General features: G+C 32.8%; 10 protein-coding genes across 13 annotated transcripts in view; 5 read left to right on the forward strand and 5 right to left on the reverse strand.

Annotated features, from left to right (window-relative positions):
- LOC117931851 (SKP1-like protein 21) overlaps positions 1-250 on the reverse strand; it is an 8,230-nt gene extending 7,980 nt beyond the window's left edge. For all 3 annotated transcript variants that reach the window (XM_034852924.1, XM_034852922.1, XM_034852923.1), the window contains exon 1: positions 124-250. The gene's annotated coding sequence lies outside the window, so the exon portion shown is untranslated. The remainder of the gene's footprint in view (positions 1-123) is intronic.
- Positions 251-8,141: 7,891 nt separating this feature from the next.
- On the reverse strand, positions 8,142-9,749 carry LOC117932584 (plant-specific TFIIB-related protein PTF2-like). The gene has a single exon (XM_034853860.1). The coding sequence runs from the start codon at positions 9,747-9,749 to the stop codon at positions 8,142-8,144; it is 1,608 nt and encodes a 535-aa protein (XP_034709751.1).
- Positions 9,750-12,493: 2,744 nt separating this feature from the next.
- LOC117931769 (probable inactive dual specificity protein phosphatase-like At4g18593) lies at positions 12,494-15,879 on the forward strand. The gene is made up of 3 exons (XM_034852831.1): positions 12,494-12,686; positions 15,123-15,389; positions 15,486-15,879. The coding sequence occupies exons 2-3, from the start codon at positions 15,131-15,133 to the stop codon at positions 15,638-15,640; spliced, it is 414 nt and encodes a 137-aa protein (XP_034708722.1). The 5' UTR covers positions 12,494-12,686; positions 15,123-15,130; the 3' UTR covers positions 15,641-15,879.
- A 2,823-nt stretch (positions 15,880-18,702) lies between these two features.
- LOC117932127 (aquaporin PIP1-1) lies at positions 18,703-23,575 on the forward strand. Its single transcript, XM_034853185.1, has 4 exons — positions 18,703-19,120; positions 19,605-19,900; positions 23,037-23,177; positions 23,272-23,575. The coding sequence occupies exons 1-4, from the start codon at positions 18,793-18,795 to the stop codon at positions 23,365-23,367; spliced, it is 861 nt and encodes a 286-aa protein (XP_034709076.1). The 5' UTR covers positions 18,703-18,792; the 3' UTR covers positions 23,368-23,575.
- Positions 23,576-26,785: 3,210 nt separating this feature from the next.
- Positions 26,786-30,015, forward strand: LOC117932805 (aquaporin PIP1-2-like). Its single transcript, XM_034854137.1, has 4 exons — positions 26,786-27,179; positions 27,718-28,013; positions 29,478-29,618; positions 29,722-30,015. The coding sequence occupies exons 1-4, from the start codon at positions 26,852-26,854 to the stop codon at positions 29,815-29,817; spliced, it is 861 nt and encodes a 286-aa protein (XP_034710028.1). The 5' UTR covers positions 26,786-26,851; the 3' UTR covers positions 29,818-30,015.
- A 5,209-nt stretch (positions 30,016-35,224) lies between these two features.
- LOC117932403 (probable glycerol-3-phosphate acyltransferase 8) lies at positions 35,225-38,051 on the forward strand. The gene is made up of 2 exons (XM_034853648.1): positions 35,225-35,938; positions 36,970-38,051. Exons 1-2 carry the CDS (start codon positions 35,312-35,314, stop codon positions 37,846-37,848), a joined length of 1,506 nt encoding a protein of 501 aa, XP_034709539.1. The 5' UTR covers positions 35,225-35,311; the 3' UTR covers positions 37,849-38,051.
- A 1,676-nt stretch (positions 38,052-39,727) lies between these two features.
- LOC117932637 (ascorbate transporter, chloroplastic-like) lies at positions 39,728-46,287 on the forward strand. Its single transcript, XM_034853916.1, has 11 exons — positions 39,728-39,965; positions 40,869-41,488; positions 41,758-41,865; positions 42,137-42,292; positions 42,877-43,092; positions 43,568-43,777; positions 44,371-44,508; positions 44,967-45,068; positions 45,316-45,381; positions 45,590-45,674; positions 45,759-46,287. Exons 1-11 carry the CDS (start codon positions 39,911-39,913, stop codon positions 45,854-45,856), a joined length of 1,854 nt encoding a protein of 617 aa, XP_034709807.1. The 5' UTR covers positions 39,728-39,910; the 3' UTR covers positions 45,857-46,287.
- A 284-nt stretch (positions 46,288-46,571) lies between these two features.
- On the reverse strand, positions 46,572-49,291 carry LOC117931594 (cytochrome P450 86A8). Its single transcript, XM_034852578.1, has one exon. The coding sequence runs from the start codon at positions 48,478-48,480 to the stop codon at positions 46,804-46,806; it is 1,677 nt and encodes a 558-aa protein (XP_034708469.1). The 5' UTR covers positions 48,481-49,291; the 3' UTR covers positions 46,572-46,803.
- A 1,834-nt stretch (positions 49,292-51,125) lies between these two features.
- On the reverse strand, positions 51,126-56,818 carry LOC117932308 (ATG8-interacting protein 1). Of its 2 annotated transcripts, none has more exons than XM_034853500.1 (3): positions 56,718-56,818; positions 54,599-55,468; positions 51,126-51,653 (listed from the first exon to the last, which is right to left on the reverse strand). In XM_034853500.1, the coding sequence occupies exons 2-3, from the start codon at positions 55,448-55,450 to the stop codon at positions 51,546-51,548; spliced, it is 960 nt and encodes a 319-aa protein (XP_034709391.1). In that variant the 5' UTR covers positions 55,451-55,468; positions 56,718-56,818; the 3' UTR covers positions 51,126-51,545. The 2 variants fall into 2 exon arrangements, with proteins under 2 accessions (XP_034709391.1, XP_034709392.1); XM_034853501.1 differs by having other exon boundaries at positions 56,708-56,796.
- A 2,078-nt stretch (positions 56,819-58,896) lies between these two features.
- Positions 58,897-59,948, reverse strand: LOC117931838. Its single transcript, XM_034852910.1, has 4 exons — positions 59,869-59,948; positions 59,741-59,790; positions 59,471-59,609; positions 58,897-58,974 (listed from the first exon to the last, which is right to left on the reverse strand). The coding sequence occupies exons 1-4, from the start codon at positions 59,938-59,940 to the stop codon at positions 58,924-58,926; spliced, it is 312 nt and encodes a 103-aa protein (XP_034708801.1). The 5' UTR covers positions 59,941-59,948; the 3' UTR covers positions 58,897-58,923.
- Positions 59,949-60,948: the final 1,000 nt, after the last annotated feature.

Raw genomic sequence — 60,948 nt, forward strand, 5'->3', positions numbered from 1 at the left:
GCAAATGTGAAGAATCCTGAATAAGGATAATGATCCACATTTTCCAGAAAGACTGATTCAATTACAAAAAGCAATTAACAGATTGACGAAATATCAAAGCATGATTTCATACACAATAATTACCTGTACAAAGAGGCGAGATTGGAATTGTAGAAATCGGAGAGCTTTGAATTGCAGAAATTTGGCGGGTGTCGGCGAACCACAAGGAAAATGGAAAAAATGAGAGAGAAAGTTCCAGAAATAATGAAAATCTTGAGAGAGAAATATAGAAATATATATTTCTTTGTATATATATACATTTCTTTTTTTATATTTGAGCTTTTAAATAAAATTTATCATTGAAAATAACCTAATTTATTTAATAATTCTTTTAGAAAATTTTTCTAGAAGATTAGAACATTTTAACTTAAAAGGAAAGAGCGTATAGTATTTTATTTATTGTTTAATGTATTTTGGAAAACGATATGAAAAAATAATAATATTTTTTAAAAATTTATAAATGTTTTGTATGTCCTTTTTTCATGTGTTTCGGATTTAGAGATAGTGGTTTTGAGGTGTGGAAGCGCCACGTCATTGTCGTGAAAGATCAAGCCTACTATAGTCTATATCTATGTTTTTACACGTGGCATCTAAAAAAAATATGTGGCTCCTTGAGCTCATAAAAATTTAAAGTGCGTTTGATTGTATAAAGTGTTTATAATATTTTTAATACTTGAATAATAAAAATTTTCAAATATCATAAATATTAAAAGTATTTATTAAAATCACATTCGATTCTTAATAATTGAAAAACTTCGCTCCCTAATTGTTATAACTTTTTTTATATTAAAATTGATAATTTTATATTTTTGGCAATAGCTACTAGTGGACCACATAGATCGATTGGTTCGAGTTCCTTAACCTCCAATGACTAGTTATTGTACTTCTTGCTATTAATCGTTGATATATCAATCTATTATCAAGGAACCGTATTTAATTGAGTAGTTTTCTAATGCATCTTATAAACAAGCACTTCAAATTTCGTTTAATGCTAGAAAAACACATTGAATCTATTGTTGATCAATCTTAAGTGTCATACTTTGTTCTTTGAGTGCATTAAATCAAAACTTCTATATCGTTAATGCATTTTTCAATCTTAACTTATTTTTATGCTTAATTGAATCCAAAATTTTGCTAGGAACTTGTAAATTTATTCCTTACAATTTGAAACAATTGAATAAGTAAAAAATGAAACATCTCTTTAGTGAAAATAATAGAAAGTCCAATAAAGTCACAAATCAAAATGTAAAGAAGATTAAGATTTAATCTAAGCCTTAAAAGTTTAGTAGAATCCCGTGTTTAGAATTTAAGGATAATAAACTTAAGTTGAATTTGTATCAAACAACCATAAATTTGTGTTTGCATATCTTTGCCTATGTTAATTTTCGTGAAACGATTCATGGTGAAAAATTAGAGAAAAATAAAAAGAAAACACACAGATTTAACGTGATTTGATAGATTGCCTATGTCTATGGGAATAGTAAAGAAGACTTTCACTATATCTCAATTATAGTTACATAAAATGGTATTTATACTAACAATTAGGTAATGAAATTTCAAAAATACCCCTGAACCGTACTGCGATCGTTCCACTTCGACATTTGCCCTTTTATCTCCATATGTCTTTCACCCGATATGAACTACATACTACAACAACCTAAATATCTTATTTTATTTTATTTTATTTTACTATAACATTAATAAATACATTTTTTCATGAAAAAAATAAAATTTTATCCTTGATTAATTACTAGAAAAGCTTTGAAATTTATAAGAAAATAAATGACCCCATAATTTTTTCCTTTTCTTCCATATACTCATATCTATTATGCTACTAATAAAAATGTTATACACCAAAGCATTCTAACCAAAAACACTCTCAATTGAAAAGTTAATTTTTATAAGAAAATATTTTCAAGCTTTTAAAAATACTTTAATCCTTTCAAATAGCTCAAATGACTTCTCAAATTAATACACACCGATTCTTTTATGATTGATATCATTGGAGGATAAACATAACATATATTACTCTTTTTCTAACATATTATGACTAAATTTATGGACAAATAATTAATTTTTGCTTGAAGGTATGATTGATATTGCAATTTGGTCATGAACAAGCTTGTACAGACATATTCATCAAATATCAAACTACACTCACTTAAAATCATAGCGCAATGCATGTGCAAAAGGCAATGTGGGTTAGGTATGGTTTCTTTTGGGGAGTGGATATGAGATTATCTAGAGTTAATTGGTCAATGTCAATTACATTCCTTTTGTCGCATTTTAAAAGTATACGAAAAGTCTTTTTAGAATCACGAGCCTAAACCGGGTTGTTTTAGTATGGGACAAACTAAAACTAAAATAATAATAACCCTTTAGCCTAAATTTGTTTGATAGGGTTTATTAATTTATTATATTATATTTGAAATCAATTGATAATTTGACGTATTATTATAAATTACTAAGGTGTAAATTAGGATTAAGGTTTAATCCTAAGTTGACTTGATAGGTAAATGGTGTTTGTTCTTTTATTTATTTTTTAATTTAAATAAATCTGAACTTAATTATATCCCAATTCATCATGTGGTTAAGTTATTTAATTTTTTTATAGGTTAATTTCACCCGGTATTTGGTTAAATACTCTTAATCTAACTTATTCGAAATTTCATCAAATAACTCTCTTAAATAGGATTAGTCAAATATGCTTAACCACATGGATTTAAAATCATCTAATATTTTTCTTAAGTAAGTGAGAAAATAATAAATGAAAAATGTATAAGAGTTAATTAATGAAATTTCAATTTACTAAAAACCAATTGTATTTAGTAAAAAAACTTTAAGAAAGTGAATTAAATTAACATTTTTTGGAACGTTATTAAATAATTTATTTGTGTTATTGTCTTAATGTGGTTATATATCAAATTGATTTAATTTTATAAATTAATGTATTTTCCAATCTAGATATCTCTATATATCATTAAAAAATTGTTGCAGGGACTTGATGGTTTTGGAACAAAAGACAAATGTATTGCACAAATACTTAAGAGGTGGCCTACTAAATATCGATAAATGATTTGAGGCACTTATAAGAGTTTTGGAAGTTGTTGGTGACACTTAAAAAGTTTTGGATGAAAAGAACTTACTAATTATAGGCAAATTATTGGAGAAACACTAAAAATGGTTTTGGAAGAAAGAAACTTGTGTTGTATAAGAACACTTCATAATGTTTGGAATGTGTTGGGTGGACATGGAGTACTATAAACAAGAATGAAACTCATTGGAACTCTCACTACTCTAAAACTCTCTAAAAAACTCTACACCTTTGTATGATTCTTTCGAAAGCGGATTAAGAGATAGTTTAGAGTTCTTAAAACAATGGATGAAGTAATAACATTGTACAATTCTAACTTCAAACATTTTTGCTTCCTCCCTAACAAGCCAAGGCAAATGAAGTAGAGAAAAGACGTTGGGTTTTACCACTTAGTAAGTAAGAAATCCATAGCAGCGGTCCATGATAATAGGGGTTAGGTGAGCTCCTCCAATTGCATTTTGTCTTTATAGTGCTAAGCATATCATATTATCTGAGATAGCTAAAGGGTTGTTATCGTATCTAACCTTCCAATAAACTAGTTTTTTCCCCTTTCTTTGTTATAGTTATTTGGAATTATTTGGAATTCTCCAAATTATTTAGAACTCTCCACATTATTCCCTTATCTTTCACTCAGTCATGAAGATGTTATGGGCATCCCTGAAAGCTTCTTCAATTCTTTAGAATTCTCCACACTATTTCCTTATATTTTGGTCTTCATATTCTTCTAAAAACTTCCTTATCCTATATAAAAGGACAAGTGAGGGATTATTTTGAGCAGGTTAAGCTGGCTCTGAATGCAAAATGGTGTTGACAATGGGGACAAGCTATAATTCTAGATGGTGGTGATAATGGACCCAACCAGCATTCTCGTAGGAGCAGTAACACCTCAACCCAGAATTTTGTACACAAATTTTAACACCTCCCCTAACAGGGGTGGGCGGGGTGGGCTGGTTCTGAGTACAAAATGGTTTCCACAGTTTACACAATTTATGACTTTAGATGGTGTGACAATGGACACATTTCTATTCCACCACTCCTTAAATGCAGAAGGATCATACCGTCTCCTCTTTTTCTTCTTATGTAATCCCCTCTATTAATCCGCGAAATATCCAATTTTTTAACCCTTACTTCCACTAGCCGAACCAGAAAGGCATCCAGGTGCGGATTGGCCTCGAGGTCCCACACTTCTCCCACTATTTGAGTGCCACTGCAAAAGGGTGAGGACAGTTTAAACAGTAGTCTTGTACGTGTGAATTATTACAAATGGTACGAATAATGTGATGCGATATTCCATTACAATGTAAACGAGTTAACTAACACGAAACTAGCACAATGTGTACACTAACACAAGTTTAACACATTAATTAGGTTGTATGATTCAAAATCAATTCATTACTTAACATCTTTTTTTCTATATATTTACACCAAAATTTAAATAGTAAATGAGATAAAATTTTAAGATTGTAATAAAAAAATAAAAACAAATTTATATACATCTTTTTTAAAAATAAAAAAGTATATGATATAATTATAAATTTGATATTTTTTTCTTAAATTTGTTTTTAAAAAATAAATATTATAATATATGCTAATATATACTTTAAAATATTAAATCAAGTGACTTGGATTGTTTGAATTTTGCTTTGAACTCAACCTAGATTGAGTTCTAATTAAAAAAAATCTAATTCAAACCTAATCTGAATATTAAAATCAAATCCATCTAAATATTTGGTCAACCTAAGTTGTAACTGATTTTAATTATATTTAATTTTTTTTCATATTTTTTTTACAATGAAATCAAATATAAAAAACACCACTTTCTTTAATAATTATTTTTCTTTTCTTATTACCTTCCCACACACAATCTAAAAGATGAGAAATGTAAAATTGGAATGAATGTTTGAGGGATAACGTACATTGGACCTCTCAATTTATTATTTTGCTTCATTCCATCCCACATGAAAGGAACAATAAAAAAAAAACACAAAACAAATTTTATTGAAGGAATTCATGGAAGGAATAATCAAAGAACAAAATAAATTTCATTGAAGGAATAAGGCCATTTCTGATAGATAGCAAAGGGAAGGAAAAAGAACTGAAGAACACAAAACCCAAAGCTTAAAATAAATAATGGGGAATTCAGTTTTATATCTTGGAATTTCATTTTGAAAATATTTTTATTCAAAATAAGGATAATTATGAAATTAAAAAAAAAAAATTGATTTCTTTCTTATCCAAAATATTATTTTGAATTAATTTTCACAAAAAATGAACCATTCAAGATGAAATTTTAATTTAAATCCCCTTATTTTCTCTATTTTGAAATGTTCCATAGTTTTAGGAATTTCATTATGATTAATAGGAGTGCAATCAGACTCATCTCATAGCCAAAAAATAAATTGAAAAGTAAAAGATAAACAAAAAAAAGAGGAAATCAAAAATATTTTTAATAACTTTTTATTTTTTATTGATAAAATATTAAAATATATTTTATTTAACGTAAGACGAATGATGATAAAAAATATATGTAAAATTAGGATAAAACAAAATACCGCTTAAACAATTGGAATGGAGAAAAAAAGAGAGGGTGTAAGTGAAATTGATGTACGCAACACCATTCATGCTGATTATTTTTTTAAAATGTATATGCCTAATAGTTTTTAAAATTTATAAAAAGGCATAAGTAAAAGTATTTTAGTCTTTATTTAAAAAAAAATGCTAATTAGTATGCAACACTGATCATGTCTATTGTTATTTTAAATTTATAAAAATATTTTAGTTTTATTTTTAAATTTTTAAGTAAAATTTGCATAATCTAGGTTTGATATATATTTCATGCTTCTTTAACACCCACACCCTCCCTCCCTCGTATGCAATCTCATATCTGCACGTAAATATATATATATATATATATATCTAATTTGAATTTATATATAACAAACAAATAGGAGAAATGTAAATTATAGGAGTTGAAGACCTCCTATTAAAGTTTTTGAGAAAATTAATAGTTCAAAATGGCATTTGAGCTAGATTTGGTGGGGGTCGTAGTTCAGGCCATCTATTTGCAATTTATATATTTGTTTCTCTATTTAGTATTTTTCTTTCTAATTTGGTATCTTTCCCCTAATTTAGAGTTTTATGTATCTCTTCACTCGTGGCTATGGCCTTGCCAGTTTAAACTTTTGAAAATTAGTAGTTCAACACTTAAATAAAATGAATTTTAAGAAGGATCTCAAGTGAAAAAATTCTTCCTAATTTTATTATTAAAAAAAAAAAAGTTTCATTACTGAGAAAAGGAGGCGAAAGAAAAGAAATTAAGACCTAAAAGTTAGAATAGAAGCCTTCATTCAATTGACCTTCATACAATTACATATCTATAGATTTTTTGGAAGCCACAATAATAGGAAATATAAAATCCAAAATTTTGTTTTTCTCTTTTTTATTGTTTTCTTCATTCCCTCTTGTTGTCTCAACAACCAAATTAATGGTGCAACTATTAAAAGGAAGCAGAACAGATCAATTTACCAAGGGAAAACTCTAAGGTTATGTTTGGTTTTTGAAAAATACTAAGGAAAGAAAAAAATGTAAAGGAAAATGATTTTTTCATATTTGATTGTCTATTTTTAAATTATTTAATCTTTATATTGATGAGTTAAAATAAATAAAATGAGTTTGAAGTAACAAAAAAAAATAATTTATCAACTTTTAATCTATTTTTTTATTTTCCTTTATTTTTTCTTTTTTTCTACTTTTCTTTTATATTTTCTTTCCTTTGCATTTTCCTTTAAATTTTCTGGAAACCGAACGTAGCCTAAGGGGGTGTTTGGTACGTCGGAATAGGGAATGGAAATAATATTTTGTTTCCTTTCCTATTTCTTAGTGGAATGGAATAAATTTGATGATTCCATTTCTAACATTTGGATGAACTTAGGAATGCAAGATTGGAATGATTATTTGTTTCCATTCCAATGTATGATAATAATAGGAATGGAAATGAAAAAGAAATAAATTTACAATAATATCCTTACATATAATTTAAAATATTTTTTATTTTTACTTTTATTTTAAAAAAATAAAATTTGAGAGGTTTTTTGTTATTAAATAATAAGACTAAAAAATATATATATACTCAATAAATAAAAAATTAACCATAAAAAATCGTATAACCCTAATGCACAAATATTCAATTATTATTTTTATTAAAAATTTGAATAATTTGTCATGCTTAAGTAGTTATAAAATTATATTTTTCAAAAAAAAATTATTTATTATAATATTTAAATTCTCAAAGCTAGCAAATGTTTTTCCTATTTTCAAAAGAGGAAATAAAAGAATTCAAATTTATTCTAATTTTCAACAAGTATCATATCCGATAAAATCCGTAACCTTAAAAAATTTTAAATATTCGTTTTTTTTTTTATCAAAATTTTAAATAATTTGTCATGCAAAAAAAGCTATAGAATTATATTTTACTAAGAAAAAAAAGATAAGAAGTGGATGATGAATGGATAGACCTTTACAAAGAAGATAAACATCGAGTTTGAAAAACAAGATAAGAGGGTAAAATAATAATTTAGGTTATTTTATATTATCAAATAGGTTTAATGAATCAGAATACCACCTACTTTTAATGAATGCAAATCTGACTCATAAGTTGGATTTGATTTCTGCCGGAATAATTTTTTATTTCATTTCCGCCTTCTTAACATTTATCCAAACATAGGAATAAGGGAGAAAAGGAATGAGATGTCTATTCTCACTCCCTATTCCGTGTACCAAACACCCCCTAAAAGAAAAGTAGTAGATTCATGCAGAGAAGACATCTGTTCAAACCAAATGGTGGAATCACTACATAATCACAATTTTTTGTAACAAAATTTGTAGGAGTTCGATAATTTTTTTCTCAACAAAAATCAAAACCATGTCTCTCTTGTTGCTGAACAATTAGAAAAATGCGGAAATTGTCCCTCCAGACATATCATTGCTGACTCAAGAATATCTTAACCACTCACAAATTCCCTGAGTTGAAAACATGAAGATCCAATAAGGTATTGTAGTGCCCCTTCTCAATTTCATCTTCTTTAACATGATGAAGGAGGAGGGTTTCAATGGCAAAATCTTCCCAATCAATATCAACTTTTGCTCTCCTTCGTTTCTTCTCCGCATGTAAATGTTCCTGTTCCTTGGCCGAAAAATCATCTGTGTCATCTGAACTAGTATTTGATGGATACATAACCTTCTTGATGCGCAGCTTAGCAGCATTTATTTTTTCCCTTCTCCGTTCATAGGCTAAGCATCCGGAAACAAAAGATGGAGGCAAAGCATTCAATCCTACATCTTTCTCCAGTATCTGCTTAAGCAAAAGCTTTTTACCCTTTTCCGATTTTCCATTCCACCAATTCTTAATTACAGGAGGATCATACTCTCTCCGCCTTTTTCTTCTTCTGTTATCCCCTCCATCATCTCCCATAGGGTTAACCCGAGAACCCTCATTCACAAACTTAGAGTACATCAAAGACAAGGATTCTTGCGAAAGCTTGAGCTTATCGGAGTCATCAATGTCTAACAATAACCCATTTCTATCATCTGCTGCAGCACCCTTGTCAATGCTATAACCTTCGGATACATAGTCAAATTCTTTCTTCAAACATTCACTAACAACACTGTCCAAATCAAAACCAATCCTCTCCAAATTCTTCTTCCCTTTTCTGGGTTTTCCGGATAATTGTGACCTCAACTTCATCTCCATATATTGAATCACAAAAGGTGCATTCTTGACTATATTTTTAGAGGAAACATCACTCCCCCATGGCAATGATTGGGCTACTTTCACAAGAGCCTCTGAAAGCTCTTTATACCTTAACCTACTCGTGGCCACTCCGGCATGAATTTCATTTGCAATATTCTCGATCCGAATATCCACTTGATTCAATTCTGCAACAAACATTAACACAGCTGCAATCATCGGCAGTGGCCTCCGCCCCGTCGTCAAAAACCATTTCACTGCCCATTGCACCAAAAATTTGCCTTGTTTAAGCATTTGATCCACCTTATCCTTGGAAACCCTATTCAAACTCCCACATTTTCGAAACGCTAATTCGAAGGAATTCACAATGTCAAGCTCCGGCAATTTCAGATTCAAAAATTCAACAACGCGGCCGATCATTCGCCCTAGCTCATAAACATCGCAACCAATCACCGCCCCCACTTCGGCAATCGGCAGTGCTCGATTGCTCCGCCGCCTTACAACATACGAACAAGCGCCAACGAGGACAGGGAACCAATCGCCTTGACCGAACTCTCCTTCTGTAATGGTGGAAACCATTATCCTGACCTCATTCGACTTCTCACTCGAAAACCCTAACTTGAACATCAAGTCATCGATGAGTTTCTGGGCTTCGAAGATTTTCTTGTCCTTGTAGTTCAAGGAGCTTCCGGTTCCGGCGGTGCCGACGCGGACGAATGTGCCCTGTGGACCATTGAGGCCACCCAATTGGGGATCGTAGTTGTCGAAAGGTTGGATGAGGCCGCAGGATGAACACACCAATGAGCCCGTTACATCGTCCCGAATCAAAGAATTCTTTTTACAACCTTTGCAGGAGCCTGAGGCCTCCATCTGGAGGCCGTTTGTTTGCCTAGAAAATTAGTTTTTGCAGGCGGATGTAGTTGCAGGGAGGAACCCACGCGCCGGGAGTATGGCGTGTCGCTTGAGGGACCGTCGCCTCCTGCGGCCCTGCCTTTCAGTAGTGGGAGCAGGCCTGACGCCGTGGGGAGTAAAGGCTGTCTCTGTTTTTGAAGGCCCAAATGACTTTTTCATCCTTGGGCCTGCAAGGGAAGGGTTTCTGTAGGCCCATTAGGCCCGTTCTCTCGGTCCTAAGGGAGGGTTTTGGTTGGGAGGTCAAGGTGATGACGGTTTTGGTTTTGGTTGACGAGGGTTTAGGCAGAATGAGGCAGAAGGGAGGTTTTTATGCAACATTTTTTAAAACAATTCTCATATACTTTTTTAAAAATATACAAAATAAGTTAATTTCAAGTCACCACATGACTTTTGTTCTAAAAAAATCATAAAACAATTTTTAAAAATAGTTCTTGAAATTATTTTTCAAAACTGTTTTTTAAAACATTTTTTAAATAAAATCATAAAATTCAAACTTTAATTTGAAATTTCCACTAATTCCTGGGTATTAACATCACACACACACAAATCATGCACTACAACATGTGGACACACACCCACTTCCCAATTCCTAACCTCCACTTCCCCTCATCCATTTTCCTTTTCTCCTCGTCTTCTCTTCTTTATTTCTCTACAACTTATCCCACAGGTATATCTGATAGTGAATTTCTACAGCCATAAATAAAGGCGTAAAGAAGGTACGATAATACATCTCTACAACCATAAATAAGGGTGCAATTGGTTTTCTTTATCCTTATTTATTCAAATATTTACCAAGTTGTGATTCATTTTTTAAAAATAGAAAAGGGTTTTTGATAATAAAAATATGCATGAGAACTTTAAATGGTACTGCCTCTTCACGTGTGAATGTTCCTTTGAGGTAACTATCACAATATATATATATATATAGTTAAAAAATTTGAGGAAAAATATATGGAGAAAATAATGGGAAAGAGAAGTAAGATGAAAATAAAAAATATTAAATAATTAGTAGCACAATAAAATTAAAGAGAAAGATAGAAATGTGTAAACTCAATTTTTGTAGTGGTTCAGTAAATTTCACATACGTCCACTCTTCTCAAACTTCTTCTGAAAAAGGCTTTCACTAAACTAAAACTTTTAACCCAAATTTTCAAGAGATAGAATTGGATTCAAGGCTCCAATAGGTTCTTACAACCTTTTTTTAAGTTCAATCTCCACTTGAAACTTCAATACTCAATATTTCTTGGTATATTGAATGTTGAACCTCACTCAATCCTAACTCAATAAATGAATAAATACAAATAAGGTAAGGATTAATACAAATGATGTCTAAGAATGATTTGCAAGTGAATGATTAATGCACAAAAGAATGACGGCTTTGAATAAAAGAAAATAGTATATGAGAAATTCAATGCAAGTGTTCTCTTATTAATAAATGTACAAAAGAATAAATACTAAGGATTAATACAAAATGATGCCCTAAGAATGATTTATAAGTGACTGATCAATGCACAAAAGAATGAGAGTTTTGAATAAAAGAAAATAGTAGATGAGAAATTCAATGTAAGTATTCTCTTGTCAATAAATGCATAGGAGATTTCTATTTATATTTATATTTATAGGTTTATAACCTTAGACATCAGAAAAGGCATAAACTAATATTGATTGGTCAAGCTCTAGTTCAACCAATTCAATAGTCGTTGGACAACAAGTGAACATTTGTCCTTTTTTTAGGTTTGATCAGGAAAAAGGTAGACTAAATCAGGAATGCAAACTTTTTGGAAGAAAGAGAAAATTTTTTGTACCTTGGATCGATTATCGATTGGGAAAGAGTAATCTATTTGACTGATTCCCAACTAGTTAAGCCACTTTAGGTCTCTCATTGACCAATTAGACCATTTTAGGCTTAAAAACCATTTTTTTTCCTTTAAAAAAACTTTTTTAACACTTAGACATAATCTTTAGGAACCTATATAACTCAATCTTAAAGAGTTTTGCCTACGCTTTTTGGATGTATATATTCAGATTCAAATAAAAATATGATCGTTTATGTAAATTAATAGAAAAATCATGTATGATGAAATGTATGAACAAGTTTACATTTTAAGTGCACCAAAATGATTTATCTTACATTGAATTCAATCTTCATGTAATCTTGACTTTGTTTTCCATCTTTTAAGATAACTTGTCATTTTTCTTTTAATTTTCTCATTTATCACTTAAAACTTATCATGATTTACAACCATTAACACACTTAACCATGATTTGTTATCATCAAAATATACTTAGAAGAACTCTTAGACTAACAATATGAATAGAATTTTCATAATGTTATAATATATTTTAATCACGTATATTTATAAAGTTTTAAAATTTAGTTTAATTTTTTATTGAATTTTTTTATAATTTTATTAAATTATTTTTTAAATAATTAAAAAATATATATAATATTAACTAACTCCTTGCTCGTATAACAAGTCTAATTATATTAAAAAACTACAAGGTTATCCTTGTGTTTACAAATATTTCTATTCTTATACATCTTATTCAAATTTTTCCTTAGAAAAAAGTGTCATATGTTAATTCCTTTTTGTAATTTATCTCAAACCTGTTCAGTTTTTCCGTTGCATACGGCTACTTTCTTTAAACCCTAACCCTCTATTTCTTATACTCTATTTCTTTTGTTATAATTTTTTTTTTTATGTAAATATATAGTCTCTGCAATCTATATTTGCCTTTTGTAAACCCTAACCGTCTGTTCGGTCTCCGAGAAAAGACAGGAAAAGAAAAAATTCAAAGCAAAATCGCACATTCAACTGACGGTCACTGAATCAATTGTACAATTGCCTCGCTTCAGTATCGTGTTCCTTGGTTTTCGCAGCAACCAAACAGAGGGTAAGCTTTTCTCAGGAGATGCCATAGACCCACCCTTTTGTTGCTTAATAATATTATCGAATTTGTAATTTTATTCCTTGATCATAAACACAAAGATTTAGGGTTCGTTGGGAGTGATTCTACTTAAAGTTTTATCCGTAGCGCTATTGTGTGGTAGGGCTTCCATTACAAATGCTAGCATTTGTAAAGAGAATGGTTTGGTGTTTGGATATAAACTTAAAAAAATTGCTTTGATAGTGTTTTTGGTAATGTATTATATAAAACAATTGTTTTTGAAAGAATCATCTGCCAAGTTATTGGCCGAGAATCACTTAACGTGCTTCTTTAGATTTTGTAAAAGCCGTTTTCATAAATTTGTCAAACATCTAATTTTTATAGCAAAGTGTTTTCGAGATTAGGAGGCGTTTTTTAGCCTTTCTCAAAATCTGAAAATCATTCCCAAACGGGTCCTTCAGAATTAAGGGGAAAGAAACTCAAACACACTCCCATTACAAAATTTAGCAATATAAATTTTTCAAAGGTTGGAAGGCTTGGAGGGCTGCTTCTTTGGTCTTTTTGAGCAGATTGAAGGAAAGAAACCGTGAATCATTTGAAAGTGTTGAACGAATGGATCAAGCACTCATAACCTCATTTTTATATGTTTTTTTGCATTGGTTAGGAAGTTCTTAGATAAGGCATCCATGCCTATAGTAAATTTTGGAGACTGGTTGGTTTACATGTTAGGGGGGAAGGAAGTTGTTCTTGTTTTTCTCTTCTTGCGCATTGCCATTTGGCATCTTTGTATATCCTTGCTCACTTCAATATGCCCTTTTTTCTAGTCTTTGTTTACAATACGTTTTGTTTGTCTATCAAAAAGGGTTTGAATAGGGGGGGGGGGGGGGAAAGAAGAAAAGGGTAAGTGAAAAGGGGTCTATATTAGAAAAAGTTCTACTATTATCGTTGTTGTTGTTAGTTCTTATACATATTTGGTACCGGGATGAGTTCATTTTGGAATCATGTATCTTCTATTTGAATATAATGTATGAATTCCTTTTGAGAATAGAAGAAAATGAATACTATAGAACTATTTTTAAATTTTTTTAAATCGCAGAGAGATCACTAATTGTAATTACTTTGTATTCACAACTCGTTTTTCTAAGAATTGTTATTACAAGTAACAACCCAATCTTTTGATGTATCTTCTGCACCCCTTGTATTATATAATATAGAAATAAGGTCATAATTATTGCTGATCATGAATCAAAACCCAGGGACATACTGCTTTCTCCTCATAACAACTTCTCTTCTTCGCATAATTCTTTGCCATATTAGCCTGATGGAACCTTTTCTTCAGCATTCCCTTCTACGAGGACAAAATATTCATCTTTTTTTTCTCAAAGGTTGCACCTGTATCAGTTGCTGTCCATCACTTATTGCAGCTCTTGTTTTACTGTTGTTCTTTGTAAGCTTCCTCTATTTCATTAGTTGCACCTTTGTCTTGCCAGTGGATCATGACCGGTCTTGCTTGTCATCCGCTGTTTTTGGCGGCAGCAAACTCAAATCTCATAGACCACCTTTATAGCCTTGTTGTCTCAAAGCCTTGAAGTCTATAACTTCACAGTTTGCTTTATAGACTTCACTTGAGCAATTGCAATGCTGTATTCCTTAGCTTCTTGTTGCAGAAAAATCACCAGCTTCTGTCTCTATCTAGAGATGGCAATAATGATTATGAATTGCCTCTTCATAACTTGAGGCATTGTCCTTTTTATGGGAATGACTATGTTTTTCTCTCATCTGAACCCAACAAAAAGGAAAAACAAGTTCAGGTTGATGAATGAAGAATTCAACTTAATACTGAGAAAATCTATTTGTATGAAGTTATAGAACTATAAATGCCACTTGGGTCTCTGGTTACAAACCTTTCTAGTTTTCATTTATTTTCTCATTTGTCAAAAGAGTTATTTATTAAATTGCATTTGTCCTTTGATTGTTTGAATATTTGTATGCATATGTTTGTTCTTGCTGATGAAATCATATTGCTCTTGAGGTCTTAATGCTCTAGTACCACTCAAATTTCCTTGAGATTCCTGAGCACAATGCTTCATCCTGGACTTTAAAATGTCATCTTATGGGTTGCCTTCTAGCCTTCTATTGATCCTTTTTGACCTTTTCCTTTGACCTTTACGATTGTTTTTTTTTTTGTATTTTGGTTGACTTGTTTACGCACTTCTAAAAAGGCCCAATCCTAAAAACCAAACAAAAATGGTAAGTTCTGTTTTTATCAGGAGCAAAAATAAAGTATATGGCCTTTTACTTCAATTCAATTTGTCAATTATTGTTCTTCTTCCACTGTTGTGTCAAGGTTTCTTTATTGCCCTATTAATATCCTGAATATTTTTTTCACTCGATTCCTAGGAATGGTTTAGCTAATCATATCTACCTTTTGAACTTTGGCAGTGACTGAGATGGAAGGAACATCCGGTCCTTGTATGCAATTGGCCACAACTACTAACTCTGATTTAGAAACCAAGCCAAAACCTCAAGTCATATACCGCTGTAAGAGATGTCGACGAATTGTTGCTGCACAAGAGAACATAGTCCCACATGAGCGTGGCCAGGGAGAAAAATGCTTCAAATGGAGAAAGAGAAGTGGTGACCTGACAGAAAAGGAACAATCTGAGTGCTCCTCCATATTTGTAGAGCCCATGAAATGGATGCAAGCAGGTCAGCGTCTAAACCCGAGTCATATTTTATTTAAAAACCCATTAATTTGTTCTTCCAAACTAGCAGACTAACCTTTGGATTGTGAATTATATGCAGTACATGAAGGTCATGTAGAAGAGAAGCTGCAATGCATGGGCTGCAAAGCTCGATTGGGTTCCTTCAACTGGGCAGGCATGCAGTGCAGCTGTGGAGCTTGGGTTAATCCAGCATTTCAGCTGCACAAGAACCGATTGGACGAGTGCCAGACATGAGCCAAGCCATTTCTGCACTGGTGTGGATTGAGAGACTCCAGTCAGCGGTAAAACCACATTTTCTTGGTTTCTAGTTAGTAAACAAATTCAGATTATTATACCAAAAGTTAAGCAGCTCGTATGGAAGATTGATGGAAATTCTAATACAAGGATTGATGGCAAAATGTTATTTCTTGGAAATATGCTGCGGAATGTACTTATACAATTTTACTTGCTATTCCATCAAAAAATATTTGAGTCTAGAAAGCAGTTCTAAAACACTCTTGGGTCGTATTTGACAAATGTATTTCTATTGTTCAGAACAAAAAAATAATAAAATATGTTTGGCAATTAGAAAACGAGAGCTAGAAAACATTTTTTTGTTCCTAAAAAGGAGAAAATAAGTTATGTTTGGTAACTGTTTTAAAAATAGTTTTTTAAAATTGTTATTTGATGTTTTGTAGAACAAAAGTTTTGAAAACCTAAAATATATTTAACCAATTTTTAATATTTTTAAAAATAATTTTTATATTTACAACTTTAGTTTTAATCATTATATGTATTTGTATAATTATTTTTTAAAATAGCTTTATAAAAATAAGTGAAAACAACTAATTTTTTGTTTTTTGATAAAAAAAAATAAAAAATAGTTTATGGTTATCAAATATGTTTTTAAATTTTTTTGCTTTAAAAAACATAAAAACTATTCTTGAAAAGTGTCGCCAAACTAAGGATTAAAATTTTGGATTTTTTTGGCGAAATATCGCCGATATATCGAATATCGGTGGTGTCCGACACGATATTAGGTACCGATTAGGAATTTCGGTAATATCGTTGAAATATTGATTTGAAGGCAAAAAATCAACGAAAAATGAAACTACGGAGGAAGCCTATTAAAATATCGAAGATATATTGGGATATATAGAAAGATATATAGGAAGATATATCAACGAATATATCACCGGTATATTGGATACAACAAAATATCTATCAATGATATATTGGATATGGCAAAATATATCCGTATCCGATATATCGTCAATATATCAGATACGGAGATATAACGACGATATATTGGATATATATATGAATATATCGGATGTATCGGGATATATCCTATATATATTTTGACATATTCACAGATATATTGGATATATATATATGAATATATCGGATGTATCGGGATATATCCTATATATATTTTGACATATTCACAGATATATATAGATTTTTCTAAAAGTCTTTTTTCAAAAAAAAAAATTATTTATTTATTTTAATTATTTATTTTTAATTTTTAATTTATATAATCATTATATTTTATATTATTATTTTATTTTTAACTACTTTTATATCTATCTCATTAATGCTGTTTTAAAAATCTAATTTTACTCAAAAATTGCTACAATATAAAAAAAAATGAAATCTTAATATTTTATAAATTAAAATTAATTTGATAAGATAAATTATTAATAATTTTAATTATTTAAATAAATTAATATTAATAAAAAAATTGTCACTTATAATAAATTTTAGAAATAGTAAGTATCAGGAATTTTCCTCATATTTAACTATATAATTAAATGACTAAATTACAAGTTGGGCTGGGACCCAACGTTTTTACTCAACTCATACCATTTTCCCATTGAAAGAATATCAGTCGGCGAAGCTACTGGAGAAACCCTACGGCCTATATATATATAGGTCTTACCAATCATATGGTACGATGCCTAGGCCTGTCTGCCCTTTTCTTTTGTTTCGGAAAAGGCCAAGCAATTATCTCTTTTTGTTTGTCATTCCCAAAAAGTTTCTAGTTCTGTCCACATATTAAATTATTAATCAATAAGAAACACTACTTCTAATCTCTAAATTTTCTTTTAATTAAATCTAAAATAAATATTAGATATTAATGTATAAATAAAATTATTAAAAGAAATTATCACGTGGTCAAAGGCGTTGTGGGTGGAAGAAACGTGTCCAAGGGAGGAAGGGTGGTAAGGCCAGCCCAACATTGGGGTTGGTCGGTTGCAACTGGATCACATGGGACGATGCCACGTGGCTAAATAGTGATGCTTGGGCGGTTTGATGTGATGTGGCGGTGGTGGAAAACTTTGAAAAAATATATGACATGGGGCCTAAGACTAGCCTGCGCCACAAACAAGGCTAACACCAATGTGGGCTGTCCCAACATGATTGTTTTTCTACTTTTAAGCAAACTAAGATAGAGACTAGAGTGAGGCATATAGCTTTAAATAATAATGAATATTAAGGAAAATGAAAATTTAATGAAGCGTTCATGAAAAGCACGTGAGGAGTGATAGCCGTTGGCAAACTCGCCTTGTCTGAGGATGCGTCCAACACTTCCATTCTTTTTAGGCTGTCGCTTGCTCAAACGTTCTCAGAATCCCAATGCCTCCAAAACTTTCGTAGCCACACCATTATTCTCTTATTTATTTATTTATTTTTTATAATTTTATAGGTCTAATGATTTTTGACCGTTACTGACTATTTTATCCACATAAATCCCATAAAGTTGAAAAAAATTATTAATAATATTAGATTATTGAAATCCTTAATGAAGAATAATTGATAGAAAAATATTAAAATAACAAATAGGTCCTTTTCTTCATGTAAATGTCAGAAGGGCCCCCTCAACACTATTGAGTTCTATTGTCGGTCACTTTTGATGCTACGAAAAGACCATTATGCCCATTATCTACTTTATTTCCTCACTTTCAAACATATCATTTGCATGCAAAAACTATAGAAGTTAATATTAAAATAGTAATATGATTCTTTATGAAAATTCATGAATTACTCCTTCAATTAAAAAAACATATATAATTTTTATTTCTTCAAATTGTTGGAACCCGAATTTTACCCCTTTTCAAGTGAGCTCGAAGTAACCTAAAAGGGTAATATAGCCATTTCACATGTTTGGCAACCTAACCCAATATTTCTCCAACAAGCCAAGGGGTGCCAACGATATTATCAAAATCCTGGAGGACCCCTTTTTGATAGTTCGCCACTCTTTCTTTTATTCTCTTTCACTTTGCTTACTCTATAAATCACTCCAAACCCCACTGCGGTTTCCTCACGCAGTTCATCATCTTCATCACTAAGCTCTGAACTCTCAGTGTTTTCAGATCTGTAGAGTGAGAATTTGAGGAAGAAAAATGGAGGGGAAGGAAGAGGATGTGAGGTTGGGGGCCAACAAGTATACAGAGAGGCAACCGATAGGGACATCAGCACAGACAGACAAGGACTATAGGGAGCCTCCACCAGCTCCACTGTTTGAGCCTGGTGAGCTTCATTCATGGTCGTTTTGGAGAGCTGGGATTGCCGAGTTCATGGCGACCTTCCTCTTCCTCTACATCACTGTCTTGACTGTTATGGGTGTTGTCAGGTCCCCCAGCAAGTGTGCCACTGTTGGTATTCAGGGTATTGCTTGGGCTTTTGGGGGTATGATCTTTGCCCTTGTCTACTGCACTGCTGGTATCTCAGGTCTGTTCTCTGTCTCTCTACATATGTTCTTTTGTTTGATCTGTTGAGTTGTGCTTTTCCTTTGTTTTGTTCTTGTTTTTTCCATGGTGGTTTGATATGCTCAGAAGCTTTGATCCGTGATTTCTTTTGTCGTTTTCATCAGCTCTTGTGGGTAGATATGTTCAGATTTTAAATGGGTATCTGGCATTCCTTCTTCTTTTTTTTTCCATGATATTATGGAAGACTTTGACGGGGTTTTCTGAAATTTTGAAAGTCCTTGTTTGGTTGATGAGGAAGAGGAGGAAAATAAAAGAATGAGAATATTTGAGTGAGATTCCTCCCTATGTTTTCATAATATGGCTCTCTGCACCGCATTTTTTCCCTGTCTACTTTCTCAGCTCTTTCCTCATAAGCCTCCACACAATTTTCTAGAGAAAGTTTTCTGCAACATCTTGATTTGAATCTGTGTTGATATTATCAATAATTTGTTGATGGTTTTGGGCAGGAGGACACATAAACCCAGCGGTGACATTTGGCTTGCTCTTGGCCAGAAAGCTGTCTCTAACCCGAGCCGTGTTCTACATGATCATGCAATGCCTGGGCGCCATCTGTGGCGCAGGTGTGGTGAAGGGGTTCCAGGGACATCAGTATGAGGTGTTGGGTGGTGGAGCCAATGTTGTGGCTGCTGGCTATACCAAGGGCGATGGGCTTGGTGCTGAGATTGTTGGCACTTTTGTTCTTGTCTACACTGTTTTCTCTGCAACTGATGCCAAGAGAAATGCCAGAGACTCACATGTCCCTGTAAGTATTTTCCCTCATTGTATCATCTCTCTGTATGTATGCATATGTGTGGTTTGTTTTATAGATCTAACTTTGTCAACAGGTAAAGCGATTGAGTTCTGATTGTTCTTGTTTGTGATGATTAAGAGCTGGTTTGGGGTAATTCTGATTAAATCGCTTTAATCTGTCTGATAACAGCACTTCCATTACAAATGCTTTTAATGGTAATTTATTAATGTTTGGATATAAACTAAGAAAAAAAGTGATTTGATAGTGTTTTTTTACAATATATCATACAATTGAATGTAGTTTTTGGGAGAATTACTTGCTAGTGTCTTGGGTTCTTAAAGGTGATTTTCATAAATTTCCCTAACCTTTGAGGATGAGTTTGGCAGTGTTTTTATCTTTAGCCAAAGTGTTTGTGGGAGAATCTCCTATCAAGTACTTCTTTAGAAGCACTACAATTGATTTTTTAACTTGTTAAAAGTGCTTTTTAAATTTTTCCAAATAGCAGGTTTTTTTTTCCAGAGAATTTTATATTGGAAGTGTCTTGTAAAAGGCACTGCCAAAACAGACTCTTAATTTTGTAAAAAAGTGCATCCAACTATTATTAAGCTCTTTTAACTTTTTTCCAAATGGGCTCTAAGATGATTACATGAAAATGACACTGCGATTAATTCCCTTTTGGAAATTTCGTTGTATTGTTGCTTGCTCTAATGGCATGGATGTGCATATTTGTATTGATTCTAAAGTGCATTCAAATCACCTTTTCCACCACCACTTTTACCAGATTGTTGATGTGGGTAGAAGATGAAGTAAATATACTTGCCACGTAGTCACATCATCAAGCGATAAAAAAAGGTCATAGAAAAGGTGGTATGAGTAGCATTTTTTTATGAAAATGTTTGTCTACTACCAAAATATATGGATTTTATTTCAGTAAGAAAGTGAAATCATATGGGCTTCAATTGCAAACTCCAAATGTTAAAACATTTCTAGTTATCTTCAAAAATGCCACTGTCACATTAGTTCAAAAAGAACTTGTTGAAAATTCTCAAAAAATTATTTTGGAGAATATCATTGCTTTTCATGACAACAAGCTTTTGGCTGGTGATAATCCATATACCTTCTTTTGAAATTATTGAAACCATGATATCATTTGTGTTTGGAATGAAAGAGAAAAATTGATGGTCATGTGATTTGGTATGGGAGAAGGAATTCAACTCATGCATATACTTTCATTACGGCAGTTCCATTTAGAAACTACGGCTATGAATTTTGCAAGAACAATATCTTTAGTTTTGTTGGTCAGTCATCTTCTGTGAGGAATTTTGGATCTTGGGAAAGTTGAATGGAAGTATTATTGGTTGTGGTTTATCTCTTCTAAGGTTCAATCATTGACTGAGTTTTATTAATCATGAAGTTTTGGATTTTCATTTTTTTATTGGTGCACTTAACATTTATTGTTGCTTTGTTTTGAAATTTGATGAGCTCTGTTCTAGATTTAGCATGGTTCAAAGTATGCTTGGCAATCTAGTACTCCATTTTTTTTAGACCATGTTAAACTTTTAATAACCTTTCTGAGTGGTGTGTAAATTTGTTAAAAGTTCTTTTGATTTGTACAAGGCCACAATGTAGTTCTAATACGAGTTTCATCATGCCTAAAGAGGATCAAACACCTATTGGTAGGATCAAGCTATGTGTCTCAACAAGTGCACCATTTTCAAACTTTGTTGGATATACTTAAATTCCACTAGTGATCTGACAATAAGAAAATAAGAAAAGTTTGTAAAAAGTACACTTATTGCAACACTTGTTTTGATCCAACAATAAATTATCTTGGTGGCATGGGTGGGTTTATCTCTTTTTTGTTCATATTTGCAAAAGTTGTGTTGTTGGAAATGTGTTCTGCTTTAAATGAGTATCGTAAAATGATGGTTATGGTTAGTTCAGTGCATGCACCAAATTCCATGTCCAAAATATAGTTCGAAGGTTCAAAACATTCATAAATCTATCATGTGCTTAGATCAAAGTTTGTTGTTTTCAAGAGCCCTCGGACAAAAGGATTTTTTTGTTGCCTTTTTGCACAATTATGCCCAATATTTATGTTCTTTGGAAACTACCAAAATGTAGAATTCAATCGAGATTTATTATCATTGGATCATGGGTACAATTGGTGCCAAATATTTTCCTTGTCACTAGTTGTAATTTCTAAAATGGATTAGGTGTGGATATCATCTTGATTGAGAACTTCATCACTTTATCTTCGGGGTTTATTGGAGTAAAAGTTTATAGAAAAATGATTTTGGACTATCTGATTTGTTTAAGAGAAATTCCCTTGTCTACTGATAAATTAGTTGGTGACATCTTAGATTAACCTTGAGACCTTTTAGATAAAGATTTCTTTTATACTTCACAACAAATCAGAAAGTTTAAAATCATCTTTTGGTCAACTTTTACTTTTAGGCGAGAAATTTTCTGAGTATGCTTGTGTGTTTTGCCTTTTCAATCCTGACATTTAAAGTGAGGACTTGCCACATGATTTTGGTACCAACATTGTGCTTAGTTAAAATGTTTTTTCATGATGATCGATCGTATGGTTAGGGCAATAATGCATTATTCAATGTGAGCTCACGACAAGATGAACAATTTATATGAAGTTTTCAGTTGTTTTGAGCCCAAAATCTTTACATGGCAGTCTTGAGGCGCTACAGTGAGGTTGTTCTATGAAAAGTTTGGTGGTGGAACCATGGGTTTGTTTGGTTTACATGTTCTTGAAATCGGTTTTGATGGAAAATAGTTTTCTAATTTATTTACTACACATGTTGGACAGGAAACAGTTTTTTCATGATTTGTTCTGAAAACATTTTAGAAACTATAGCATTATATATCAGCAGGGCACACTACTTTCATGGACAACAATAGGAGAAAACTATTTTTCATATTTCAAAAACAATTCTAAAAAACTGTATGGTTTCTGGGTCTGGGAGCTGGTAGAAAGTCATGTAATGCCTTTTGAGATCAATGACTAAAAATATGTTTCCTTAACATCGATACCCGTTTTCCTCTCATTTTTCAAGCATGCCTGATGGTATTTATTATTGCAAATGGGATCTGAAAATAACACACCCTTCATTTTTCCTGCGTTGAACTGCAGATTTTGGCTCCTCTCCCAATTGGGTTTGCAGTGTTCTTGGTTCATCTGGCAACCATCCCCATCACTGGAACCGGCATCAACCCTGCTAGGAGTCTGGGGGCCGCCATCGTCTACAACAAAGAGCATGCCTGGGATGACATGGTAAGCTCCATGATCAGACCCAATCACTTCTCATCTCATCATTTATCTGTGAATCTGCCTTGTATTGATTTCATTCTTTTGTTGTTCCCTTCAGTGGATTTTCTGGGTTGGACCCTTCATTGGAGCTGCTCTTGCTGCCTTGTACCACCAGATAGTAATCAGAGCCATCCCATTCAAGTCCAGAGCCTGAGAAATTCCTCCATTTTCTGTTTCTTCTTTTATTTGCTGCTTCTATCTTCTTCTTCTTGTTCATCTTCCTCCTCCTGAATCTGGATTGAGCTCAGAATAGAGGTGGGGGTGGTTATTATGTGTATAAGTTTATCTGGGCTGCTTCTATTACAATGGGCAGCTTTTGAATGAAAAGGAAGCTTCCATCTTTAATGGCTTCTTCTCTCGCAGATTGATTTTAATGGTGATTTGGATAATTTGCAGGGCCTTAATTGACCACGATTTTTAATTTAAAAAATAATCAATATTTGATAAAAATATTTTTATTTTTCTTTTTTATAAATGATTTATTATTTTATATTTATTTATTTTTATTGCTTCAATTAGAGAATGTTCAATTATTTAAATATAAAATAGCTCTTCATACAAGTTAAAAAATAATTTGTACTAAAAATCATATTATTCTAATTTCCATACTATTTGTAAATTATTTTTTAAGTTTAGTATGAATTTTTAATACGTGTCTAACTAATTTTGTCAAACAATTTGATTTGTATAAGTTAAAATTTGACTTCTATAAGTTGTTATTTTATTTTAATAAAGCTTTTACTATGTTAATATTAATATTTTAAAAATATGGTTTTTTAATTAAACTAGGTGGTGTTGTTGGATAAATCAATTTAATAATTTAATTTAAATTATTAAATAAATTAAGTGTGTTTAATAAAATAATTTAATGAATTAATTTAAAGTAAAAAATAATTTTAAATAAATAAGTAAAATAATTTGACTTATTTGTTTCATGATCATTTTTACTATTTATGACATTTATTATTATTTAAATTTTTTTATTAAATGTAATTTAAAATATATCAGTTTTATGATTTAAAATAAAATTTAAATTTATTTTATCAAATATTTAATTAATAAGTTTAAAATCAATAATTCAAGTATAATTTAGCTTAAAATCAATTTAAATTATTAAATAATAAATATTAAGTTTTATCAAACAGGATTATTTAAAGATTTTTTTTCTTTTTCTTTTAAATAAGAAATTATTTGGACAAAATTACTCAAAATACTTTTAAAAAATTCCCTTAAAATTAAAAAATAACTTATAACTCTATTTAAAATTGTGTTTGACTCCAAATGTTTTTAATAAAAGTATTTTACCTAAAAATGTTTTTAGAAAAATCATCATGTTTTTCAAAACACATTATAAATGATTTTTTAATACTATAATTAAATTTAAAAAAAATTAAAATATTTCTTAAATTTTATCAATTTTTTTTTTCAAAAATACTTTTTAAACTAAAAAACAATTAGAAGATTCACGGACCAAAATAATAATAGTGAGCTTTGGGCTCCAACCTCGGTACCAAAGAATTCATTTTGGGTTGTGACCAAAGGAATCAAAACACAGTCGTTTTACTCCAATTGGGAAATCATATTAAAGTCTTCGACCACCAAACATTACAGCTCAGTCTTCTTCAATGAATATAGTACAATACGATAGTGTGTAATGTGTATGGCAAACCCATGGCCCACCAAATCGGAGCTACAAATGCGATGACTAATAGCAAGATGAAGATCATGGCATTTCATGATTCTTATCTCATTCACGTCCAACTTTGGTGGGGTGCCACACACTGGAATGCCCGGTGATAGCGCGCTGTTTGTACAATATTAGGTGTGGAATTTATTGGGCTGCCATTTGCGACGCATCCCTCGCATTAGTTTCTCATCGACGACCACTCTTTAATTTATTGCGCATTAAATATCCTTTTGTCTTTTTCTTTCCAAATTTCAAAAAACTAATGCTAGGACATGTTTGGATGCTGTTCTTTGGAACGATGATTGGTTTTCTAATTCTAAAAGCATGTCTAAAAAAATTAATTGAAATGGTTTTTTTTATTTTATTTTATTTTATAATTTAAAGCATTTTAACATATTTTTTAAATATTATATTGAAATAATTAAAAATTTGAAGAATAAAACTCCAGTATTATACATAAATACATAATATTAAAGTATAGAGGAAGACTTGTGTCAAGAGACTATGACTAATAAATCCTAATTTTTTTTAAAAAAAATTTCAATTATTTTTCTTGGTTATTTTTGAAATGCTATTTGAATTGATTTTTAAGACGATAAATAACTTTTTTATAACCTAAATAAGAATTTTACTGAATTTATAATTTTTAAATAGTTTATAATTTTAATATTTTATAAAATTACGCATGTATAGTTGTTTTAGTCCAACAATAAGAAGGGAAAACTTTACCATTTTTTTTTTGTTGTTTGAAATTGGCATTTGAACGTACCTTTTAGATAGATTTATTTTTTATTCTATAGAAAGTCTACTTTTATATTATTTATTTATTTTTCTTGATTTAAAAAAAAAACAATTCTAATTTTATGGCTTGTTTGGGAAATGTTTTTGAAAACAATCCCAATTGAGAAAAGTTTTTTAAATTAGTTTTTGGTGTTTTTAGAAGAAAAAATTGCATTTGAGAATTGAATTCTAAATACCAGTTTTTGTCCTAAAAACAAAAAAGATATATTTGGTTGAATAGATAAAAACAATATTTTTAGAATAAGTAAAACAAAAAACAAGTAATGTCGATTTCAACAAGACAATTATATGCTCTTTGGCTGAGTTGATAAAAACAATATTTTAAAAATAAGTAAAACAAAAAACAAGTATTATCGATTTCAACAAGACAACCCAAATTTTATATGCAAACAAGGTCTGATGAAAATTCAACAACCCTTAAATTTATGGTTAATAAAATGTTAAGGTATTAACCACTTATCTTTTTCTGCATTTTCTCATAAAAGCTAAAAAAAAAAAAACTTACTTTATTAAATGCATGAACTTTCTGATGAAAATTCGAAAAACAAACAGAGACTTCAAATGTTTTGAAAAAGAACCATTTTTGTTTTGAAAAGACAAAGGTTATTTTTACAAATATAAAGACTTCAAATGTGCTTTCTAAATCATCATTCCCTCTTGCTTTGGGTGCACTCATACTCTTCTCTTTTATTTTATAGACTCTTCCTTCTCGTTACTGCCCCAATCCAACGTCCTTTTCCTCCGCCCCACTGACTTACAAGATGTAGAGTTCTTCCCCTAGCCTATGAAAGAATTCCCGGCTTAAAGCTTCAATGATTTAGGAGCTTGAGTGAAAATCTGGGAATTTCCTTATGTTTAGAGTCAGGGCAAAGGCAAGTCTGCCCCTTCTTTTAAGCAAATATCTTTTAATTAAAATGATCTAATACTAATATTACAAGTGAGATAAAAGTGAATTAGAAGGGCAATATAGTCATTTCACATGGGAGACCGAACCAAACGTTTTCTCCGAAGGACCCCATTTGACGATTTGTTACTCTTAAAATCGTTGTTTTCTATTATTTTCTGTTACTTTGCTTCCTCTATAAATCACTCCAAACCCAACTGCAATTTGCTCAGGAAGTTCATCATCTTCATCACTGAGCTCAGAAAAATGGAGGGGAAGGAAGAGGATGTGAGGTTGGGGGCCAACAAGTTTGCAGAGAGGCAACCGATAGGGACATCAGCACAGACAGACAAGGACTATAGGGAGCCTCCACCAGCTCCACTGTTTGAGCCTGGTGAGCTTCATTCATGGTCGTTTTGGAGAGCTGGGATTGCCGAGTTCATGGCCACCTTCATCTTCCTCTACATCATCATCTCGACTATTATCGGTGTTGTCAAGTCCCCCAACAAGTGTGCTACTGTTGGTTTTCAGGGTATTGCTTGGGCTTGTGGGGGTATGATCTTCGTTCTTGTCTACTGCACTGCTGGTATCTCAGGTCTGTTCTGTCTTTCTCTCTCTCTCTATTCTTTTGTTTGATCTGCTGAGTTCTGCTTTTCCTTTGTTTTCTTTTTTATTTTCCATGGTGGTTTGATGTGCTCAGAAGGTTTGATCCGTGGTTTCTTTTGACGTTTTCATCAGCTTTTGCCGGTAGATATGTTCAGATTTTAAATGGGTATCTGGCATTCCTGGGTTTTTTTTTTCCATGATATTATGGAATGGTTTTGATGGGGTTTTCTGAAATTTTGAAAGACCTTGTTTGGTTGATGAGAAAGAGGAGGAAAATAAAAGTAGAGAACATTTGAGTGTTTTCAGGTCCTAATTAACGTACAATTTGGTCAAATTTTTATTCTCATTCTTTCCCCACGTTTCTTATCAACCAAACACTTTTTCTTTTTTCTTTTTTCATAATATGGCTCCCTGCAGCACATTTTTTTCCCTGTCTACTTTCTTAGCTCTTTCCTCATAGCCTCCACACAGTTTTCTAGAGAATTTCCTGTGTGTTGATCTTATCATTTGTTGATGGGTTTGGGCAGGAGGGCACATAAACCCAGCGGTGACATTTGGGCTGCTCTTGGCAAGAAAGCTGTCCCTAACCCGAGCCGTGTTCTACATGATCATGCAGTGCCTGGGTGCCATCTGTGGCGCAGGTATGGTGAAGTGGTTCCAGAGACATGACTTTGAGACGCTGGGTGGTGGAATCAATGCTGTGGCTTCTGGCTACTCCAAGCTTGCTGGGCTTGGTGCTGAGATAGTTGGCACTTTTGTTCTTGTCTACACTGTTCTCTCTGCAACTGATGCCAAGAGAAATGCCAGAGACTCACATGTTCCAGTAAGTATTCTATCTCTCTGTATATATACATAAATATGTGGGTTTTGTTTTACATATCTGGTTATATATTTATCTTTGTCAATTGGTAAAGTGATTGAGCTGTGATTGTTTTCTTTGTCACGCTAAGATCTAATTGGAAGTCATTATGGTTAAAGCGCTTTTATCTGTAATTAATGCTTTTGATGGCAGTGCTTCCACTCCAAACATTTTTAGTGACAATCTATTAATGTTTGGATAAAAACTAGAAAAAGTACTTTGATAGTGTTTTTCAAAAATATTTTTTTAAAAGCACGACAAACAAGCTCTTAAGTTTTGTAAGAAAGCACACATCCGATTATCATTAAGTGTTTTTACCCTTTTTCCAAATGGACTCTAATATGATTACATGAAAATGTGCATGCTATTAATTCCTTAAAAAAATTTCATTGTATCATTGCTTGCTCGAATGGCATGGAATAGCATATTTGTTTTGATTCTAAAGTGAAAAAGGAGGAAGACGCATGTTATTCATATCACCTTTTCCACCACCTCTTTTACCACCTTGTTGATGTGGGTAGAAAATGAAGGATCATGTGACAAGCAAGCGGTTGGATGGCAGTATTAATTCATTGGCCTTCTTTTGAAACTATTGGAACCATGATTTTGTTTGTGTTTGGAATGATAGAAAAATTGGTGGTCATGTGATTTGGTATGGAAGCATGAATCCTTCGTATACGCATACTTTAGTTACATCAATTCCATTTAGAAATCATGAGGGTGCTTGTTTTTTTAGCTTTTTACTGAAAGTAATTTGCTTTTAGATTTTACTTCGTTTATTTTTCCATTTTTCTATGACTTATTATAAATTTTTTGTTGAATAGAAAAAAATAACATAATGATTTTTCTTTATCTTTTAATGCTTAATAAAAATAAAATATTACAAAAACAAACCGTCTAATACTTAATACTATTAAGTATGAAAGTTTTATTTAGAATTAAATAAAAAAACAAACACCACTTCTGTACGTGAGAACAGTATCTTTGGATTTCTTGGTCATGTTCTATGAGGGATTTTGGATTTTGGAAAAATTGAATGAAAGTATTATTGGTTGGCGTTAGTCACTTCGAAATTTTAAAGCAAATTGATCATCATGGTTTCACTAATTGAAAAATTAAGGCCCTTGTCATCACTTCTATCAATGAGTGGGTTTTATAAACCATGATTTTTTCATTTTTTGTGGTAAAATTAACTTTTCTTTCTGGTGAAAACTCTTCAGTAATCAGTTGATATTGTAAGGGTACTTTTAAAATCAGTGTTAACATTCTCATTTGGAAAGTGTTTTTAAAAAACATTGCCAAAGTAAAGCATGGTCTCTAGGTCTGGGGGCGTCCCCTTTGGCTCTCATTTTTCAACCATACCTGAGAATTATTACGAATGGGATCTGAAAATGACACACCCTTTATTTTCCCTGAATTGAACTGCAGATTCTGGCTCCTCTCCCGATTGGGTTTGCAGTGTTCTTGGTTCATCTCGCAACCATCCCTATCACCGGAACCGGCATCAACCCTGCTAGGAGTCTCGGGGCTGCCATCATCTACAACAGGGGGAATGCCTGGGATGACATGGTAAGTGAAAACATTGCTCTATAAGAAGACAAAATGGCTTCTCCTCTCATCATCTATCTGTGAGTCTGACTTGTATTGATTTCATTCTTGTTGTTCCCTTCAGTGGATTTTCTGGGTTGGACCCTTCATTGGAGCTACTCTGGCTACCTTGTACCACCAGATAGTCATCAGGGCTATCCCATTCAAGACCAGAGCCTGAGAAATTCTTCCCCAGTTTCTGTTTCTTCTTTTATTTTCTGCTTCCATCTTCTTCTTCTTCTTCTTCTCTTCTGACTTGAGATCAGAATTGAGGTGGGGTGGTGTTTATCATATCATGTGTATAAGTTATCTGGGATGCTTCTATTACAAAGGCAGCTGCTGAATGAATGGAAGCTTCATAATATCGATTTCAAGGGTACGTTTGGTTGTGGAAATTTTGAAGGAAAATGTCAAAAAAGAAAAAAGAAAATTGAGAATAAAAGTAAAAAGTAAAAATAAGAAATAGATTTAAAATTAATTAATTATTTTTAAATATTATTTTATTTATTTTTGTTGTGCTCGAAAGTTTTAATATAAACAATATTTGAATACAAATATGAAACAATCCATACAATGATACATGAGCTATACAAATCTGTATTATTTCACTCATTTTAATTAGACAATTTTAAAAAATAATCATTAATATCACTAATCTAACAAAGTTTTACTATGGTATATTTAACAAATGTTTTTATTATTTTATATTTTTTTCAATCTTGACAACTACAACGGGCAATCAAATCTTTCACTATAGTACCAAATGATATTTTTTTTAATACCTGACATCGTTAATTAGATGATGTCATGTATACAATTTTGGTTTCATTATTTATATCGTGATCTTATTTTTTTGTACTTTTAGTTTCATTTATTTGTACTTTTATATAACATCCTAAATTTCATTATACGGTTAGATCTCTTATTCCATGAATATCACTTAAATACTTTAGGTTATGTTTCATTTTCGAAAAGTAATAAGAAAAGAAAAAAATATTAAAAATTTATGTTTTTAATTTGAGAAATAGAAATATTAATTCACAAAATTTTCATTTTTAATACTTGACATCGTTAATCAAATGATGTCATATATACAATTTTTGGTTTCATTATTTATACCTTGATTTTATTTTTTTTGTACCTTTATACATTGGTTTCATTTATTTGTACTGTTATGTAATGTCCTAAATTTCATTATACATATAGATCTTTTATTCCATGGATATCACTTTAATACTTTAAGTTATGTTTAATTTTCAAAAATTATTTTTTTCATTTTTAATTTTAATTTGAGAAATAGAAATGAAAATCAAATATAATTAAAATTAGTAAAAAAATATTTATTTTAAAATTATTTAATCTTCACCTAAACGAGAAAAAAATAAGTGAAATGAATTTAAGATAATGTATAAAATAATTTATTGGTTTTAAATTTATTTTTTAAAAGTAATAAATTGATTATTTTTCACACTATGACAACAAAACATCAAGAAATGACGTTTTTGCCACTTATAAAAATGAAAATTTTGTGAATTAATATTTCTATATATATATAGAAATATATTTTTTAATGGATCATCCAATACCGCAAGGTATGGTACCTCTGATTCTCAAGCGATTGAATTAAATGAAAATTAAACTTTAATATATATATATATATAATGGTCCCACCAAGAAGTACAGACCATGTCTTGATAGAACAAAAAATTTAATGATGGAACATGGAAGCTGTTTTTGGTGACACCAATTCTTTTAATGGGACATAATACTCATCCCATATCTCACTCACTTTCCTAATCTTCAATATCAAACCTACAAATGAATCCACTCATTTTCAATCACAATGACATATAAATAATTAAAATGAACTAAAACGTACTACTTGTTTCCTGTCTCTCTAGACGGAAGAGTGCTCCGGTCACTATCCTTATCTAAAATCAATATATTCATACTCGGTGGTGGCCGTCAACTTTATAATAAATAATTATAAATATGTATATGTTTATATATAATATGATTATTAAATTATTTTTTTAATAAAATAATGTAAATATGATATAGTAATATTGAACAATAAAATAATGTATTATGAAATAAAGTTTGTACTACTAAATATAAGTATTAGAGTTTATTATGATAGAAAATATTTTGATTCAAATTTTCATGGTATTTTTGTTGTTTTGTTCGAAAATAATGGTAAAATATTTGTATTTTTTTTTTATTTTGATACCCTTAAATTCTGACTATTTTGATAAAAATATAGAAAACAAAAGAAAAAATTATGTTTGATTGATTTTTAAAGGAAATATTAACTGAATCCACATGCTTAGCATGTGTTTAGTAATAATTTTAGAAAATATTGTTGATTTTTTTAATAATTAAATTTTTTTATTTTTAAGTATTTCGAAAGATTAAAAAATTAATTTTTAAAATCATTATTAAACACACTCTTAATTCATGTTTAAATCAAAATAAAATCAATCCATTAGTGATGCTTAAAATTTATATTACAAAATATAATGAATAATTTTTAAAACTCATTTGTTTATAGCCAAATAATTACTTTCCTAAAGTTCACATAATGGTAATAAATACAAAATAAAATAAAATCATCCAACATCAAATAATTATAAATTACAAAAATTAGAAGTCTTAGGTGTTGTTTGTTTTTTTGGCTTTTTGTTTAAAACAATTTATTTTTAAAATTTGGGTTGTTTGTTTTTCTACTTTTTCATAAATTATTATAAACTTTTTACTAAATAGAAAAAGTCGAATATAGTGTTTATTTTTTTGGGTTTTTACTGAAAGTAATTTGTTTTCAGAATTTAGGTTATTTGTTTTTTTACTTTTTTATTACTTATTATAAACTTTTTACTAAAGTTGATTGACCATAACGATTATTAAAAATCAAATCAATTCAATTGATTTTGATTGACTTGAATCTATGTTATGTATTTTTAATTTACACATACTCCTAAATATTATAACATATGATCAAAATTCAAAACATATTGTTGAGGTTGGTGGGCACTGCCTCCACTGATCCAACTACCTGAAAGCTGTGGATGTGGGTGGCTCTTAAATTCCCAGAATTTAATGTTATGAAACCATGTCCTCATCAAGGTTGCTGTACACCCCCGCCCACCGGAAAATCCAAATTCTGTCCCCACCATGCCACATGCATGCTCGTAATGACTCATACTCCATGAATTTATTGTGATCTAGTGTCTCATGCATCATAATTTCCACACGCTGTCAACAATCTCTTGGTCCAGGTCAAAGCATCTGACGGTGCTCATTCATTTTAAGGAGCATTTATGAAAAATAAAAAGAATTTTGATGTTACTCTTAATTCCCACATGTAATTTGATGTTCCTAGCATGTTTATAGTGTGCTTATCAACTGGCAGTGGAATTTTGGAAGAAAATTTTAAAGATAAAAATATCTGATTTATTTCAATAGAGAATTGATATTGAAAAAATATATACAGATCTATTTATCATAAATTGTAGGAAAAAAGCCAAAATTTTATATTTGTGACTTAATTTTTATAAATTTTTTTTGTTAATATTGATATTTTCATAAAATTAAATCATTGATATTTTTATCAAAACCGATAAATTATTTTTATTATTTTCTTTTCCTTTTAGTATGTTTTAATAAGATCGGGATGTCTAACTAAATTATATTTCTTTAAATTTAAATGAATTGACCCTTTTTTCTGATTTTTTTTTCTTCTTTTGTTAGTTAACCTAAAGTGTTGTTGACCTTTTCCTATTCCCATCTACCTTAATAAATTTCTAACTAAAAATGCAGCTACTAAATGGTTGCTTGTAATGACAGATGAGAGATTTGATGGAGACACCAAGTCTAAATATAAAGGGTTAAGGGGTATTTTGGTCATTTAAAAAATCAATAATCGTAATTTTAAATAATAAATTCCAAATAATAGAGTGTGTTGTCATTTAAATCCGATGTTTTAATTTATTATATATATATATTAATTTCGTAGAAGCTTATTCTAATTATTAAAAACTCGAAAAGTTCATAATTTTTCATATGTTAGATGATGTCGATTATGGTTAGAATAGAATAATTGTTTCTATATTTAGTTGATTTTGTATGGATGCTATCGCTATCAAATTCATTTCAAATGCTAATAAAGGTCAAAATGTTTTTCAACTAGATTTCTTTTATAGCTCCAAGAAAATTCTAAATAAAGGGTGGAAAGTTTTCTAACCAACCAAACAAACCTAATTACCAACTTGAGAAAATTCAAGCATATACAAGTAGTCTTTGATTGTTTTCAAGTATTACTTGGTCATGCATGGATCAATCAACAATCAAATTCATTAGAAATTCTAGTAAAGGAATAAAATAATAATAATAATAACTTAACTTTTTTCTAATTATTATGGGTACAAAGAAAATTGAAAAGGAGGGGTGGAAAATTTTCTTAACAAACAAACAAACCTAGTTAGCAATATGAAAGCAAGAATGTCAAAAACTTGAACTAGTGTCCATCAAAGACAGCAAGAAAGCAAGGTGACCAATAAAGGCAAGAAAATGAATTGAACACTTCAAGGCTTCAACCACTCCAACCAATCTCCTATAAAAATAGACAAAAGATTTATCAACTGCCAACACTCAACAAACCTCCACCCTTCACATGCATTAAATCTTTGCCTCTTTTTTTTTTTCCTTTCCTTTTCGTTCTCCTTTACCGTACTCTCGTTTGGGGAAAGTGTGGGCCACTGACTATACATTGAAGGGTTTTGCAATCATTTTAGAAAAGATGATAAATATAAGATTGAAAAAAAATTATTATTATTATTATTATTTGCCAAATTACACTGAAATTTTATTTATATTTATATAAATTATTAATAAAATAAAATTAATTTTGAAAAATAGTAATAATTCACTTCATTAATAATTTCCAACCTCCCTACCAAAGAATTCATTTTGGGATGTGACCAGATCAAAACACAGTCGTTTTACTCCAATTTGGAACTCATATTAAAGTCCTTGGGGCATACCATGAAACTGCGATCCCCGGGATATGGTGCGGTGGACCACCGAACATTACAGCTCAGTCTTCTTCAATGAATATAATATAGTACAATAGTGTGCATGGCCAACCCATCTGCTCACCAAATAGGAGCCGTTGGATCCAAGCTACAAATGCGATGACTGACAGCAAGATGAAAATCATGGCATCACATGATTCTCATCTCATCCACACCCAATTTTGGTGGGGTGCCACACACTGGAATTACCGGTGAGAAAGGGCTGTTTGTACGACATTAGGTGTGGAATTTAATGGCCTACCATTTGCAACACATCCCTCACATTATTTTCTTATCGCCGACTATTCTTTAATTTATTGCGTATTTCATAATTTTTTTTTCCAAATTGCAAAAAACTAATAAATCCTAAATTTATTAAAAAATAATATCAATTATTTTTCTTAGTTATTTTTGAAACATTTATCTAATAGGATAAAGTAAAAATGAAAATAAAAAAAAATCAGGATTAATTTCGTAATTTCGTCCCCCTCCTCTACCACATTTAAACCGAACCTTCCCTCTCCACCACTGAACAAAACACCATCGTTTCTTTTCGTTGTCCACTGAGCTGCCTGAAAGGCTGAATCCGGTTCTACCGGCCGAAACATGTCTCCGCCACCGAAACGCGCCCGAAAATTTCCCTCCATCACTACCTACGCCGGCGGCGACCATCGCTCTATTGCGGCCGACCTCGATGGCACTCTCCTCGTCTCTCGCTCCTCCTTCCCTTACTTCATGCTTGTCGCCGTCGAAGCCGGCAGCCTCCTTCGCGGTCTCTTCCTTCTGCTCTCTCTTCCTATAGTGATCGTTGCCTACCTCTTCATCTCAGAAGAAATCGGAATTCAGATTCTCATCTTCATTTCATTTTCCGGCCTCAAGATCCGAGACATCGAGCTCGCGTCGCAGGCGGTGCTGCCGCGGTTCTACGCCAACGACGTGAGGCGAGAGAGCTGGGAGGTGTTCGAGAAGTGCGAACGGAAGGTGGTGGTGACGGCTAACCCGACGTTGATGGTTGAGCCGTTCGTGAGAGATTTTCTTGGCGGAACGAAGGTGTTAGGGACTGAGATTGAGGTGAATCCGAAGACGAAGAAGGCCACTGGTTTCGTGAAGAAGCCAGGGGTGTTGGTTGGAGACAGAAAGAGATTGGCGCTGTTGAAGGAGTTTGGTGATGAATCGCCTGATATCGGGATTGGTGACCGCGAGTCTGATCATGATTTCATGTCCATTTGCAAGGTTAGTGTTTGTTATTTATCTAATTTACTTAACAAAAAAAAAGAAACAACAAATTCTTCTAGATTTTTCAAACATTGTTGAAATGGTTTTGAAAGAGTAACTGATTTCTTGCATGGCTTCTATGGAAGCAAACATCTCTCCAAAACGATTTTTAGAATTTACATAGTTTTGAAAATATGTTCTACAATTGTGGAAGTGATTTGTAATTTTCCTGCAAAATATGCTTTGCCTCTACACATTATTCAATCTATCTAAGCCAAATTTAACTTAGTAAAATGGTAGTAAAGTCATATTCATTTTTGGAAATTTTTGTGGTCGCTTTTCAAGATTTATACACTTTTTATTTTATTTTTATGAACGACATCACACTTATCTACTTCATCTTACAAAATCAAAGATGAATTCATTTCATTGAGACTTTAATTTAATTTATTTTTTTTTTATGATTGATTTAGCAAAAGAATAAATTAAAAGATTCAAAACCTATAAATAAAATTTAATGTTGAAAAAAAAAAGAAAAAAGAAAAAGAAAAAGTGACAGTCGGTAAAGTCGATCTCCGTGTAGTCTGTAGCTTTGACCCTGAGGGAATCACTGCATTTACCATCCTCAACTGCCTGGCAGCAAAATCGTTGGCGGCACATGGAGGACAACAAACTTATTGCTCTTTCCAAACTAATCTCGAGCCTTCCTCCTTTGATGCCATTTCCTTTACTCATCTTCCATATTTGGAACGGCCTCTTTGTTCTACTTTTTTTATTACATACAAGCTAGAAATCGAGAAATTTAGAATTTTTTTTTTTTTCCAGATGATAAATATTCTTAATTTTATATAAAATTTTGTGATATTATTTTTTCTGTTTTCTGTATAAAATTATTTGAAATATTTATGATGATTAGAATAATTTGGTTTGTTTTGAGAAAGGAATTCTAGTAATGTGTCGAGAATCCACTTGTATGTTATTTTAGTGTTGAATTCCCAAATTACCCCTATGATCTTGCTGATGGTTCTGCGACTTTGGAGTTTGAACAGGAGGGATACATGGTGCTTCCGAGCAAATCAGCTACGCCGGTGCCACCCAACCGCCTGAAAACCCCAATAATATTCCACGATGGCCGGTTCGTCCAACCCCCCACGCCACTCACGGCCCTCATCATCTACCTCTGGCTTCCATTTGGGTTTGCACTCTCTATCTTCCGAGTCTACTTCAACCTCCCCCTCCCAGAGCGCATCGTCCGCTACACCTACCCGATGCTGGGCATCAACCTCGTTATCCGCGGCAACCCTCCCCCGCCCCCCTCCCCAGGCTCCCCCGGCAACCTCTACGTCTGCAACCACCGCACCGCCCTGGACCCCATCGTCATCGCCATCGCCCTCCGCCGCAAGGTGTCCTGCGTCACCTACAGCGTCAGCCGCCTCTCTCGCTTCCTCTCCCCCATCCCCGCCGTCGCCCTCACCCGCGACCGCGCCGCCGACGCTGCCCGCATCTCCTCCATTCTCCAGAAGGGCGACCTCGTGGTCTGCCCCGAGGGGACCACCTGCCGCGAGCCCTACCTCCTCCGGTTTAGCGCACTGTTCGCGGAACTCAGCGACCGCATCGTGCCGGTGGCGGTAAACGTGAAGCAGAACATGTTCCACGGCACCACCGTCCGAGGGGTGAAGTTCTGGGACGCCTATTTTTACTTCATGAACCCTCGGCCCACCTATGAGATAACGTTTCTGGAGCGGTTGCCGGAGGAGATGACGTGTAAGGCCGGAGGAAAGTCGGCCATAGAAGTGGCGAATCACGTGCAAAAGGTGTTGGGTGGAGTGCTGGGGTTTGAGTGCACTGGACTGACTAGAAAGGATAAGTACATGTTGCTGGGAGGAAATGATGGCAAGGTGGAATCCATGTACAATGCCAAGAAGTGAAAGGCTTCGGAGAAGAAGGCCACATTGGAATTGTATGGGTTTTAGAAAAATTACGAGGGAGGTATATTCGTTAATGTAGAATTACAACTTCTATGGAAATTCCCTTAGTATGATTGATAATTGTTGATCATTTTTCATCTGGATTATTCATATTATTTGGACATTCAAGTTTAGAGTTATGAAGAGGAGTGTCTTCTGATTTCTGTGGTTGATTTTTAAATTTTTTAAGAGTTTGGGAGTTGGTGCTTCTCAGCATCAAAGATGTTTGTGCTTGGGCCCGTTCAAATTTTAACTGGGCTTGAATCTCAGCCAGGCTCTTTCCCACTGGGCCACCACAATGCAGGATTGCCATGAATGGAAAAAGCCCTATGGAAATTGGGCTTCTCAGCATCAAAGATGTTTGTGCTTGGGCCCGTTCAAATTTTAACTGGGCTTGAATCTCAGTCAGGCTCTTTCCCACTGGGCCACCACAATGCAGGATTGCCATGAATGGAAACTTGATAGTCTCCTGTAAGTTTAAAAGAGGAAAAGATGGGTTGTGCAGTGATGTTGAATAAATTATTTCAATTGCAGTTTTTAATTGTTTATTTTAATTTTTTAGGGAAGGAAGAAACCATTGTACTAGCTCAGATGGTACTAGGAGGGCAACGTTCTAAGCCTTAAGGCCTACAGAACCCAAGTTCGAATCCTGGGGAGGCCACGGCTACTCTGGTCCTGGCCCATTCTGGCTGAGGCGCCCTTGACTGACACAGTTGTTTTAAAAAAAATGTATGATAAAATTTTTATTTTTATTTATTTATTTTTTGCATTGTCCAAGAAACAAAGATCTTATCAGGCCTCAAATTTATTCTCAAAAATTAACTTATTTTCAAATTAAAAAAATATTTTTGTCAAAAACTATTTTATAAACAAAAGTTATCATATTTGCTGAGTACTGTTCTTAAGAACAGTTTCTAACTTTCTTTACTTAACACATTGATTTCTTTTTTCTTTATCTTTATTTTTTAATCACATTTTTATCGGGGCTAGACTTAGGCAAAAAAACTTTTTAGATAGAAAAAACTTGTTGAAGAAATTAAGATGACAAGAGATCGACAATGACAAATTCATTACTTCACGAGTTGGTTGTACCATGAAAAAAGATATTTTTAATATAATATTTTGTATAGAGATAATATATGAGGTTGAATTTATCTTGAATAGTAATTACTCTTCAATACACGTGAAAAGAAGTCATAATTTAAAAAAAATATATATTTAAGAGATTTAAAAAATATACAATATAATTTCACCACAATTAAAAGTCTATTTGAGATTAAGATAAAATCTGTCTTTTCACTTATGACTTAAAGATAAAGGTATAAAATTATTTTTTTATTACTATATTTATTAAATCATGTTGTCATTCTTTTAGTTTGCAAAACTTTTTGATAAATCCATACCGAAAACTTCTTACACGGCAGTTTCGAGAGAGTTACAAACGCCGTTTGCCACGTGCAAGGTCCAGAATATTCCACGCATGATTCGAATCCGTGGCAAGGATATTTTAGATTAAAAAAACAAAAAAAATCGCTTTTATAACTTTCCGGTGAACTTTTCCGATACGGTTGCTCTTACGATGGATAAGACGAGTTTCTGACAGAACGGTTCGTATTTTGTCCATTTAGTTCCCGATATGTCTCTAATATTTACTATTATTTACGAAGCAACCCAGCTAAAAGTGGAGTTATTTCCCTTTGCATGGAGGGGTATTTTCATTATTTTGTCGGTTTCAAAAGCAGAACCTTTCATCACGAGGATGAACCGCCACGTGTCAGCTTCTCGACCCTCTTTTCTTGGGTATATGAAGACCACTTGCATTTTCCCGCTTTTCCGAGAAAAAAAAAATTTTCCTGGAAAATTCGTATGAAGAAAAAAAACCTCTAATTATCCTCTTCGATAGAAAGAGAAAAACTGGAGAGAGAGTCTCTGAGGGAGAGAAGTTTTGAACTCTGAAATGGTCTGATATAGCTCAAGCTTGAAGTTCCAGTTCACAGAGTTCGAATTAAAATCACCGAAATAAATGGCAATCGGCGGCGTAATTTCTAACCGAAATTTCGGCTCCTTTATAGGCTCTGGTATGTCGGTTCACTGTCTCTATACTATCTGCTTTTAATGTGTTTGCTTTCACCTTTTCTTCTTGAGTGAGCAGGAATTTCTTTTTGCTGCATTTGTGCATTTCTTCGTTTTCTTTTAGCAATTCAATGCATGCATGTCCAGATTTTGCACTATTGGGATGGTTCATTTTGTTTCCTCCTCGATTTTCTCACATCCAGGGGACGGTTCATGTATGTGTCTGCGTTTTTATTTTTATTTTTTCCTTTTTGGTGGATTGGATATTATCTTGAGTGTTAAGCAGCTGTGAAATTGAGCTGAAAATTTTAGTTATCTTTGAGTTGATTTCATCCGTCTGTTATGGACAGCATTATTGAATTTTGAATTTTCTACTGAAATTCCTGAAGTTCTCCGCATAATTTCATAATTCTCCATGAAGTTTTATTTATTTATTTATCTATTTATTTCTTAAAAATCTGTTCGAATAATAAATATTTATATTTGTTATTAATTTCTTATTTCTATTTTTGTTGCCTTGCATTTGGTTACTGAGAAAACTGAATGGAAAAAGAAAATAAAACATTGAATCTTATTTCTCATGCTATTTTGTTTACTTACCTGCCAAATATCATGGTGACTTGGGAATTGGGAACTACCCTTTGCTTGAGAAAATTTTGATCTGGGATTATTAGAGGAAAATCAATACATGGTATTGAACGATGCCTTCATCAGGGTTCTGATAAAATAAGTAGAAGGGCTACAAAATCAGTGACTTATTCAAGAAATTTAGGGAATTTTCTCATATTGCAACATGGTTTTTTAGTATCTTAAAATGCTTGTCATCTATAATTAGAATGGACAATAGTTTTGTGTCTGCATTTTGATACCTAAGCTGAATTTATTTTTGTAATTTCTGACATTGGCAGGAAAAGTGTGTCAAACAGAGCCAGCTACTGCACAAAACAAAGAAGGGCGTTTGAGCTTTTCTGTTGCCAGACATGTGAGGGAAAACAAGTTCTACAAAAGGCTTTTTATGCAAATGGAGAACTACTCAATATCTAGATATTCGCATTTTCCGTGTCTTCGTGTTGTCGGTTCTCCAGATGGGAAAGCTCTGAAATCAATAGCAACATTCCATGTTGAAGGGGCGTGTTGCCTTCCAATGTCACTTCAATCTGGTGACAAGTTTTGGAGTGTCAACCCTAGGAGAAGAATTCAAGGAATATGTGAATGCTGTCTTTCTTCGAATCCCTCTCTTAGCAGTTGGATTCAACCAAGTAAGTGGGCTAGGCTTGGTATTAGTGACAGCCAGTCCCAGTCGTCTGAGCATGTTAGGTTTGGTAGAACTCGTTCAGCATACAAATCCAAGGAGTATGACATAAAGGGAGCTGATGTGGACTCATTAAAGTCTTCAGAAGGGGCAGGTGAAGTCATTTTAGCAGAAGAAAATTTGCAGAGTGTTTCTCCATGGTGGCAGCAGTTTCCAAAGCGCTGGGTTATTGTCCTGCTTTGTTTTGCTGCATTTCTATTATGCAACATGGACCGTGTGAGTTATCTTCTGGCTTTATCCCTATTGTGTGAGTTAATCATAGCAGGCTTACCTTTCATTATGAATTGTTCATTTTCAAGTAGTTCCAAGTTGCCTCATCCTATAATGAATTATGAGCAATTAATAATCAAAATAAAACTAAACTAAATGTCTTATTGTAGATGATCATGAATACTTAAGATTTTTCAATGTGCTAAGTCACTTAAATGCAACTAACCTACATTACTTATCTCTTTTTGCTGACTAAGCTATATGTTTCATTTTAGGTGAACATGAGCATTGCGATTCTTCCAATGTCACAGGAGTTTAACTGGAACAGTGCAACAGTTGGTCTAATTCAGTCTTCCTTTTTCTGGGGCTATCTACTCACTCAGGTTTGAGTTGAATGCCCTCATATTTATGCATTACATGAAAGTGAATTAACTATTTATTGTGGATCTCCTTCTCAAGTGTATTGACATGTAGTTGGTCAAGTTCCTACATTTGATGTGCATAATTTTGTTGTTTTGTCTATTTGACTTAGTACTGGCACTAGTTTTGTTCTTCAAATCAAATACATCTTTTCAACCTAACCAACTGAGGTAAATTGCTTCCCTTTACACTCTATTTCTAACATTACTTTCACTATCTTTTTCTGGAACATAGATTCTTGGAGGCATATGGGCAGATAAACTTGGTGGGAAGCTAGTATTGGGTTTCGGAGTAATCTGGTGGTCAGTGGCAACAGTTTTGACACCTATTGCTGCAAGAATTGGACTTCCTTTCTTACTTACAATGCGTGCTTTTATGGGGATTGGAGAGGTTGGCCTCTTTTACTTCTTTTTGGCTCTGTTGCGCTTTACTGGATTGGAAAGAAATAGCTTGGATAAAAATCATTTGGGGTGTGTGTATTGGATCTAGACATAATTCTAGGCGACTTTTATTTTGGGTATAGAAACCAGTTTTGGTAGTGAATTTGATAATGTCAATATGTCAATCTGAATACTCTTCTTGCACATGCGTCTACACATGGTGAAAGTACACCTTGTTGTTGATGTATGTTCATATTTTCTTTAAGTACTTATTCATTTTGTTTTTTGAAAAACGGTTGAGCCAGCTTAACAAGTGATCTTTTGCAAGATGGAGGTTAGGGACAACAGAAAGAAATGGAAAAGACAAAATAACTTAACCTAATAATCATATACTAACGGTCATACCCCTTCAAAGAGATGGGAACCTTTAAAATTCAATTACTTTTGACAGGGTTTGGTACTCTCACTGTCTTATGCCATTTTCAATCCAATATGTTGTTTTCGTAACATTGAATTTTGTTTCCTACTTCAACTGTTCTTAAACTGATACAGAGAATCCTTTTATTGATTAAAAGTCATCTATTTTCTTATCAGGGTGTTGCTATGCCTGCTATGAATAATATACTTTCAAAGTGGATTCCAGTTTCAGAGAGAAGCAGATCACTAGCACTGGTATATAGTGGAATGTATCTTGGTTCAGTCACTGGTTTAGCTGTCTCTCCTGCTCTAATCCAAAAGTTTGGATGGCCTTCTGTTTTCTACTCATTTGGCTCTCTTGGAAGTATCTGGTTTGCATTATGGTTGAGTAAAGTAAGTTTTTGCTTCTTGTAGCAACTATTTGATGTACAGTTTAAGTTGCGTATATCATTCCCATAGAATAGAATAAACTGAAGACAGTCCCTCCATAACTCAAATTTATGTTTTCTCTGTTTTAAGGTACAATATCTGGTAGGCCAGCCCCACACCCATACATTTAAAGTTATACAATTTGAGGACAAAATAAATTTTGCTTAACACCTTTTCTTTCCGTGATCCATATGTAAACAATTACTAACCCAGCAATTTATTAAAATTTCACTCATGCATTTTCATTGCTTCATGCATGACAACCATATACTTCTTGAAACTAAATGGTCTTAGTTTTGAGCATGATTAAGAAAACTGCATCAGGTTTGTAGTATGACTAAATTTATCTGTACAATTCTCATTTGAGGCATGAATTCTCGGCCATATGTCACTGTTTTCTTTGTTTGAGTGGTACCATAAAGTTTGTTTGGCTTCACAGGCATATAGCTCACCAGCAGAAGATCCAGAACTTAGTGAAGAGGAAAAAAAGGTTATTTTAGGAGGCAGCACATCAAAGGAACCTGTTTCATCCATTCCGTGGAAACTAATTTTGTCGAAGGCACCGGTTTGGGCTCTCATAATCTCCCATTTCTGCCATAACTGGGGAACTTTTATTCTTCTAACATGGATGCCTACATACTATAATCAGGTATTTAAGACTTTTCGGGACTGGTCCTACTTTGGTCAAATATTCATTTCCATATTTCTTTCCTGGATCCAAAAACTTTATGTTTTTATTGCTCCATGCATATGAGGTTTTCAAGTTCCCTTTTTTGCTTCAAAATAATTTTTATGGTTGCTAATTAAATAATAGTTCAGTTCTGCATTTAACTAATGAATCTGAGCTTTGATCAACCACATCTCAGTAGAAATCTAAGTTAAAATACAACTATGATGGCTGAGTCAGTCTTTTGCCTCTGGACTCCAAATCATTTAACGTCCAATTCGTTTCTTGCAAAATCACAGTTGAACCAGAGTTGGAATACCATTCAAGTGTTCTGGCCTCTGGGGTTACCAATCTGTTGAGGCTTAAACAGTAAAAAAACTGTTCTACTTTGACAATTTTGTAAAGTGCAAGTTAACTAAATTTCTGAGGATGTGACCATAATTGTTAACATTCAAATCACATACAGAAAATACTGAATGAACACATACAATATAATAGGTAATCTGGTTACTGGACTTGAGTCTTTATTAATTTAAGCATTTATTTATTTATTACTTGTTTTGATGTTTTCTCAGGTGTTGAAGTTCAATCTCACAGAATCTGGGCTATTGTGTGTTTTGCCATGGTTGACCATGGCTGTGTTTGCAAACATTGGAGGTTGGATAGCAGATACACTTGTCAGCAAAGGTCTTTCCATAACATCAGTTCGTAAGGCAAGGATTAATACTGCTCCGACTCCTATTAGTTGACCATGACTTATTATTAGACTATTCCGACCTTAAAATTGTGCTTCTCTACATTGGTAATGCCAAATATTATCCATTTACATCAGTATATAGGTATTGATTTCACCAAGCCAGCTGCATAAAGGTTGTTGCTGATAGAACAAAGATGCGTTGTATTTGCATTCGTGATAACATTCTTAGACTTAAAATTTGAAGTCTTGAAGGAAAGGCTCCTGTGTAAACAAGGCTCAATCTCTCTCAATCGCACCCTGACACACATGTACCCCACCCATGAAACGCTACCTTCTGCATGTTGTCTAGAATACTGTATGATTTACACATTTTGTTTAGTTATTTCAATGTCAAATGAGCAATGCTGATACAATTAATCTTCCATGCTTTCAAATTCTTGGATATAATTCTTCCTACACTTTCCAATGCTGTAGATCATGCAATCGATTGGGTTTCTGGGACCAGCCTTCTTTCTGACACAGTTGGGCAATGTTAGAACACCCACTTTAGCAGTGCTATGCATGGCTTGCAGTCAGGTTTGAGCTAGTTCTAACTACAATTCCATTTGAGCTTGAGGAAAAGTATATAGGTGGTGGGAAAGTATATTTTTCTCGCACTAAAGTGATATCATCTAGTAATTATTATGTGCAAGTAATTACCTACAGGATATAAGGTGCTTATATTTCACAATCAGATGCAAGATTTTCTCTTCTCAGAAATTAGATTTTACGAGTGAACAAAATGGTTGAAGAAATTAAACTATGGGTACTCTGTTCTTGACAGGGGTCAGACGCATTCTCACAGTCTGGACTCTATTCCAATCACCAAGACATTGGGCCACGTTATGCTGTGAGTTGCTCCTATTGTTTTCTTATGTAACATGAACCAGTGTTAATGTCCTTCAAGAAACAATTATCTTACTTGAAATTATATGTTACTTGAAATCGGTTTGCCCCTGATATAACTGGCATCTACTTGTTTTTAAATCCGTTGCCCCTGAATTATGTCTCTTTGTCCCTTTCATCAACCTTACCTTATTTTTTTTATTCCTCCACAGGGAGTACTGTTGGGACTCTCAAATACAGCAGGAGTGCTAGCAGGTGTTTTTGGTACTGCAGCAACTGGTTACATACTCCAACGAGGTTCATCCAAGCCTCCTAGTTCATTAGCATTCCTTTAATTTCTGATTTCAGCTCAACTGTTAACACCAAACTCTATCCTTGCAGGCTCTTGGGGCGACGTATTTAAGGTGGCTGTCGTATTGTACATCATTGGCACATTAGTCTGGAACTTATTTGCAACTGGAGAGAAAATTCTGGACTAGGTATGCAAGAAAAGAGGAATAATAGTCTATAAAGCAAAAAAAGATAAAATTACAAAAAGATGGGAGTAGAGGAACACATTGCAGAGCTGAATTGGGTGGGAATAAAACAAGCCTAATATACCCCTTTTCACCTTCCTCTTACCAACTGGGCTCAGAGATGGTTGTTGCAGGTGACTTCTCCGGTTGGCTTTAAGAATCACTTTCTTAAGTTCTTACAAGTTAACTGTCTTTTTACTTACATTAATAGATGTTTTCTTTTCAGACAAGGGTAATTTGCACCCTAGAATCTTGAACCTTTCTCTTCACTCTTGCTCTGCTTTAAAGTATGTATCATCTGTCTAAAAACACCTCAGATAAACCTCAACATCACTATAATAGATGATATTTACATCTACTTGGGCATTTCTGCTCCTGGTTTGGTTCTTTTCTCAGTTTCTTATTGCTTTTACCGATTGAGTTTTGGGTTGGTTGAGATTTGTTGAATTTTTGGTAAACTAGTCTTCACCTAATGGGATTTATTATCATACATGCGGCTTGCATGAGACTACTGTTGAGGAAGAAATTGCACAGGATTATTGAAAGGGTCTGGGTTCGGTACCCTGAAAAACCATCACCAATCAGAAGGTGCCATATGTGCAGTTTGGGGCTTGTTACTTTGTTCCCAAGTTTCATACATGTGGCTTTCTGATTCAACATTCAGATTTCTACGTACATGTTGAAATGCATTGCCAGATCTTTATTAGAAATATAAATGAAATAAAGAAACAAAGAATTTTATAGGATTGTGAAATATAAAATATTGGCTACAAAGGAACAGCTGTACGTATGAGAGGATTCGAGGAACACTACCCTCGTGTTCTTTAAGAATCAAGCGTAATTGGGCCTTAATAACTGTTGGGCTACTGCAGTATATCCGTCAGCCCACAAGTACAGCCCAAAACAACCTCTCAAGTAACACCGAGCCGCACGCCGCCACCCCCAACAACAACCGAACCACTGGCTTGACAGTTACCGTTACATTTAACTCTAACAGCTTCCTCGCCACACACCTCACTTGCTTTCTCGTTCCTAACGCCGTCCACAACTGCCGTTAAATCCCTTTCATGCACGTTAACCTTGAGCCCATACTTCATGAACAACGTCAGCGACATCTTCTGCTCCACCCGGTGGCCGGAAACCACCGCGAGGCGGTGGCGCAGCAACACCGACGCGGCTATGGACTTCATTTGCAAGTAAGCCAAGTCCTTCCCCAAACAAATCCTCGGCCCCGCATTGAACGCCACAAACTTGTATTGGTCGTGCAGTATGAATCGCTGGCAGTCGGCCGATAGCCACCTCTCAGGCCTGAACTCGGGCCAGTCTTCACCCCACGTGGATTTCATCCTACCCGATGAATATACTGAGTACGTGATTGATGATCCCGCCGGGACGAAAGTGCCGTCCGGTAATATGTCGTCGGCGACAACATGCTTTGAATCCTCCGGCACCGACGGGTAGAGCCGGAGAGTTTCGGAGAGTGCGGCTTTGAGGTATATCAAACGGTCCAGCTCTTCAAACTCTAACGGCTCATCAACCCACTTTGACGTGTCGCTGCCACGTGTCCCCATCAGAACAGTGCAGATTTCGTGTAGGATTTTCTTTTCGACAGTTGGGTTCTGGGTTACCAACCAGAAGAACCAGCTTAGGGCGACTGATGACGTGTCACGTCCAGCTAGGATGAAGTTGAGTGCCACGTGTTGGAGGAAGGAGTCTGAGTAGGATTCCTTTTTCTTCATAAATCTTGAGAGCAAGTCGTCGTGGGGGTTTCCGTCTTTTTGCTGACTCAGCAGCTCCACCTTACGTGTATTGATGACTTTGGACAGGTAATTCTCCACGTGTACAATGCTTCGGCTCAAGCTGACCTCCATGCCCAACCCAAGCCACTTCTTCAGCTTCCACATAACCTCAGGCAAAATAAATCGCTGGAGGGTGGCTTCGGTGGCTCGGTCAAAAGCAGAGGCGAAGCTGTTTTCAGGGAGGCCTGGAGCTAGGGTTTGCGGGTCCATCCCAAACGTCAAGCCGCAAATGTTATCGAACGTGATCCGAAGCAAAAGGTCCTGAAGATCAACTGGCCTGGCTTCTAGCTGAGCCGCCCTGAGAATGGGGCAGAACCTGTGCTTGATGGCTCGACTGACCCAGCGAGCCATGGCCTGACGCAGCGTCCGGGTGGTAAATTCCAGTGCGGCGGTCTTCCTCTGAAACAGCCAGGTGTCGCCATCAGAATTGAAGATCCCTTCCCCGAGCAGATCATGAAATACAGCTTGCCACGTGGGACCCTTAGGGTAATTATCGAACCGGGTCTTCAATATATGCTCCAGATTCTTTGGGTCGCATGTGACCGTCACGAGCCCTTGCTTTCGCGCCAAGAAAGGGACGGCACAGATGCATGTTTGGTACGTGCCGCCACACGCGCGTAGATTTTCAGCGATCCATTCATGCATGCGTTCACTGTTCTCGATCAAGCCTGGTAAGCTGCCCAATAAAGGCCAGACACGTGGACCCCTCAACGAGCGTGAGATGAAGGTGAACCACAGCAGATAAGCAGTGATGGCCATAAAAAACAGCGAAGCCCAAAACACGTCCATTTTCCCGAGAAAAAAAAACCGCACTTTCCTCAGAAAACACCTGAATCTCCAAAAACGTACCTTAGAAGACTCCAGTAGAAAAAACCCAGATGGTATTTCTCATCAACAATGGTGGGTCACTGCTTAAACCTAGCTTTTCAGGGCTTCAACACAACCCCATTGTAGGAAAAACCAAAGCTTTGAATAACTGATTACCAAGAGAAAGAAGAAGTGAACTGAGAGAGTATGACTAGTAGAAATGGAGAAGAAGGGATTTATAGGCGAAGCAGCGTTGACAAGCAATTACTAAGGCCAGTCTGTTTCTTGAATTTCACCATCTCACACTCAAGCCTCATGCACACATAGAAAGAGAAAGAGAGAGCGAGAGAGCAGCATTAATGCAGTGGGAGGTCGTTGACAATAAAAAGGTAAAACCCCACTCAGCAAAAGCCTCTGTCTATCTCTCTCTTCACACCTAATTTTTCAGGGAAAAGAGCTGGGTTTTAATAGGAGGCATTGAATGAGGAGAAATAAATGAGATTGGTTGAGGAAATGAGGACACATAGATCCACCAAAATTTTTTTGAAAGAAGAGATGGCAATGCTAAGGAAGATGAACTGGAGTTGAGTTTTCACTCAATTATTTGCATTTTCTCGGTAGCTGGTGGTTTTATAATAATATGTTAAATGAAGATGCATGGAGTTCATCATGTGACTGGTTAGGGTTGGGTGAGCCACCCACCAACTATTTATAACTGATGCCTTAATGTGAGAATTCGTCTTTATCCTTTTCACTCCAAACTCAGTCAATAATTTTCTCTGTTTCTACATCATCAGTTTTTAACCACTTCTATGTATATATATATATATAATATATTTACATGTAAGCGTATATCAGATAGGGTTTGGCCATGCCACAATTTGGGTATTGTATTGAAAAATAACAATGGAGCATAAAACCGCACTATAAGTATCCACTCAAGTTTTATTGCTTTGCATTTACATCCTCGTCCAACAACTCAGATTTTAGTATGCAATTCAATGATTCGGATCACTTGTTTAAACCCTATGTATTTATACCTTGTTCAACAACTCGGATTTTACTATCAGATGTTTGGTATACTAAACGGAGCATAACATTCTTCATCTGGATAGCCTGTATGGTTGTTGTTGTCATTTTTTTTTTTTTTTTTTTTGTCATGGAACTTTTAACTTCAATTGTTAAATTTTAATATATAGTATGCTTTCTTCTAAATTCGGTCCGAAGTCTTATGGCTGAGTTTAGCTGGAGATTATATCTCGTGTCCCACAGCACCAACCCCAGCCCACATAATTAGAAAGTACGATGGAATGTAATGTAATGTAGGTGGTCAAACATAATATATATATATATGTAATTAGTTCACCAATTATTCAACTACTATTATTGAAGATGAAAATATCATGACCAAGTAATAACGATAAAATAAATAAGATAATTCCATCTCATCTCACTATATATAAATATATATTGGTTTTTATTTGGAATTTTGAAGAAATTTAAAAAATCTTGGGACAAATTTAATTTTTAAAAACTGAACAACCGTAATTAAAGTGAAAAGAGTATTATGTAATCATGCAAACTGCAAAATGCAAAGTGCAAAGGTAAGGTGGTGTTTGTTTTTTGGCTGAATAAAAAAAATCAAAATATTTGATTTTTTTTATTCAACTAAAAATAACTTGTTGACATCATTCAACATAATTAAACTAAAAACAAAATTTTCATGTCAATGCATTACATTTTGACCCAATTTTTCTAGAGGTTTCCGTGGAGCAATAAGGAAAATAACAGAGCAACATATACGGGAAGTTTGCTTTATTTATATTACTCTGATATTTATTTATTTTATGCATTGGAAGACATATTTACATCCTAAAAGGTACTTCGGAAAAGTTGTAGAAAGGGAGAAAGACAACGGGAAAAAGTATCATAAGAAAAGTGTGAATTGATAAGTTTTTTAAGAAAAACTTTTTCAAATTGATACCATCAATTTATATTTGAATTAAAAACAAATTAAATTCTTAATGATGAAAAAATTAAACCAAATTAAGTTGTGTACACACTAATTTATACCTTTAAATCCAATTGGATTTTAAAATCATCTTAGGTTTAAAGTTCAAGATAAATTTAAAATTTTTAACCTAAAATACAAGGAACGTGTTTAAAAATTAATTTAATGACAGTCTAATAATAACACAAAAAGGAACACTAGCCATGGTTCCGTCCATATATTAGGTTGGGTTGATCGTTGTGATTGGGGGTTGAATCAATTTTACCAATGTTTAGTCCACCAAGAAAGAATCATCCACACTTTTCCTCTTGATTGAGAAATAGGGATGACCATAATCCCAACCCACCTCACCCCTCCAGTTAGAAAATAGCCACTTACATCAAATGTAGGCTGAGTTTAGCTTTTAAAAGAAAAAGGGAGCAAGATGAAGACGCGCAACTCATAAATTTATTGGAGAGCCGAAATTTTAAATAAATCTACCATATCTAAATTAATTATGTACTCGCCACTCCAATATCCTAATCTTCATTATATCATAAATGTAAATCAAATATATAAAATAAAAACATCCATTTTTATGGCATGTCCTTTTATATTTAATGAAACTTTTAATATACCAATATCTTGTTTTATTATGCCAGGCCTAGGCATGGTAGGATTTGATACCCAAGGGTTGGACTGAAGGGCCCCAAGCCAAGAATGAATCGAGTCTGCTCGGGCCTCAACCTCATCCATGCCAGGTATGAGCCATGTACAAACATATATTACAACTGAGGCCCTCCTACCAACAGACCATGACCAAATAGCAAAATTTAAGGCCCAAATGTACAGTTGTGTAAATTATATAAACTCCTAATCTTTAACCATTCTTAAGACGTGAAAGGCCAACCCACCACCAACATAATAGTAGCATAACAATAAGCAAACTTAAAATATGTAGCTTTGTAAAGCTTTGTCACAAGAAAAATAGGTGATCCACACAATAACAAACTAACATACCATCATCCTGACGCCCATTCTCTTTTTCGTCATCATCTTAACGGTTTCCTGAGGTGCTGCTGCCTCTGATAAAAGAACCCCGGCGGTTCCCACCCACTATCACATCCTTTAATCGAATTATCGGCCCCAACATCCTGCCCATTTTCTGCAATATACAGTGGTAAACAGAATGCAGACATTAGCAGATGAAAAAGAGGAATGAAATAAGGGAGTGATAAAGAAAATATCAATATCTGAAATGTTATTGATTTGAGTTTCATAAGCATGGTGTCGAGTAAATTTACAAAAAGCAACTCTACTAACTCGCTGAGAGGTGACATCGATTTGTGATTTGTAAGTTTGGACGAGGCCTAAACCAATTCTGTTCTCTTTGAAGGAAATAGGCTATGTCACCCTTTTCCAGCTCACAGTGAGGATACAATTCAATGAGAAAAAGCATAATTGTGCAACTAGTAGGTGGCATTTCATTACAATGGAATGGAAGCTGATATAAGCTGAATGACAGATAATTACGGAAAAATGGATCAGAAGCATAAGAATATAGCAGGTAGATGGCATTAATTACTATAAAAATGCAACTCATAAAGACATCAGAATCTGACAACAACTGCACTTGAGGTCTGGCTCAAGTGGTAAAGGGTTGGGAAGGGTTTGTGGGAGGTTCTAAGTTCAGGTCCCAGCAGAGACAGAAATTTACCGATAAAGGGGAAAAAAAGGACAACGACTGATTATAAAAATGCATACATCGAGTTGTATTGCACTTCTACTCCTGCATGTACAAGAAGATAGATGCACTATATGATAATGTCAAATCCTAGTGATAAAAATAATCGACATAAATGTTTCTTGTTTATTTTGTTATCCGATGAAACAAAAAACAAAAATCTATTTCATCATCATTGCCATTCAGATTCTTTGATCACAAGTGAACCTAACAAAAGAACAAACACTTGCTACTTCAAAAGTGAATAATTTTGCTGAAACTTCAAAAAAAATTTCAACACCATTAGCTGAGTTGGATCACATAAAGATACTGAACTCAATGCTAAAAAAATAGAAAAGTTAAGCTGGAAAAGTCTGAAATATATATGCATATATATCTTGAGTCAACTGTAATCTCGAATCTCCAATCTTAAAAATTGAAACAAACCCAGAACTGAGTACCTTTTAAATGTAAAGCCTATAATGAAAAAGCAGAAAATGATTCAAGCCAAATTGGAAGATCATATAAACATAATGAAGCAACCGATCCGCCTCCAATTATTCTTTCAGTTGGTGTCCTTTGTGCCCTCCTCCCCCTCTTTTTTTTTTTTTTTTTTTTTACCAAAAGTTCAATTTCAGCTGATGAGCAAGAGCACGTCAAGGCCCTTTTTATTCTTCTTCTTCTTCAATTTTTTCAAATGTTTAAATTCATCTAATGAGCAAGAGCCCATCAAGTGCCCCATAATTCAAATTCTCAGCTAACTTAAAATCATCTAAGAGATCTGCACTCTAGAGGATGATCCAACAATCAGTGGTAGGGGGTGACAATGAACAATGCTCAGTGAAGGTAGATAACCTTATGGAAAAGGATGATCAGGCAGGGGACAAATCCATTGTTGCATGCTTTGATCTTCAGTAATCTCTACACTCCCAAATTTTCTCTCATGACTGAGCTTTTCTGAATTCCTTAAATCTAAAATATGCTCTGAAATAATTTAGAAATAAAAAATTGCAATACCTTTATTTTTTTAAATTATGTTGTTAAAATATGAAAATAGAAAGTAAAATTGGATAACAAAATTTATAACTGAGCCTATTTGGGAATTGTTTTACAAACTCAAAAATACGTTTGACAATTTTTTGACAAAAAACAACTTTTTGAAAATTTGTTCTAAAAACAAGGTGTTTTCTAATAACATATTTAATTGTTTTAAGTTGTTTTCACTTGTTTTCTAGAGGTTTTTTTTTTTAAAAAAAAATTATACAAATATGAAGAATTATTGAAAATAAAACATTACAAATAAAAGTTATTTTAAAGAAATATTTGGAAACACAGAAAACTTGTTGAAAATATTCCAAATCTTCAAATAGACTTGTGTTATAGAAAACATTAGAAAATTATTTTTGAAAACTGTTCTCAGTAACTGTTTTTTTATAACTATTTTTGAAAACTATTCTCAAGAATTATTTTATGAGAACTGTTTTTGGAAACGTTCCCAAACATGACATCATTATCCACAGATCTTTTATTGACTGGGAACAAAAATGGATCTCTCCCAACAACAAATACTCCATGACATTACTTATATATAAAAAAATATATCTCCATGACAGAAGTCCTAATCTGCAATATCCAGCAGATCACAACTAAGGCAACATTGACAATTATCCAAACTGCCAAAGACTCAAATGATCCTTGAGAAGAGCAGATAACTATGGCAGGATTAAATGATCTCAATCAACAAAATCTGCCCACCGCCTTGGGTTAAATCTTCAAACACAAGAACTAAATGTGCTGGTGCCAACCTATGGCCTGAACCATGAAAGCATGAATTCATTATATTTTTTGCCTGATATACACACCCATAGGGGGAAATGAAATTACAGAGATCAGAGAGGTTGACAACTACACTCTGATGTCAAAGGCTTGGACCCATTTAATCACAAAAGTTCAGCATGTATTATGCCCCTTTTCATAAGCAAGAACAATCAAAACATAAATCTCATTTCTTACAGCATCTTATCAGCAGCCAACCAATCTACATTGATATCATGGCATGCTAATATAACCAAAAACTAGTCCTGTATGGCTGAAAATATATCAAGACCGCATTTTCTCTGCATAACACATGTTCAAAATTTTTCTTGCAGCTTTCTGACTCATAAATTACACACAAAAGGGATAGTTTTGAAATTGAAGACAAATCTCAAGTAGTTATAGTAATCATAGCAGTTATATGTAGAAAAGTGTTGAGATCTGACCCCATCACATCATAATCAACAAACACCAGATACATGATTTTTGTAACCAAATAGCTTCATAACATGCTAAATATTGAAAAAAAAAAAAAATATTTTCCTCTACCATATCAATAGCAAAAGGCATACCTCATCATTAACGCCAAACTGCCATTTAAGTTGTAAAACCTGCCATCTTTCATGCTGCCATCGCTGCCCAAGAATTACAAGGCCCATCACAGCTGCAGCAATAAAGATAGACCAAAATGCATTTGCCTCTTTTGCATGACCATAAAAGGAAGCTGCTCGTCTCTTCCACCAAGCTTCACAAGGAAGATTGGACCCATCATATCTATCATCATCTTTTGTAGATTTTGGAGATTGTGAGATATCTGCATAGAGGTCTGCACCTAGCTCAGGAGGTTCAACTAGATCTGGGATAACTGTATTCCCATCATATGTGGTAGATCCACCAATAGTTGGTTCACTGTGCAAAGAACTAAATTTAGCAGCACTGTAAATATCAGGCTCTTTGTCAACCAGATTTAGCCCTTTGAGGGCTGCTCCTTCTTCAAAGCCTTTGCCACGATCAGATAGACTTTTTCCCCCTTCATCAAACAACTGTATGCCAGGGAATTCATCTCCTTTAGTAAGATCTTTGACACTCCAATTATCTTCATTTTTTCCATCAGAATGACCACCTTTCTCCACATTCGATTCAGGAATCACATCCTCACTTCCATGTTCATTATGGATCTCAGTGTCATCAGGTTCCAACGGCAAATTCTCATGCTGACTAGGTGGAAAGACAAAGTGACCAGACAAAAACATTGCATGAGAAGTTTCCGCTTCATTGCCTTTAAAGGTATTACTCTTGCCATCATCACTCATTTCAATTCCTTTTGGACCTGGAGCAGCAGCATATGCTGATGCTGTAAGTGAAACAACTTCCCATTCATTTCCACGAGAAGTGGTTTCCTCTCCCTCCTCATTATCCGCCATCTTCAGTAAGTTAGTCTCCTAAATTTCACATTCAGCAACAAAAGAAAGAACATGTTGTGAATATTAATCCAGTAACATAACTCACAGTAATAGGCAAACCATTACTAATCGATAAAACTACAAATGAAGACCTACAGAGAAGAAATTCTACAACCCTTCTCTAAAAGTCTGTTTTGAAGGAAGATAATCCCAGGGTTAAAGTACAAAGTAAGAAATTTTTTAAGGAATATTTGCAATTGAAACTAATAAAATCCCAAGCAATGGGCTGTAAATTTATTCAAACAATACAAACTGTTAGAAAAATTGTAAGATTCTCAAGTCAATTATAGCAATTCAGATAAAAAATTCTGGTGTCCGTACTGATTCTAGTTAATTAGTTACCCACAGTCAAAAAATCACTTCATAAGAGCCAAAAGCACAAAGAACAACTAAAATCCTGAAATTAATAAACACACTGCAGATAAAGGACAGGTTACATTTCGTTTGCCTGTTGTCAAAACTGATGAAAGGAAATTTAAAGCTTACCATTTCTTGTTGCTTATTATGACAAACTAAAAACTTAAAAAAATTTAAAAAGTAGTTGTGTAATTTAAAGATTTTTTTTAAGAAGAAATTTATTTCTTAGAAACCAAAACAGTGAAATTACAAGCTTTTTTTTTTTTCATATTTTCTGAAACATGAATATATCATACTAATCAAATAAAATATATAAACAAAGGTGACGTTTAATAATTGGAAAAACTTATGCTTTCTTTGGTCGCATAGCAAAAGTAAAAAACCAGGAACTAAAATTCTGGATCTTAGATTTTCCTTTGACTGGAACCAGTCGAGGCGACCTAATCCTGAATTTCAAAACAACAAAAAACATGAAATTCAAAATTGTCAATCTTTTTTAATTAACAATTTTGTCATCAACCAAACAGAGAAATTAAAATCAAACAAACAAACCAAAACATAACTCCAATATACTAAAGCCTAGATTCGATTTCCTTTCATCCTCTTTTCTTTTCCACTGCTTTCTACGAAACCAAACAGAGGAATTAAACCAAAATCAAAATCCCCAAACCCCAACCAAAACCAACCGGTTACATGAAAACACGCACAGATCGAAAAATAATCAGAATCACAACCAAAAAAAGCCTAAATCAGACGTATAAAATCAAATCAAATACAATCAAACATCAATCATCATCAAACAAAACAAACAGCTCCGATTTCACAACAAACAAACCATTAAACAAGAGATTAATCAATAACCAGCACTTACAAAACTATCTAGTCTATTCCGGGAGGAACGATGATCGGAGGTTACGATTACGATTCCGGTGAGATCGAGACTGTCTAGAGAAATGTAAAGGAATGGATTTATACCGAGATTTCGTGCAGGAGATAAAGGAACCGGAAATGCCGGTGAATATGGAACTGAGTGAGTTAGTTTTACCGGGTAACGCAGGTTATGCACGTCGTGTTATGAGATAATATCTAGTGGCTCCGTACAGAGGAGGTTGTGGTGACCGGTGTTAAAAGGTAAAGGAGTTTCATGCGTTTGCGTGCGAGACGGGTGAGTTATTGTGGTGTTACGGTGTTACGCGGCTCAGTTTTGTAGCGTGAACGCGCAAAGGATTGAGTTAATAACTTTTGGCCTACGTTTTTGTAAATGAATAAAAATAAAAAATTTGAAAATACTAAATTCGCGTTGATAATATTTTAAATATATAAATGTATATTTGAAAATATTTGAAATATATTTTTATTTCAAATTTTAAAATTAGAAAAGATACAACTTGTGTGCTATAAAAATTTAAAATTTGATAATATTTTAAATAATTTATTTCATGCTCATTTTATTCATGTAACACATTTTGTTCATGTAAAGCATTTTATTTTGTTTGGATAAAATTTATTTTGTTTTGTTTGGTTATAAGATTATGTTTGGTATGTTTTATTATAGAAAATTTATAAGAAGGGATTTTTTTTTTTTCTAAATGTTGGTCTTTTTCTTTCCTCTTCAAATTATTTTCCTCTAACAAGATATAATCTTATTTGTTTATTTATTTATTATTAATATTATATTTTAAAAAGTACAAATAAAATGAATGTATTTTCCCATATATCTAAAGAGATTTGTGATTTGTATAAAATCAAACTAATTTAAACTATTTGAGGTTTTAAAAAATACTTCAAATCTAAAAGATATTTTTATTTAAAGTCTGTTTAACATTAATTTTAGTAAATCATTTTCAATATTTTTAATATTTGAAATTTTTTATTATTCAATTATTAAAAATATTAAAAATGTTTCTTAAAATCACTACTAAACGAACTCTTAGTAGGGTTTTAAAAAATATTTCTATTTTAAAAAATAATTTATAGAAAAAGAAAAAAAGCCTTATCAAACTTTAGGTAATGCTTTAAAATATTTGAAAAATTAATAATAATGATTCCTAAAAATGCATTGAATAAGTAATTATTTCAAAAATATTTTTAGAAAAAATGTTTTAAATAAAATGCATGTTTATTAATTTAATTAAAAAGGTGATGTCATATTATTTGTTTAATAAATAAGATTTTAATTATATCACGATTATAAAAAAGATTTTCTAATTTATAGTATTTCTTAAGAACCTTAACTCGATGTGACATGGACCCGAAATTGCATTATTCGTTGGGCCCGGATCTGTCTCTAAAATTATAAAGAAATTATTATTTTTTCTTTTCAGGAAACAACGATTGAGAGCATCAATTTTCTTCTTTGTAGTGGACATGGCCCAAACAAGAACCTTTCCTTTTGGTATTATTATATTTGTTGAAAATGTTCCAAAAGGACTCCTATCATTTTTTAAATTGAATATCCAATCGTTTTTTTTTTTCTTTTTTTCTTTTTTTTTTTTATATTTGAATATATATATTTTTTCAAATAACCTTCATCCTGATCCTAACTTGTTTTTTCAACTTAAATATGTTGCTTTGATATTTGCTTAATCATATTTAACAACATACCATCAATGTTTTGTTTTGCTGATATACCTAATATAGGAAAAAATGTAATTCTGCATGGTATTTTGGTAATTCTTCATAAAAATTCTTCAAAATTGAAAAAAAATGGTATGTTTGGTTTTAAAAAGAAAAAAATATTTTAAAAAATAAATTTTTATTTAATTTCTTTATGAAAAATGTGAAAAAAAATTAAATACAATTAAAATTACTTCAAAATTTATACATTTTAAAATAATTTAATATCCAAAAATAAATAAAATGATGAGTTTGAAATAAAATATAAAAATAATTTATTGATTTTAAATATAATAATATGATACCATAACACATCATAATTCCATATCCTAATACATCATAGTTCCACAATATACAACAATTAGAGAGTTCTACATAAAAAGTTTGCAACAAAGCGAAGAATGAACTTATTCATTAATCATTGAAATCTTATAGGATCATATTATAAAAGCTTACTTTGCTTATAATATATATTGTCCTCGACGGAACAGAGGATGTGGACCAACCGCAACCTGAATAAAGAACATATACAAGTTTAGATTAATCAATTAACCCTATGTTTGTTGGTTGAAATTTGAGGTAAATGTAAAAAAAAAAAAAAAAAAAATTAACAAGGAAAAAAAGATTTTCATATAAATATTATGACTATTTGAAATAGCTTTTCTAAGCAACAAGCTTTTAGAATAATTTTTGGAAATTTTTTAATGATGTTTTATTAAAAAAAAAATCATTTGGAAACCAATAATATTTTTAACCATTGTTTTATATTTTTAAATAAATTTTAAAAATATACATGTAGTATTTTATTTTTAATTTATTTATGTAATTATTATTTTTAAATAATAATAAGAAAACTGAAAATACTTGTTTTTTGTTTTTAAAAACAAAGAAATATTTTTGGAAACAATTATCATGTTATACATAATTCAAAATTAAATTTTTTTTTTTAGTAAAAATGATGTGGGAAGAAAGAAAAGAAGAGAGAGAGAAAGGGATGGTAATGGTCACAATTTTCAAGCCACATGGAGTTCCACATCCAGAACAGGAAACATTGGTCAGTGTCATCTGGGTGCTCCCCTCCTGACCAGCAACTGAAATCAATGTCGTAAATGGATTTTCCACTCTTTCTTCCCAGTACACATTGGAACTGCAATTTACATTGCATGAATATGATAATTTCTCCATAAAATTGTATCAATTAAATCATGATTTTTTTTTTTAAATAATAATAATTATTCTCGAGAATCCATAAGAAGAAGAAAGGAATGAAAATCTTACGCTCTATCGAAGAGCCAAGCATTCTCGTAAGGTTGAGGTAGATTAAAGATCTGCAAACAAAAATGAAGACCAGAGTTAAAGAAAGAAAAAAAGAAAGAAGAAAAGAAAGTAAGTAAGAAAGAAAATACATTTCCAAGATTCTGTGTGAGAGATTGAAAGCGTGTTGAGCAGAAGTGACACTCCAAAACCAAGTTGGGCATGTTGGCCATTTTCAGAACAATTAACTTCTCCTGATCAAGAAAGAAATATAATATGCATAGATAGGGTTGTTTGGATGTCGAGAAAATGTCGTAAACCAAGCTTTGGAAAAATCAAATGAAAGAAAGCGAGAAGGTACCTGATTGTAATTCAGACCTTTCGTACTTCACGTCTCTATACAGTCAAACACACAAAAGAAAAAGGTAAATAAAGATATTGGATTTAAGAACAAAAATGAAAAAGATGTAGGATTGATGAAGAAGAAGACCAACAATCGAAGTGAAAGAACGAAGGAGAAACTGAGAGGGAAGCCTCTTCAACTTTCCCTAGAAAGCCAGAGAATGAAAGAGAAAATGTGAGAGAGTGGGCGGGAGAGTTGGGTTTTTATATAGAAACAATTACTCACTAAATTTTGTTTTTTTTTTTTTTCAATTTTTGAAAATTGATATTCCATTTTCATTTATTTCAGCATTTACGGAGAAAATTTATTATATAGACATTTTAAGAATTAGGTATAAGATAAAATTTATTATATTTTCGGATTTTTCCTATAATTTCTCATAATATAAAAGAACAATTCAAGTACATGTTGGTAATTAATTAGGTAAATATATAACATTATTGATAAAAAATAAGTTAAATTTTGGAGTGTTTAGTAAATTAACTTAATAACTTAATTTAAATCATTAAGTAAATTAATTATATTTGGTAAAATAATGTAAAAGTATTACTTAAAATTCAAAATAAATTTAAATATTAGATAAAAAATAATTAATTTATATTTAGAATAAAAATTAAGTAATAAGTTTTAAGTAATTTAAACATCGATTAACTTAAATAAATGAATAATAAACAGTAAATTTTATCAAACACTTCCTAAGTGTTAGTTTAGAAAGATTTTTTATTTTTTGCTTTTAAATTAAAAATAGTAATAATTTTAGTAATAGTTTTTATATAGGATACAAAATTTTTAAAAATTTACATTGAAAAAGTAGTAATTTTAAAATTTG

Source organism: Vitis riparia, chromosome 15, assembly GCF_004353265.1.
Source record: "Vitis riparia cultivar Riparia Gloire de Montpellier isolate 1030 chromosome 15, EGFV_Vit.rip_1.0, whole genome shotgun sequence".
NCBI classification, from domain to species: Eukaryota; Viridiplantae; Streptophyta; class Magnoliopsida; order Vitales; family Vitaceae; genus Vitis; species Vitis riparia.

Excerpts from the sequence above, each read along its gene's own strand:
- LOC117932805 (XM_034854137.1), top strand. The coding sequence starts at position 26,852 with ATGGAGGGGAAGGAAGAGGATGTGAGGTTGGGGGCCAACAAGTTTGCA. Across the intron at positions 27,180-27,717 it reads CTGCACTGCTGGTATCTCAG|GAGGGCACATAAACCCAGCG; the intron begins GTCTGTTCTGTC and ends GGGTTTGGGCAG. Across the intron at positions 28,014-29,477 it reads CCAGAGACTCACATGTTCCA|ATTCTGGCTCCTCTCCCGAT; the intron begins GTAAGTATTCTA and ends ATTGAACTGCAG.
- LOC117931594 (XM_034852578.1), bottom strand. The coding sequence starts at position 48,480 with ATGGACGTGTTTTGGGCTTCGCTGTTTTTTATGGCCATCACTGCTTAT.
- LOC117931838 (XM_034852910.1), bottom strand. The coding sequence starts at position 59,940 with ATGCCCAACTTGGTTTTGGAGTGTCACTTCTGCTCAACACGCTTTCAA. Across the intron at positions 59,791-59,868 it reads TCACACAGAATCTTGGAAAT|ATCTTTAATCTACCTCAACC; the intron begins GTATTTTCTTTC and ends TTTTGTTTGCAG. Across the intron at positions 59,610-59,740 it reads GCTTGGCTCTTCGATAGAGC|TTCCAATGTGTACTGGGAAG; the intron begins GTAAGATTTTCA and ends TGTAAATTGCAG.
- LOC117932127 (XM_034853185.1), top strand. The coding sequence starts at position 18,793 with ATGGAGGGGAAGGAAGAGGATGTGAGGTTGGGGGCCAACAAGTATACA. Across the intron at positions 19,121-19,604 it reads CTGCACTGCTGGTATCTCAG|GAGGACACATAAACCCAGCG; the intron begins GTCTGTTCTCTG and ends GGTTTTGGGCAG. Across the intron at positions 23,178-23,271 it reads AGCATGCCTGGGATGACATG|TGGATTTTCTGGGTTGGACC; the intron begins GTAAGCTCCATG and ends TGTTCCCTTCAG.
- LOC117932637 (XM_034853916.1), top strand. The coding sequence starts at position 39,911 with ATGGCAATCGGCGGCGTAATTTCTAACCGAAATTTCGGCTCCTTTATA. Across the intron at positions 42,293-42,876 it reads CTTTTATGGGGATTGGAGAG|GGTGTTGCTATGCCTGCTAT; the intron begins GTTGGCCTCTTT and ends TTTTCTTATCAG. Across the intron at positions 45,675-45,758 it reads TGGTTACATACTCCAACGAG|GCTCTTGGGGCGACGTATTT; the intron begins GTTCATCCAAGC and ends CTATCCTTGCAG.
- LOC117932403 (XM_034853648.1), top strand. The coding sequence starts at position 35,312 with ATGTCTCCGCCACCGAAACGCGCCCGAAAATTTCCCTCCATCACTACC. Across the intron at positions 35,939-36,969 it reads ATTTCATGTCCATTTGCAAG|GAGGGATACATGGTGCTTCC; the intron begins GTTAGTGTTTGT and ends GAGTTTGAACAG.
- LOC117931769 (XM_034852831.1), top strand. The coding sequence starts at position 15,131 with ATGGAAGGAACATCCGGTCCTTGTATGCAATTGGCCACAACTACTAAC. Across the intron at positions 15,390-15,485 it reads CATGAAATGGATGCAAGCAG|TACATGAAGGTCATGTAGAA; the intron begins GTCAGCGTCTAA and ends AATTATATGCAG.
- LOC117932584 (XM_034853860.1), bottom strand. The coding sequence starts at position 9,749 with ATGGAGGCCTCAGGCTCCTGCAAAGGTTGTAAAAAGAATTCTTTGATT.
- LOC117932308 (XM_034853500.1), bottom strand. The coding sequence starts at position 55,450 with ATGGCGGATAATGAGGAGGGAGAGGAAACCACTTCTCGTGGAAATGAA. Across the intron at positions 51,654-54,598 it reads AGTTTGGCGTTAATGATGAG|AAAATGGGCAGGATGTTGGG; the intron begins GTATGCCTTTTG and ends TGTATATTGCAG.